General features: G+C 41.7%; 4 protein-coding genes across 8 annotated transcripts in view; 2 read left to right on the top strand and 2 right to left on the bottom strand.

Moving 5' to 3' along the window:
- nsa2 (NSA2 ribosome biogenesis homolog (S. cerevisiae)) overlaps positions 1 to 2,102 on the bottom strand; it is a 3,656-nt gene extending 1,554 nt beyond the window's left edge. Inside the window, exons 1-4 of the mRNA XM_040156937.1 lie at positions 1,935 to 2,102; positions 661 to 848; positions 369 to 519; positions 1 to 179 (exon numbers count right to left, since the gene is read on the bottom strand). The exon at positions 1 to 179 is cut by the window's left edge and continues 1 nt beyond it. Coding sequence (XP_040012871.1) covers positions 1 to 179; positions 369 to 519; positions 661 to 848; positions 1,935 to 1,937 — 521 coding nt within the window. The 5' untranslated portion in view covers positions 1,938 to 2,102. The remainder of the gene's footprint in view (positions 180 to 368; positions 520 to 660; positions 849 to 1,934) is intronic.
- gfm2 (GTP dependent ribosome recycling factor mitochondrial 2) lies at positions 1,641 to 8,331 on the top strand. 4 transcript variants are annotated; one of them, XM_040156933.1, is made up of 21 exons: positions 1,641 to 1,757; positions 2,589 to 2,658; positions 2,745 to 2,829; positions 3,560 to 3,605; positions 3,688 to 3,785; positions 3,885 to 4,010; positions 4,128 to 4,216; positions 4,309 to 4,397; positions 4,487 to 4,547; positions 4,712 to 4,897; positions 5,014 to 5,094; positions 5,183 to 5,331; positions 5,733 to 5,873; positions 5,987 to 6,086; positions 6,175 to 6,361; positions 6,456 to 6,532; positions 6,624 to 6,762; positions 6,870 to 7,055; positions 7,549 to 7,664; positions 7,750 to 7,932; positions 8,021 to 8,331. In XM_040156933.1, the coding sequence occupies exons 2-21, from the start codon at positions 2,617 to 2,619 to the stop codon at positions 8,147 to 8,149; spliced, it is 2,310 nt and encodes a 769-aa protein (XP_040012867.1). In that variant the 5' UTR covers positions 1,641 to 1,757; positions 2,589 to 2,616; the 3' UTR covers positions 8,150 to 8,331. The 4 variants fall into 4 exon arrangements, with proteins under 4 accessions (XP_040012867.1, XP_040012866.1, XP_040012864.1 ...); XM_040156932.1 differs by lacking the exon at positions 1,641 to 1,757 and adding an exon at positions 2,313 to 2,479; XM_040156930.1 differs by lacking the exon at positions 1,641 to 1,757 and having other exon boundaries at positions 2,313 to 2,658.
- On the bottom strand, positions 8,313 to 14,753 carry hexb (hexosaminidase B (beta polypeptide)). Of its 2 annotated transcripts, none has more exons than XM_040156935.1 (14): positions 14,469 to 14,753; positions 14,139 to 14,296; positions 13,116 to 13,181; positions 12,371 to 12,417; positions 12,137 to 12,247; positions 11,936 to 12,037; positions 11,701 to 11,833; positions 11,390 to 11,570; positions 11,213 to 11,299; positions 11,035 to 11,107; positions 9,511 to 9,691; positions 9,021 to 9,111; positions 8,814 to 8,918; positions 8,313 to 8,698 (listed from the first exon to the last, which is right to left on the bottom strand). In XM_040156935.1, exons 1-14 carry the CDS (start codon positions 14,720 to 14,722, stop codon positions 8,635 to 8,637), a joined length of 1,653 nt encoding a protein of 550 aa, XP_040012869.1. In that variant the 5' UTR covers positions 14,723 to 14,753; the 3' UTR covers positions 8,313 to 8,634. The 2 variants fall into 2 exon arrangements, with proteins under 2 accessions (XP_040012869.1, XP_040012870.1); XM_040156936.1 differs by lacking the exon at positions 9,511 to 9,691 and adding an exon at positions 10,397 to 10,571 and having other exon boundaries at positions 14,469 to 14,752.
- A 6,777-nt stretch (positions 14,754 to 21,530) lies between these two features.
- Positions 21,531 to 32,946, top strand: enc1 (ectodermal-neural cortex 1). Its single transcript, XM_040156515.1, has 3 exons — positions 21,531 to 21,724; positions 27,346 to 29,161; positions 32,164 to 32,946. The coding sequence occupies exon 2, from the start codon at positions 27,352 to 27,354 to the stop codon at positions 29,125 to 29,127; it is 1,776 nt and encodes a 591-aa protein (XP_040012449.1). The 5' UTR covers positions 21,531 to 21,724; positions 27,346 to 27,351; the 3' UTR covers positions 29,128 to 29,161; positions 32,164 to 32,946.
- The last annotated feature ends 38,321 nt before the right edge of the window (positions 32,947 to 71,267 follow it).

Below are 71,267 nucleotides of genomic sequence, written 5' to 3'. Positions count from 1 at the left end.
ATTGGTCTGATGAAACGCTCGTATTTTGGAGGTTTGCGAGTGAAGCCGTCACCGACAAAGCAAACTTTGGTGACCATTCTCTTCCAGGCTTTCTTTTGTCTCTTCCCAGTTCTGATGACTTTGAGCACTTCTGTCTCTCCCTGGGCACGCACCTTTGGCAGGGGCACCTCCCATTTGCCCTACAGAAGACATTACACATTTGTGTTTTGAAACCATCAGCATCATTTCCACACATATATATCACTTCCACAAATTTAACAACTGAAAGATACATTTTGCATAAAAGCAGAAAATCTTCACTGTGGAATGCTACTAGACAACCACCGAAAAAGGGGGCTGCTGACAAGCTAATTTGAGCGGACACTTACAGCTTTCTCTTTCCTCTTCTGTTTGATCATGTTGGAGAGGACCTTAGCACGGGACTGACCCTCTCTGTCCAAAAGGTAGGCTGGCACTGCTCCCTCTGGGGTCTTATCATCATTCTTCTGCTTGGTGTTCCTCTGTTCATGCATTTTGATGCTGCAAAGATACAAGTCAGAATTGTTGTTGATTCTGAACTGAACTGTTGATTCGGCACGGTCTTCATGTTTTGTTTTTCCAAACCAGCTATTAAAAAAAGCAATGTTAAAGATAAACCCAATTTTCTCCCTTCATACTTACGTCTTTTTCATTTGGATCTTCTCTGCATGTCTCTGTTTGTGGTACAGTTTAGCCTTCAACCCGATCAACTTCCTGGCTTTGTGCGACCTCTCATGGGCCTCACGGCTCTCCTTCTTCCTTTTCCTTTCATGGTGGTCCAAGCGGTAGCCATGCCGCTTGCGGTGCAACTCAATGTGCTCGTTCTGGGGCTACAAAAGAAAAACCAAACATGCAATTCAATTCTTCTGGATATAAAGCATAGTAAATGCACAGATTTGGTTTGGTGCAGAAATCTACAGTTTCCAGTTCCAAGTAAATTTACCACACAGGATGATGTTTAAACTTTACAGTAAAGAAGCTCTAATGTGGACCAATGTGAGCTAATAGCATGTTTAATGGTGGACGTTTGAGATACTGACAGTCAATGAATTAGGTTGTGTTTGCAAATGCTACCTTTTTCACCTCAGGAGAAAGCACTGAACTGATCTTACGTAACAAACAGGGATCCTACAGTGGCCCTTAAATGTTACATTCATTTTCTGATGCTTTCAAGATCTAAACTGGTGCAATCCCTTTCACTACAAACTTACCTCGAGCGGAAATGGTTAGTCGAGCAACAAAAAAATAATCAGCTTTTATTTTGATAACTGATTAATCGTGTCAGTCATTTTTAAAACAAAAGCGCCAAACATTCTCTGATCCCACTTTCATAAATGTGAGGATTTGCTGCTTTGCTATGTTTTATGTCACTGCAAATTAAATACGTTTGGATTGGTGATTTTTGGTTGGATAAACAAGCAATTTGAAGACATTCAAAACAATTCAGCTAGATTCCCAGTTTTCCAAACAAGTTAGTTTAGATGTCATTATTAAAGTCAACACCCAGCGACCTGTTATACCATTGCTACGTGACTGAGCACATCAGTGAGATCGAGACTGGATAAAACGTAACACATATGTTAAACCTAAAGGATTTGAAGTTGAAGAAATGTAACACCGTTCACACGTCTACAACCAAGGAGCGCACCGTATGGATGGTAAACAAGTGAGCCAACTTTCACAGAAGCCGAGCTTTCATGGCCGTACACCTGTTATCACAACTGCATCGGCCAGTGGAGGTCAGAAGGTTTTCATATAAACGCCTTAAACACTGAAACACTTTATACACAGGGCAGAGCGGCGCGGCGCGGCACACCGCCACATGTGAACCAAAGCTAATGCTACCAACACATGCTAACGTGTCAAACTGCCCGACAAAGGTCAAATAATGCCATTTAAAAAGGTTGCTTTCTTACCATTTTGTGTTTAAGGAGTTAAGTGTTACAGTGAATACTTCGCAAGTGGTGACAGTTGGTACAGATGCCGAATATTTCGTGTTTTTTTCTTGAGGCTGGGGTCCTTTAGATGTTGTTTTCCCCGGAGCCGAAACTTAGAGGAAGTACGTCATCCGGATGCAGCGGGTTGTCCGTAGGCTTAATATGAACGGCTTATCATCAAACTGGTTCTTATTAAGGGAAATTACTTTATTGTTATTGTTTTGAATAGAAATAATTTAGTATAAAATTAGTGAGTAATTTTATTTATATATATCAAACAATTTTGCAGTGGGTAAAATTTACGGAACCGGTTTTGTTTTCATCTCCGGAACTATAAGCCTCACACTCTTGTTCCTATGAATATATTTTGGAGCTGTGCCTTATGAAAGCGTGACTTTTTCTTTTTTTTTTTCTTTTTGACAGTTTTCAAGATGACTCTGTTTTGTAGGACGTTTTAATGCCTTTTTTATGCTTTCATTCTGCTGACTATAGCAATAGTCTCTGTGTCCTCCTCTTTTTCATTGGTATGATGTAGCCATTACAAATCGACTGACATTGCTCCGTCCGGGCTTCTTTTTGACGAATGTTTCGACCACTATGACTCACCTGAGGCTTTGTTTCATCCCGAGGAAGAAGCTTGGAAGATAAGCAGACATAGAAGATGCGTGTTCAATCCTTTCGCACATTTGGCAGGATGATCTGGGTAAGATATAGCTTTTCCAAAATACTAGCTGTCAGAAATATATTAACATCATGCTGAGTTCATAACTGCGTCGTTGTCATTCACAGGGAAGGTATTTCTTAACTGCAGGGCTCCAGAGCTGCAGATGCAGAGTGAGTTGTCATGTAAAGAGACATTTCAGCTTTCTTCCAGGTACGTTGCTTTTCTTAACTAGATCCATTGAAATCTATGTTTTAATTAGTTGATTAGTCAAGCAAAAGGAAACTAGTCCAATTTTGGTAATCAATTACTGGATTCAGTCATCTATCAGGAATAAATGCTAGACATTTGCTGGTTAATATAATATCATGTAATATAATATAATATGATAAAACATACATTTGTTTGTGGATTTTTTTCAGTTTCACATCATTACACAGAAAATCTTTTATTTTCTTGACAAAATAGTCTCACTACCTCAAATCCCATTCAATACCTGGGGGTTTGATCATACCACATGATCCTCATCAGCAGATGTGTTTGCCCCGTTGTCATGGAAATGGAGATTTTCATATTTCCATTTTTTTTCTGAGCGCTTACGAGAAGTCGATCTGAGAATGTAAAAAGAATGTATCGGATCATATCTGTGATTTGAAGAACATCTGCTAAATGAAGGTAACATGATGTGATTGAAAGCTCCGGAACTGCTACGAAATGGAATTTGTTTTGTCAGCTGCTGTTTGCAAGGTCGAGAATGAACTTATACTTTTTTGGTTTGTTGTTTTGATCAACACAAGAAGCCGTGCATTAGTCATTATTTTTGACATTGTATTATTGATCAATCTGTAAAATAATGGAAGACATAGTCAGTAATAGAAATGTATACACAGCATCACTCATTCAATCAGATCATCATAATTGTACTTCACGTTCACTGTCATAGATGATGTCAAATCATTGCGGGCTGTGGTCAACCCCGATATATCCAAGTAAGTAATTGCATTCAGCGGTCAGTTGTTTGAAATGCTCTTTAGATCCAGCTCCATTCTAACTTGTTTACTGTATCTGCAGGATCCGAAACATCGGCATTATGGCCCACATTGACGCAGGAAAGACGACAACCACAGAGAGGATGCTTTATTACTCGGGCTACACAAGGGCACTGGGAGGTGTGCGTGAGAAAGCGATGTGAAGATTATTACTTATTTATAACCCATAGGCTGTCTGTATGTTTCTGTCTCTCACTTTATTTCTGTCACTGCTTTTAGACGTAGACGACGGGGATACAGTCACAGATTTCATGGCTCAAGAGAGGGAGCGTGGCATCACCATACAGTCGGCAGCTGTCACATTTGATTGGAAAAGTCATAGAATAAACCTCATAGACACCCCAGGTGGAAATATTTTATGAAAGCATCCTTGTCAGCCTAAGATATCCCAGTGGAAATGAGAAGAGGCAGCCACTCAAACATTACTCGTGCGTGTGTGTGTGTGTGTGTGTGTGATTACAGGACATGTTGACTTCACTCTCGAGGTGGAGCGGGCGCTTCGTGTTCTTGATGGGGCTGTCGCAGTGTTTGATGCCTCAGCCGGTGTTGAGGTTAGCCCACTGCTTTCAAACCGCTTCCTTTTTCATGTTTTAAAAAAAAACAAAAAACGGGGTGCACTCTAAAACTCTGAAAACGCCAACAGGCTCAGACTCTGACCGTGTGGAGACAAGCAGAGAAGCACCACGTTCCCTGCGTTTGTTTCCTGAATAAGATGGATAAACCTGCAGCCAAGTGAGTGACTCAACAGTCCAGACATATACAACTTATTTTTCTTTTTTCAAAATTTCACTGGAAACTATCTTTCATTTTTTGTCTCATAGTCTGAGTTTTTCCATTGAGAGCATAAGACAAAAGCTGAAAGCCAATCCAGTCCTCCTGCAGGTAGGCCTGTAGAAAAACACAGCAAAATAAGAAAAAAAAAGAGGTGAATCTTTGATGAAGGGTAACTATTAAAGGCCATTAAAGATATTACAAAGAAAGTAAGTGTGAAAAAACCAAGTGGGAGTATGTCAGTGTTTATTTGTCTTGTCAATCTTGTTTCGTAGATTCCTGTTGGCAGCGGCAAGAACTTCACAGGTGTGGTTGACTTGTTAACCAACCAGAAGCTGATATGGAAGCGAAGATCTATGGGAGATGATGGACGAACGTTTGAAAGCAAACCTCTTGACCAGTCTGATGAGCCAGAACTCTTGCAGGAGGTCAATGAGGCCAGGGCAGCTTTAATTGAACAGGTACACGTCACATCATTTTCAGCAATGCTGACACGACTTTTACATAAAGAGATGTTAAAATGTTCTTGATTTTTTTTTCCTTTTTCTCCAGTATGTGTTTCTGTTCCCAATCACAGGTTGCTGATCTGGATGACGAGTTTGCTGAACTGTTGCTAACCGATTTTAGTGACAGTTTTGACGCAGTTCCTTCAGTCAAAGTGGGTAATGTATGAGTCCGATTCATAAGCCAATAAAGTAGCAGAGGTCCTTGTGAATCCAGGGTAAATTGTGCTAACGTGTCTCCAGCTACAAGAGGCTGTGCGGCGGGTGACTCTGGCCCGTAAAGGCGTCCCGGTACTCTGTGGGAGCTCTTTGAAGAACAAAGGTGTTCAGCCTCTTTTAGATGCCATCATTGCCTACCTGCCAGCCCCCAATGAACGGCACCACGACCTGGTGTGAGTGGACTCTCTAAGATATAACTGAGTTAGACCAGAACTGTCAGTGGAGTATTCGACGACTGTTGCTACCATTCTTTAAAACAACTTTGTTGTATGTGATTGCTCTCATCTACTGTATACGGACTCATTTTGTCGGCTGTGTAGTAATTTTCCTCGTTAATTGGAATTTAATGGGCATGAATGAGCTTGAGTTATTTTACAAAACTGATTTACAGATATCTTCTCTGGTGCTGCATAAATTGTCACAGTTAATGGCAAATGGACAAAAGATGTATAAAAAGTGAGCAAAAATTCCAACCATGCTTGAACCGTCCTTCAATGAATGTACCATGCTGGTATGAAATATGTTTCTCTAGACATTTGACGGTAAGCCCTGTTAAACATTCATCCTCCCACAGGCGGTGGTACAAAGATGACTTGTGTGCTCTGGCCTTCAAGGTTCTCCATGACAAGCAGCGTGGTCCTCTGGTGTTTCTCAGGATTTACTCTGGCACCCTGAAACCACAGACGGCCGTCCACAACATCAACAGGAACAGCACGTACGTAGCTTCCATTACAGTGTTACAAACCGGACTGACCTACCAATCAGCCTGACACAAGTCATTCCTGTGATGTGTCAGGCATTTTCATATTTGTATCATGGTGTCTGCAGTGAGAGGATGAGCAGGCTGCTGGTGCCGTTCGCTGATCAGCATGTAGAAATCCCCTCAATGACAGCGGGCAACATTGCGCTAACTGTAGGACTGAAGCAGGTAGAACGTCACATGCCGTATTCCTTATTTGCCATATTGAAGATTTTCTTCCTCAAAAGGTTATTCATTTTTTCTGCTTTCACTTAAGACAGTCACAGGGGACACCATCGTTTCATCCAAGGCTTCAGCAGCAGCTGCAGCCCGCCGAGCCCAAAATGACAACGGGATGGGGAAAAAGCGCGGGGAACACGCGACCGTGGTGCTTTCAGGAGTGGAGGTCCCTGATCCCGTCTTCTTCTGCACTATAGAACCTCCCACCATGGCCAAACAGGCTGGTCAGTGACGGTTATTATAGTTTTGATACACATGCGCAAGAGCTTAGCTGTAGCCACTCACATATTTATGTTTTGTTTTGTTTTGTTCTGAAAGATCTTGACAATGCACTTAACTGCCTCCAGAGGGAAGACCCCAGTCTTAAAGTCAGGGTTGACCCTGACTCCGGGCAGGTAATACCATCATTGGATTAACCAGGGCGTCCTTTAGTCAGAGCATCTGCCACAATGAGCCAACTCCATGTCCTTCACTCTCCATTCTCAGACTGTTTTGTGTGGGATGGGAGAGCTGCACATCGAGATCGTCCATGATCGGATCAGAAGAGAGTATGGCATAGAGACTCACCTTGGACCACTACAGGTGGCTTACCGGGAGACTGTTCTCCATGAGGCCTCTACTACAGGTAACGCAAACAGATATTTCTTATTCGGTGCATTTGCTGGGGGAGAAATAACTCCTGCCAACTACATACTGCTCCTGCATTGATTTTCCTCATTGCTTATAACGCAGACACACTGGACCGGACAGTTGGGGAGAGAAGACATGTTGTGACAGTGGAGCTCGCTGTCAGACCTGTGGACATCTCCTCTACAGTTGGTTCCTGTGAATTAGCGTTCACAGAGAAAGTTGGGAGGCAGCTACCACAAGAAATGAAAGATGCAGTGGAGAATGGAGTGCACAGCTCATATCTTCAAGGTACTACTGACTAAACTCATTTATTCTCTTTCTTAAAGCCCCTGAAAACTCAGTCTCAAATTTAAATTATTTCTCTCTAACATTAAATATTCATGAAAGTTTAAGTTCTGACAAAAACATTCTTACTTAACACTCCAAAACTCAGCTGATTATCTTCATCAGGACTGCATGGGTTCCTTATCTAATCAGAAACTGAGATTGAGATCTCTATTACAAAACAGACATGAGAACAAAGTACAGACTGTATATCCATCACAAATAGACAATTCAGCCACATGATGCAATCGTCTCTCTCTCTCACACACACTCTCACCAAAACTGTTCAAACTCTGGCAAAAAAATTGTATGTTTGAGTAGGACCTCATTGATCACAGTAAGAAGCTGACTGAGAAAATAGCAGGAGTAAACCTATCATGTCCTTTTTAAATCGAAAGGTTGTATTATATGAAGCTCACTGATACTCATTATTTTCGATGTCTGCTTACAACTTCAGGTCCATTGCTAGGTTATCCTTTACAGGGTGTTTCTACACAGATCCAGAGTGTCAACATGGAACCAGGAACATCTCCAGCCATGGTGTCTGCCTGCGTGTCCCGTTGCATGCTTAAGGTAAAACATTATGGGCTCCCATGTCGCGAGTTGAAACTACAGGCTTGTCAGTAGATGAGCTACAGTCGTGTTCCTTTGGACGCAGGCCCTGAAGCTGGCAGGAGGCAAGGTCCTGGAGCCAGTAATGTCACTGGAGGTGACAGTCGGGGAGGAACACCTCAGCTCCGTGCTGGGGGACTTAGCCCAAAGACGAGGTACCGTCAGAGACATCCAGAGTCGTCATGACGACAAGGTGCTGCTAGCGACCGTGCCTTTGGCAGAAATGATGGTGAGATGACTCCCGATTCAAACATATTGTCTGTAGATTTTCGGTTTGTCATCCTGAAAATTACTATTCACATTTTTCCCTTGTGAAGGGCTATTCCACCATCCTGCGAACTCTAACATCTGGCAACGCCACCTTCTCCCTGGAGCTGGACAGCTATGAGGCCATGAACCCCCAGGACCAGAACACCCTTCTTAAAAGAATGGCTGGCCTGCTGTGATTCATGTTCGTAACCCTGTAACAGATCAGGCATGGGACCAATGGCCTTCTGAGACACAGGCACAGCTACTACCCAAACAGACTTTTCAGATTTGACTAAAGTAAAATGCTATTGATAGTGTGAATAGCCACTACTGGATAAAGCTGACGATACATATGGAAAATAAATGTGCAGCCAATTTATTCGTCATTTCATTTTTTAAATACAAAAGAACCAACTAGCACCTAAAATTCACAATCAAATATACAAACATTAATTTAAGAAAAAAAGAACAAAAAAAACTGCTTTCGTAATTTCAGGATGTTTATAGAATTAAATGTGATCAAGAGTTCTGTAGAGCAGATTCAAAAAGGATGATGTGCCTCAGTGCTTCTCTACAAAGGCTGTTTGGCGTTTGATTTCTCAGTTTAAAATGCAAGCATGGAGTTGATCGAACATGGATTTGATTCCATCTCCCGTCCCCATGGCCAGCCTCTCAGGTGTTTTCAGATACCTTTGTACTCATGGGGACAGTAGCTGGAAAACAACGGCTCAGCTGGGATCCCGCGCCTTAGATATGAAAAGATAGTTTAAATGAGAAATGTGTGGAGACTGGTCCTGTGAATTATCTTTCACAAAGGAAGTAGATGCAAGTGACTAGTATGAAGAGACTTCCGATACTTACTCCACCATACGACAGCGGTGCATGGACAGTCTGTTGAAGGCATCGTTGATGTCAGTCACGTCCTTGGCACTCCACAGACGCTCTGCCACAGCACTGGCACGAGGCCTGGGAGTGATGGAAGATAAGAAAAGTATCAGTCTACTGTCATGTGATGTGCCCAGATTCAAAATACATGAACTCTCTGATATGAGTTTATCAAGGAATCACCAGAGTCTGGGTGTCAGGTTGGTGGCGTCCACATATTCTCCCCACAAACAGGCTTCTCCACCAATCACAAGTTTCTTCTGCTCTTCAGTTCCTGTTTTAAAATGTAATGTGATGAGATTAGGCAGCACAACCAACATCCAGGGAATTTAAAAATCCACTTGACTAGAGGAAATACGATAAACTAAAATAATACGCTTAATTTAGTTGAATTACAATTATGTGGTGTTTTTCTCCCTCCCTGATCATTTCCATCTGTTCATTCAACAGGCTTACACATTTGCACAGGAGTGACAGCTCCATGACATTTCAGATCTGTGTCAGGAGTCAAACAATACAGCTAATAAAAATCTGAGTCAGATCAACAATGGAGCAATAAAACAGATCCATATTACTGGGGCAAACTCCCAAAACCCTTACGTAAATACTGGGAAAAGAACAAAAGACAAAAACAACACACCTTGCTGAATCAATCAATCATGCGGACACAAACCATTAAAATCCTGCGGGTCTGCCTTGTAATAGCCCTGCCAGTCCTGGCCGTAGGAGATACGGTTCAGGTACCAGGGCGTGGACAGCAGGGTCTGGTACCCTGATGATGTAACATTTGCCATCTCATTCTGGTATTGCTGCTGGTTTCCTTTCCAAACGTGGATAAGTGTGTCTGGTTTCAGCTACACAGCATATAGATATATATATAGATATATATACACACACACACATACACACACATAGAAGTATCAGTATTAGCAAGATAAGAGGGCTAAATTGAGTGGGGGTGGGGGAGCATGAAGACGAAAATGTCCGAGCCTTCTATTGTTTTGAATCCATTCAAGACAATGTGTCTTGTGTTTTCACTTTTGCTTATGTTCCTTTGTAATTATGTGCAGAACATAATTGTCACATAATCTGCATGGTAAGGAAGTGCCCAAAAACTGGGGAAAAAAAAAAAAAAAGGTTCAGTCCAACTTTCGTCTTGGTCCATGTTTATGGAGGACCAAACCTGACTTATTTTGCACTGGCTTGTGGACGTGAACCTAAGACTCCCAGGACCAGGTGTGTACCTTCTAGCCATTTTATTTGCGCATCCAGCTGATTGGGTTATTTTTTCCAAAATACACCAGGATTGGTCCTCCATAGTGAATTCCATCAACCCATGAAAGAAGCATCTGAAACCACCAACCGCACTGCCCCATGTTCATGTCTGTCTCTGACTTTCTCTCCTTGTCACAACTGTGCAGTTTTCAAGCGCAAGCCTGTTGAACAGAAGCCAGAATTCTTTCCTCCCCTAAAATAACCCAAGCCCAAATCAGAGTGTTCCTCCTCCAAATGATCTGATTCAACATAAAGACACTTTTTTTTTTTAAATGAAAACTGACCGTTGAAGTTGAGTGGCTCAACCTTGTAGTACTTCTGCCAGTCCTGTGCGTAGCTAATTAAATCTAGGTACCATGGGGCGGAGAGGATGGTGGTGTATCCTGCTGCCGTCACCTTGCTCATCTCCTCATTAGACCCACCGCCGATCCACACATGCACTACTGTGTCTGGCTTTAGCTGGAATTGTTACAGGCCAAGCTGCTGTTCTTAGGTTAGATACTACATGGAGTTGATTGTAAGGGGTAAAGGAACAGTTCAACATTTTGGGAAAAACGTTTATTCGCTTTCTTTCCGAGAGCTAGGTGAGACGATAGATAGCGCTCTCATGTCTGTATACTGAATATGAAGCTACCAAAAGCAGACAGTTAGCTTAGCTTAGCAAAAAAGGCTGGGAACAGGCGGAAACGGCTAGCCTGGCTCTGACCAGTTTCCAGTTTTTCCAGCAAGGTAATGTATGTAATGCTCAGACATGAAGGTGGTATTGATCTTTCCTTTTTTCCCAGAATGTCAAACTATTTTCACACAGGATGAAAAACAAAAACACAAATGACCTATAAATGTTGAGAAAGTACTTATTCATTCCTTAACTCTAACATGGAAAAATCTGTTGATATAGCATTGCACACAATTTCTCTTTTACCTTAACACCATTGTCAAAGACCTCCTGCCAGATCATGTAGCCCTTCTTGGTAGTGGTGACAATATCCAAGAGTCTATCAGATCAAAAAAAAATTTTGGAAAATCAAATGATTTCTCTCAAATAAAGGAATAAAACTTAGAGATCAATCAGTATACTTTAGTATAAATGAGAAACACACTTCTGGATGTAAAATGATTCCAGTTTGCTGTAGTCTTGTCCGAAGCCATGCTGATCCATAAACTTCTGAATGTCGGGGTTGGACTTCCTGCAGGGCAGAGCAAAAACAGCAGCCAATATTAACCGCCGCCTAACCTTCGATGCCGAGAGGTTTCCGACATTGTGTACGCGGTCTCACCAGCAGGTGAAGTCCACCTCATCACCCCCCAGGTGAACGTAGGCATCGGGGAACACAGTGCTGATCTCGCTGAAGAACTGCTTCATGAAGTCATACGTGGTGTTCAGGATGGGGTTTACTGGTCCGAAGGTGCCAGAGGGTTTGGAGCCAGAGTAACAGGGTGTGAGCAGATCTGTTTGGCCTGAGTGGGAAAGACAGACAGACAGATATTAATTTTTTTCAATGCTTTACAGTTTTCAGATATACCATTGTACTACGTACAAGAAGGGCGGTAACTCGGAACGTCACCAAAGTCGTCCACCAAAACTCACCTTTGCCCCAAGACTGTGTGTGTCCTGGAGTGTCGAACTCTGGGACGACGCGAATGCCTCTCAGACGGGCAAACTCAATCACCATCTTCACATCAGCAGGTGTGTACACGTGTGTGTATGGATGGTAAGCTCCCTGTGAACGATGTAATGAATGGCGGATTGTGACACATGCAGCGTCATAATATGAAGAGCTGTACTTGTCTTTGCCGAGACCAACAACCGGGTCTTTACTGACCTGCTTGCTCAGCTGCGGGAACGTTCGGCTCAGGTAAGGGAAGGACGGATCATCGACGATGTGCCAGTGGAAGACATTGAATTTGTTCATCGCCATTGTTTCCTGTATGAATGAACAAAAGGAAAATTAAAAAACAATGTATTTACATAATGGATAAAATTAAAAACAAGAAAACAAAATAAGCAGCTCTTACTGACGCACCAGATTAGCCAAGATGACTTTAATGGGCAGGAAATGCCGAGAGCTGTCCAGTAAGATGCCTCTATGTGCAAATCTGGGGAAGTCACTGATTGCTGTGGAATTGATGCTTTTCTGAAGTGAAAATAAGTTTGAGTTGAAACCTGGCCAGCAGACAAATTTTGGATGTCAAGTGCAAGAAAATTTCCTCATTATGATAAGAAAGTTAGATAGATAGTCACATTGTCCTTCACTTACAGCTCCGTATTCATCTTTGTACACCAACTGGCTGAAAGTTTCCAAACCTAAAAACCATGAAAACAAAATTTTCAAATGGAAAAAAACCCCCAAAAACTGTAACTGTAACTGTAACTAATCATGTTTAGTTCTTGGAAGTCAACTGATCCCAATGCTAGATATGTTGGCGAAGACTCCCGTGTTTGTCCGTTAACTGTGAAACTGCGGATTAGACAAACAAGATGTGACGAGTTGATTAGTGACTTTTAGAGCTGCTGGTAGGCAGATTGTATTACCTTTTAAAAACAGGGCCAGGCTAACCATTTCCCCCATTTCCAGGCTTTATTCTATGCTAAGCTAACAGTCTCCAAGCCGTAGGTTCATGTTTCGCATACAGACATAAGAGTGGTGTCAGTCTTCACGTCTGAATCTGCGCCGCAAGAAAGCGAATAAGCCCACGTCAGAAAATATTCAACTATTCCTTGTAAGCTAGTTATCAAGAAAAAATGTCAAATATCAACTGTTTCCAGCTTTGTAGATGTAAGGATTTTCTGTTTTTCTCCATTTTCATTCATTCATCTTGTAAAGCGCATGTCTTTGGGTTTCGAGACCACCGATTGAATATAAATACATACATAAATATCTTCAGATGGATCAGCAATGGAAATAATTTTCCTAATGCAGAATTTGCTGTGAAATGTTGCAACAACAATAAAAAAAAAAACAAAAAAAAACAACAACAAACAAACAAAACAAAACACCTTACCATGCAGGGCTCCCCAGACATTTGGTGCTTTCAGGACGGCAAACGGCTGCCCCACTGACAGTTCATCTGTGGACACAAACAGTTGCACATTGCATGTAAGTCTTCAGTGTAGCCAAAGCTTGGCAGGTGGTACTGCCAAGATATGGTACTGGAGTCAGGGTCTTAAGGGGGGGGGGTCTTTAAACGTTTGGTCTAGATTAACCGCGTTAATCCAGGTATTTTATAAATCTGGGGTATAGACCCTTTCTCTGCTTGTAAAATGTGGTACGAAAAATCAGAAAAAAGAAAAAAAGATGCCCCATGTCGTCAAAGAATTCATTCTTAAGTAAAAGTACCAACACAGCAATGTAAAAATGTTCTGTTAAATGCGAAATTAGTGCATTTTAATTCCGGTTTAAGAAAAAGTAAATAGGTATTATTAGCAAAATGTAAAGTGTCAAAAGTGAAAGTATTCATAATGCAGAAAAATGGTCCCTTTGACTTTTTTACCATTAAATATAAACGTATGACATTATTGGATTATTACTGATGCATTCATGTGTCAGCAGCATTCTACTGTTATGGCTGGTGGAGGTTTGACAACAAAGTTTTAACAACTTAACATATTTATTGAGCAGGTTAATCTTTAACAGTGCATCGTGTTTTATAAGTCCATCATGCTCTCACTTGTCAGTTTATTATCAGGTACACCCATTTAAAACCAACGCAGTCTAATACAACAGTCCTGAACGAAATTATTATGGTTTTGTTTGACAAAATAATAAGAGGAACACCTATCAACAAATTGGTCACACAGTTGAATCAACACCTTTCTTTAAAAATAAAAAACATAGTTTCAACAGAAACTGAACACTGAAACCTTAATGACGGTAGGAATTATTACAGGACTATTAACTGACAACTGAGTGTGTGTGTGTGTGTGTTGTCTGTAAAATCTTATCTGTATCCATCTGTCTCAGTTACACTCCACCCCCGGTGATGAATATCAGGATTAAATGTCATATCAACGAGGAAGCGACTCACACGACTCGTTGGACGCCACGGTGGGGAAACCGTCGCACTCGGAGTCCGATGCTGTGATCCACACCTGCAGCTCCGTCAGCTCCGAGGGGCCTGCTCGCCTGCTCTTGCTCTGCCCCTGCCTCTGCCTCTTAGCGCCGCCAAACAAGTATTCGTAATACCTGCGGGGAGAGACAGGAGAGGTGCTTCTGCATGCCGCGACTGGTCCCTGAACGCAGCACGACGCTTTGTTTTCACCCAAGAGGAACTGAGAACGGAACTCACTGAGCTAAATATGTATTATAATATATATACACACACACATATATGTGTGTATATAATCCAGCTTCTCACCTCCTGTACGCATTCTGCAGGACGCTGCAGCTCGGGCCAGCGGATGAGTCTTTGGCGTCCACAATTCTGAAGCTGGAGGTGCTCAACTTCAATGAAACCTCGGAGATCTGCACTTTCTGCGGCAGAGGCCACAGAGAGCCGTACCTCGAAGCCTGGACGACGGGCTCGGCCCGTCCGCCGACGCGGTTGTGCTCCAGCCCCTCGCCAAAGCCGAGGACCAGCGACAGCAGCCCGAACCCCACGGCGGTGATCATGCTGACCGAAGACGGTGAAGTCACAAGACCCGGAAAGTAGACAGCGGCTATAGCTCGCGGGGGGCGGGGCTTCTGATGCGGAAGTCAGTTTTGTGCAACACAGTTAAAGAGGAACCACTACTTGCTTTTTTTTGAAAAACACACACACACACACACACACACACACACACACACACACACACTCTTTATTCATTTTATAAAAAATTATCAAGCTAAATGTAAACTGCAAAGAATGCAACGCAACAGAACGCAATACATCTTAAGTCAGCTTTATTTATAACATACACGTACAGGCCGTTATCCTCGATGGCATCTGCCGGAAATAAGCGAATAAATAAATAGATAAACTACATTTCCATTGCAAAAGTAAAGCCTGAAATGCAAAAGAAAGGGGTTTGCATAAAAGCAAATGATCGCAAACATTTAAGTGAAACAAGGATAAATTCAAATTGAATTCGAATTTTAAAAAGGACATGTTGAAATACGTGGTAGATAAAGGCAAAGTTTAAGAAAAAGTTTTCAGATATGGAGTCCCATGTAATGTAAATAAGCAAATAAATAAAGCATCATGACCACTGGAAACTAGGTTGCCATCCGAGCTGCAACTGACAACTCACAATTAATCATAAACTGTCAGAAGTTAGTAAAAAAAAAAAGAAGTTATAATTTCCCTCAGACCTCTGACACATCAAAAACAAAAGGAATCGTTTAAGAAATCTGAAAGGCTTCACAACTGGGAGGGGGAAAATGAATGAGAAGAAATACACATCTATAGGAATAATCGAGTACTCAATAAATGAGGATAAATTACTGTGACTTATAGATGCTATTTATCTAAAGAGGCTTCTTCACTAAATGTTCTGGATGAATCAACTGAGACTATGCAACAGCGGCCACTGTGGCCACAAGTAGCCATTACAGTCTAATGGCAGCAGTGAAAAAAAAGATTTTTCCAAGATCCATTTGTGGGGCTTGCCTGTTTTACTTCTGTGATAAAATAAATAAATGTTTACCTGGGACATGTCAAAACAGCGTAACAGCAGTGCAAGTTGATGGATAAATTATTGAAGCAAACTAATGCATAACAACCTGGTAAATAAGCCCTTGTGTCACCACCCACCACCCTCTGAGACAGAGCCCGAGCTGAAAAATTCATCCCTTGCACACCTGACAGCGTGTCGTCTAAACTCCCCACGGGCGAAAAAGTGGGAGTTCGCAGCGACGAGAACAACAGCAAGGGCTACCCACGGTGCACTCCACAAGTGTGCAGGCCCAGCAGCACTCTTCAGCTCTCCAAAAAGTACCAATCTGCTCTACCTGTTTCTGGAAGTGTGATGAAAAGAATAGTTTGTTTCATGCCATACATGCTGTTGGATGGAGCGCGCTTGTATACTGTGTTCATCCTGCTCCATACTGTAAAAGCAACAAGTCAGGCAGCATATTTTTACATTTGAATCAGAAGGATATAACTAAAAAGTAATGTGGTGCCTCAGAGTTGAGGAAAAAAAATCAAGACCAAAAAAATAATAGGATATGACCGTCACGCAAAAGTATAACTCTGGTCATATGGTATAATAACTTTTCTACCCTGATCCACCTTCAGACACAAGCCATAGTGTGAAACTAGAAACAGCCTGATACAAGAGATAACTGCTAACCTCACTTCCTGGAAATGTCATACTGGACATCGACTAGCCGCTCAGTTTTTAGCTGGAGTTATCTGCCAGCATCTTGTTCGTCCTTAGTCATCTCAGTCGGCTCAGTCATCCCCAATCACAAGAGGCAGGACAAAACTGCTTATCACCGGCTGTCAGGTTTGTGCAGCTTGAGTGAACCGTAACCTTTACTTTCGTCAGGCACATGCTTACTCATTCTTTATTTCGTCTGTTTCATTCTGTTTTGCTTCTTGCTCCCTTTGTTGATTCTACTACAACAAATATTGTGACTCTAGACTTTTCTTTCTAATCATGAGATTAAAAAAACATTAAAAACCCAGAGTAAATAAAAAAATGAAAGAATGTTCATGCAATAAAGACTGTTTATTTAGTTCTAAATGGACACAAACTTATCATAAAGCAGAAACATCTTATTACAATAAACTGGGACAAAGATCAAATATTGTGAACAGCTGCCTTTCGAGAACTATTGTGTAATTTCATTTCAGTTTTCTAATTTTGAATTATTTTCTTCTAAAGCACTCTTAGTCTAACCACATACATCATTTTATGTTGCCTTTTCAGATCTGCTCATATTGTCTTAATCAACAGTATTAGTCCTGGGACTATTTTGTCCACTGGGGGTCTCTCACGCTACATATATGATGCATTTCCTGGCAAAAAGATTTTTTCTTTACAACTAAATACATACCTCCATCTTTCATTTATCAACTCTCTGCATAATAGAATCTATCAATTCTGTGACTGTTTTTTTCTGCTGAAAATAGATTTAAAAAAATAGATTAAACACCATAATCTTGATCTATCAACTGTTGAATGAAAAAAATAAATGAACCACAAGTGTAAACCACCAGCAGACAAAAAAAAGGCGTCACAATTGGCTAAAAAAAAATAAATTCATCAAAAACAATAAAAGTGCAAAATATAAATAAGCAAAAATAATGAAAACATTATCATTATTATCAACATATTCTTTACAGTGCTAAAAGAAAATATTACCACCAGCCACTGAGAGAGAACGTCTACAACAGTAGCCGTAAAGCAAAGTAAAAGTAGCCACAAAATACCACTATTTAAAAATACTCCATTACAAGTAAAAGTCCTGCATGTATAATGTTACATATGTAAAAGTACAGATGTATTATCAGTAAAATGTACTTAAGGTATAAAATGTAAAAGCACTCAATATGCAGCAGAATGGCACCCTTCAGTGTTAGGTTGTTATATTTTTATAGAGTCAGTACCTGTATTATTAATAATAATATTAATATTAATGATGCATTCATGTGCAAGCAGCGATTTGTGGTTGCAGCTGCTTGTGGGGGGCTTGATTATTAACTTCCTTATTTACTACTGGGCAGTTTATACTATAGCAGTGCATCGGATTTTATAAGCTCATCGTATTATTTTCTGTGTAAAAACTTTACATGTAAAGTTAGTCGTACCTACAGCTGTGAAATAACTGTAGTGGGGTAAAAAGTACAATATTTACCTCTCAAATGCAGTGCAGCAAGTAAAAAAAAATAAATTCTTCAAAAACAATAAAAGTGCAAAATATAAATAAGCAAAAATAATGAAAACATTATCATTATTATCAACATATTCTTTACAGTGCTAAAAGAAAATATTACCACCAGCCACTGAGAGAGAACGTCTACAACAGTAGCCGTAAAGCAAAGTAAAAGTAGCCACAAAATACCACTATTTAAAAATACTCCATTACAAGTAAAAGTCCTGCATGTATAATGTTACATATGTAAAAGTACAGATGTATTATCAGTAAAATGTACTTAAGGTATAAAATGTAAAAGCACTCAATATGCAGCAGAATGGCACCCTTCAGTGTTAGGTTGTTATATTGTTATAGAGTCAGTACCTGTATTATTAATAATAATATTAATATTAATGATGCATTCATGTGCAAGCAGCGATTTGTGGTTGCAGCTGCTTGTGGGGGGCTTGATTATTAACTTCCTTATTTACTACTGGGCAGTTTATACTATAGCAGTGCATCGGATTTTATAAGCTCATCGTATTATTTTCTGTGTAAAAACTTTACATGTAAAGTTAGTCGTACCTACAGCTGTGAAATAACTGTAGTGGGGTAAAAAGTACAATATTTACCTCTCAAATGCAGTGCAGCAAGTAAAAAAAATAAATAGGTTATTCAAAATTTTACTAAAGAATTACTTGAGTAAGTGTATTTAGTTACATTCCACCTCTGTGTATGAGGGCACTGCATCGGCAACATGCGCATTTACTCCAAAAAGTGCAAATCTGCTCAACCTGTTTCTGAGAGTGGTAACAGGAATGGTCTGTAATTTGCAATAGGTGTGTATAAGCATCAGTATCAATACTTTCTAAACAAATCACTTCCGCTCACATTACCCTGTACCGTAGGGTGGTCTGCTGCAGGCAGCGGCTTCTGTTTGGGGTCTCAGAGAGCCCAGCTGTGAAACGTGGTTAAAAAACAGCTGGTTTTCATAAGCTGTGTACCTGTGATTGGTGTTGACAGTGGTTTTTATGAAGTCTGTTTGGATTTCTGTCACTGGAGTTCTGTTTGTAAGTGGAAACAAGGAGTTAAATGGGTCCCATTCCATGTAGGTTACCAAACCGAACGTTTCTTTGTCTTCTGATGACTTTTTGGCAAAGAAAAGGAATACGTATTTGTTCACTCACAGCATATAAAACCTGTAATATGTCCTTATTTGGCATTACACTGCGTTACGGTGATTCCTGTATTTTATTTTTAAATCTTTTTTATTTAGTTTTGCCACCGTAGCTTCCATGAAAAGAATATGCCATAGACCCAGTGCACAAATAGGCATGCACACACAATAAGACAGGAAAAGAGGAAGAAAGAGAGAAAAAAAAAACCCATAAAACTGCCAAATACGCTGAGCGTGGGGGTGAGAAAAGGGGTTCAGGAAATCTATAAGTAATATTTTCAGACAAAAGTTTGTTCAAAGTAGGAGAGGAAAGGTTCCCAGAGCTTAGAGCCCTATTGGGAGTGTTTTCATTTTTTCATACATCTCTGTATTTTATCACCTTCATCAAATGTGCTAACGGTTTGTAGTGAAGGGTTAAGGCAGAAGAAGGTCAGAAGAAAAGAAAAAATGTATTGGAAGAAGAAAAAAAGGGCTTTGGGGTTTTTTTGCGACTATTTTTAGTATGTTTACTAATAGGACCCCAAACAAAGAGGAAGTAAAGCCGGTGTCATCCAAACACATGGGTTCTGCTCATTGCTGTGTCAGTCTGTATTTACTCCCTCGGTTCCAGTTTTCAATCCTCCGCACGCCTATTACAGTATTTGTCCACTAGGTGTCTCTCATGTCACACACACACACACACACACACACACACACACACACACACACACACACACACACACACACACACACACACACACACAAAAATGTACATGAAGCATTTGCTCGGAGTTTCTCCTCACAGCTAAATGCACCTCTCTAAAGGAGCAGTGTGCCGCTTAATGTGAAGCTGCGATAATTGTGAGGTTCTGTCTTCATCAAAACAGTTGATGGGAAAAGAAACCGGATCCGAGGATGTAATCACCACAACACAAGTACACTGCGCATAAAAAACGAACTAAATAATCACATTAAGGCCTCAGGGGTTCACTGAGGAGTTGAGTCACGGCCAAAAGGGCCGTCCACAAGGACCACAGATGTGACTCACACAAGATGTCCGGGGATAAAATTGGACTTCCCTTTCCCAACGACCCCAAACAAAAACCACAATGTCTTCATAATCCTGTTGGAATTACACTGTGTCTGCGGCGTTCCGTGGAGAGTTTGCTGTTACTAAGTCAGACCTTAGGGTATTTCCTATATGGGGTGGTTTTGAGTTATTATTCGATTGAACGTGCTGACCCCAACAATAGTTATATGTCATATACTGACGATAAAACACAGTTAGACAGAGGTTTAGCGCATGTTCCCAGAAGTGAAATCAGAACAGTCTGGTGTGCATCACCAGCTGCTACAGAAATATCGTAGGTGCAGCCCACACAGGCACCTGTGGCTTTGCCATAGAGCTGTTCACATTATGAAATCTAGACACAACATCTTCACACATGGGCTCTGAGATGATGTTCAGCCTGATTTGTCTTTCCTCTGGAGTCACGTGCAGTGGTGTAGGGAGTATTCAGATCATTCACTTCAGTTAAACTATTAATATAATACCCCTTCACAACTCCAAGTTCTTAATGCAGTAGCTTACTTAAGTAAAAGTACAGAAATATCAGTATTAAAATGTATCAAAAGCGAAAGCATTATGCAAAATGGCCACTAATAGTGTTGGGTGATTATTACTGATGCATTAACATGCGATTTCTCTTCTTTCCTCTTCCACTGATCATCCCACGACTCCCTCAGACTTATCTCGTGGCCCTTTGGAGAGGGCCTGACCCAAATATTGGGAACCACTGGACTAAACTCTGTAACAATCTGCCACATATAGTAACACGTCACTTACAGGGGCAATTTATCAGGTACTTTTACTTTTAATACTTTAAGAGAGTCTCGTTGCTCATTGTTCTGTACTTTTATTAGTAGAATTTTGAACTCGGGACTTCTATTTCTCATGGAGTATTTTTACATTAATTCAATCAATTACCTTTCAATTCAAACTATATTTCAGACTCACAAGAGGGCCCGTGGCAATACATTAAAACACTGGTACTTTTACTTAAGTAACCAGTAACTATAGTTTTCAAATAAAAGTATCACACAAATGCGCAGCGCTGGAGATAGTTAGTTTCCCTCCACACCCTCAGGCCACTGGTTCCCCAAACCGAGGTCCTGGGGCCTCAAAGCCCCCACCTCCCCTACACAGACACACACACACACACACACACACGCTTCTTCGTTTCCTGCACTAGGTGACGGTCCTCCCCCTTCACGCTGTAAACACACCCACTGGTTTCGGTGAGAGAGGGCACCGGGAGCGCAGGAGCAGGACCGTCACACAGGAGCGGAGCTGCGGCGCCGGAGGAAAGCTTCCCAACATCCCTGCTCATCCTTTACAGTAAAGCCCGTCTGTTTTGTGCGGAGCCCTGATATATATATATATATATATAGATATATATATATATATATATGTATATATAGACATAACAATAACTTCCGGAATTTGCAGCAAAGCCAGTGTGGTGGAGGAAAACTGCCTCATCCACGCCAGCATTTCGGAGATAACCCGAGGAGTTGCTAGACTCCCCGAGCGCAAGGCTTGCACCGTGGCTCTTTCAGAAGTGGCATGTTCCAGGGATAGTTCGGGCACAATTGAACTCCTGCTTTCACCCAAAGAGGTACATGTTGACGACAAATCCCGATCCCGACGGGCGTTTTACACCTCGTTCACGCGTTTGGCGTGTTGCTTTGTTTCCTTTCATTCAAACAACTGCTGATCACCTGCCGATGGAAAAACTCCGGGTTGTGACGGGGGAAGCGCAACAGAAATCCGCCTAGTGATCGGAAACGCCGCTTATCGATCCTCTCAATAACCTGTTATTGCTGTCGTTCGCCCAGCGCGTTGACTGTGCCGTGTCTTGCTCCACGTCTCCTCTCCTCCTTTGTGCTCCCTGTCAGCGTCCTGCTCCTACATACTCGTGCATGCTCGAGATGTTTTACATGTTTTCAAGGCGACATCAGGTGTGACACGCGCTCCTCATGTGCTGCAATTTGATAAGCTATATACATACATATATATGTGTGTGTGTCTGTGTATATACATATATATATATATATATATATACATACATATTTATATATATATATATATGTACATACGTGGACAGCTGGTCTGAGCCTATACATGTGATTCGGTTTGGTTTAGACGAGGATTGATGCAGACATGCAGATCAATAGCTGCTGCTCTTCCCCCTTGTTTTGCATCTTGTTCCTGTTTTTTTCTTTTTTTTCCCCAGTGGCAGATGTATATTCTTGGCCCATATAAGCCTGGTGTTTACTTTTGAAGTCTCTCCCTCCCACCCCTCTTCCCGGGTCCACGGTTGACTGTGAACACCTGGCAGTGATTTTGAACAGACTGCGGCCAGCCAGGCCTCCGGTGCAGTCCGGGGGCTTGCCTGTGCATCTTCCTCCTGCCATGTTCTCCGGGAGTGTGGCGTGTAGCGTGAGCTCCCTGGCGATGTGCGCCCGCGGATCCGCTTTCTTGCCAGGGGGAGAGGAGGGCAACCCCCGCCGCCGTCTCTCCCCGTCCTCTCCGGGCGCGTTGGCGTGAATGTACTGGCCCCGTAACTGTGGCGGAAAATAGGCCGCGAGATCAATCGTGAGACCAAGGACAAATGATGAGACCGTGAGCACTGATTGATGATAAGAATTAGTTTCATTAGTGACGAATCTGACAGTCATTTTCCGATCAACTGATTAATTGCTTACACTATAAATTGCTAAAAAACAAAACAACACAAACCAAAACATGACCTCGGCTTGTTTTTTCCGACCAACAGTCCAGAACCTAAATGCATTCGCATACGTGTCGGAATCTGTTGCATCCTTTCCACTTTTTCTGCTAAAAATAACTGAAACACTTATCAAAATATGAACTTTTCTGTAAATCAACTACCAGAGGAAGGTTTTGCCTTGCCTGTCTTTATTTGACATTGTCCTGGAGGTTATCATCAAGACCAATATGCAAATAGCCCTCGTGGTGTCATGTAAACAACGGGTTTTAAACCAGCAACTCCCTCGAATCTAAGTGAATGATAAGTGAGTGCACACCCTGATCAGACACAATGAGAAAAGCAGGGTGAAGCTGAAAGCAAAAGAGCAGGTTGTCGGCTGCATTCTGCCATGTGAAAACTCTTGAGTTTAGCCAGGGAAGAGGACCTCACACTTCCTGCTAATTGTACTTCCTCATAAGTGCAGGCTCTGTAAACGATGTGCAAACTGTCACTGATGTTGTTTTTTGGGCCTTAGCATCAGCCCTAAAGTCCCCTGTAAGCCGAGGTGAGCTGGTCAAAAGGCTGAAGTTGAAGTCGAGGATGTGGCTGAAAACAAGACATGTATTCCTTCTCAGTTGGAGCAGAAATAAAAAAAACAAAACAGTTAGTTCGTTGCCAGTGTCCTCAGGATTATCCTAGATTTCCAACTTGCTTTCTCCATAGTAAAGTAATAACTTATGATTTTCATGATTCTTGCAAGTAAGATTTGTATGAGATTTGAGATTTTTATGGCGTCAGGAATTTCACGGCAACTTGTTGCACTCAGGATGTTTACAGTCTTGCTGCAAGCCGTTTACTGTGAACAGCCAGATTAAAGGAATACTCTGATTTAAGTGGTTATGCTGGTTGAAGGAACCTGATTTTGTTTACGTGTGTTGGGTTAATGTCCAGAGGGATGTGCCGCAGTTTACAAGAAACTTCTTAACATTACAGACAGCCTAGAGTCTAGATTGCTTCTCACGATCAAGGAGCAATAGAAGAACAAATACAACATTTACAATAATCCACGTACTCTGAAATCATTTTTTTCTTATCGGAATATATAGGTTTGACACGCAGTAATAAAACATCCTTACTGGACAAATGTTGGGGACAAGCAACTTTGTAACAAAGGACAAATTCCCATTTAAATTACAAATGTATGAACAAAGGGTTTTCAGGACCTGCAGGCCTGCTTGGTGATCTGGGCTTTATCCTTTTAAATGCAAATTGGAGAAGAATGTGGTTTACCGCTCTTGTCTTCCTTCAGCTCTCCTGCACTCACTGCACGTATGAGCCAGCTCATTTAACTGAGGAAAACTTTGTTGTTAATTGTTTGATAAAATGCAGAACTTAGATTATACAAGCAGATCACCTACGGTAATTGTATGGAACGTACAAACTGTAATATTTCTGATTATCGTCGTTTAGGGCAATGAGGCAATCAGTGTAAAATTCCAAGTTATTATAATAAGGTTAAATGGTTGAATAGATGAGTAGATTCTGTTACGAGTTAAATATGATTTTTTTTTTTGGGTGGATATTTTGAAATTCTTGACTCAAACTCTTATTTGGACAGCGGATCAAAATATTGGCGTTTCTGAGGACAGGACCGTGTCGTGCCTCACCATTATCAAGATGAGATAATACTGTGGATCGCTGAGTCGTTTCATAGAGGAAATGGTTTTACTTTGGAATTCAGAACACCAGCACTGAAACAGCAGATTGTTTGGTAAAAGAGCAGCAATAGTGACATTTACTAACTGCCATTAGTGATCTAGGAAAGTATTTTTGTTTTGTTTGTTTTTTTAACCCCTTGTATTGTCTCTTTTCTCCCCCATGAGAAACAAATGACAAAACTGTATCGTTTGAAATAATCAGGGCTGTTGATTTGTTCCGAGTCATTTAACTCTTATCATGTTCAACAGAGTTTCCGTTGGACTAATCAAAGCATTCATCTGCCCGTCAGCTACTGTGCCTCAAACCTTGACTACTAAAGGTTATATTTATTAACATGCTAACGATTAGCATATGCAGAACCTCTCAGGTTTAATGCCCTGATTTATTAGGACCAATTGTTCAAGTTTGTCAGTGCCGGAATGCAATAAATCCTGATGAACCAAAAGTGCAGTTGGTTTTGCATTTCATCAAGTTCTGACAAATAATATTCCTCCACCTTTTATTATTCTGAAATATGGCTACATGACTTGGAAAGCAATATGTATGTATGTATGGCTTTCCAAGTCGTAAATTGAGCTAAGCTAGGTTTGGAGTAATCGTGTTCCTGGGAATTATGACAAGCAACGGTAAAGTTCTGTTGAAGCCAAAGGTTGTGAGTGACACTGCTCACCAGAAAGCCCCACTGCACTTTCATTTGTATCTGCAGGGTTCAAGCGTGATTGTCTATTCATGAGAAAAAATTCTGAGGATTTTGGAGCAGATGATGCAACATTAGGAAAATGGAAATTTTCCTCTACAGCTGGGTTGTAGAGGAACCATTTAAGGCACCTGGGAACATTTGAACTCTTTAAGTCTTGAAGGGGAAATCTATCTTTTGAGGATCAAATCCTGACCACCTGGAGGTTTGTTTTAACATTTTCTCAATGACAGAGAAACAATAGACGCTGCGGTCGGCTTGACCTCAGTCAGTTACAAGAGATTACAATCGTGACAAAGCTGTTAGGGAGGAAAAAAGAGTGTCAAAACACTGGTAGTTATTCCAAAATAAAAAGACGTAGAAAAAAACACACTGTCTGTGTTGCACTATGAAGTCGGTTATTTCACTGCGTTTGTGACGTACTGAGCATATAGCTGGGCAGTGGAGGAGTAGATTATGCTGCAGGAGTTTTTGGAAAAGTTTTAATGGACGTTTTCCTACTTTGAAAACAACTTTGCCTTGAAAACTTGTCGTCCTCGGAATCTACGGCCCCTGCCAGAATGAAAGGAAAATCTTTTGTGATCCAGAAAAATGAAAAATAAAAAAACAACCCCAGCAGATTTTGAGTGGAGTATAATTGGTGTTAAGGTTTACTGTTAAGATATTCCATTACTCCTCAAATTATTTGCAGAGAACCCAAGTCCCTGGAGCAGGCTGAGACCTTAAAATGTCTATAAATCTGGTCGAAGAATCTGTCAGTGGTGGATTTACTAGGTCAGGCCAGTACCTCTGGAAATAGAGTGCTGGAGGCACTTGACATGTCTTGAAATTGGGTGAGAGAAAGCGAGCCCTGATCGAGGACAGGGCAAGGACAGGGAGGATGGGAGCTGTGACTTTCTGGAAGGGGAGTGGTGTAAATTCTGTGCATTTCTCAGAGGCTTAAAGGAGTCCTGCTATCTTTTTCTTTCCTCTTGTCTTCCTTACAGTATGAATCACGGTATCTCAACAAGGGGGGGTTAAGTACTGCTCAGACTTGAAAGTGAAAAAGCCTCCTGCTCTCTGAAGAGCAGACAATTGTTATCTCCTTGACCCTCATGACTCCCGGAAGTGGGCCACTAATACTTGTAATCACAGAATCTCTTCCTAATGTCATTCTTCCTCTTATGAAGGACTGCAATATCCTCTCCAAAAATGCACTCATTAATCAGATTATGGATATTAGGGCTGAGCAATGTAATATTTAAGCACTGACATTAAAGTGTGTGAAAGTGCAATAGTCGCTGCTGAGGACGCGGTTTAATAAGACAATTAGGCCCGCTTTACTGCTTCATAGAAAACAAAAACTATGGCACAGTCGGCTTTTTAATCATTAATCTTAAAGACAAACAATCTGGTCTCTCTGATATATAATTTAGCCTGATTTATAGTAATTACATTCAACTTTCGCATAGAAACTAACATCTCGTGTATTTTACGCCTAACTTTCAAAATACCGGACATGGGTAAAAAATGATGACAAATTCCTACATCTGCTATTTGAATGTATTAGAAGATAAATAAAAATATATAATAAAAAGATGAAGAACAAAAGCACCTACACTTTCTTTCTTTTACAGAAACCGAAAGCTGCATACGTCGCAGTGTATTATCTGAATTATGAATACAACATATAAAACACATTATTCCCTAAGGACTCTCGGATCATAAATATTCTTGAATATTTTTCAGTCATAATACATATGAATATGTTTGTGCTAAACCACGTACACTTGGCATGGCCAAGAAAAAGAACAGGGTTCATCAGTGGCAGAAAGAATACGCGACAGATGGACAGACTGATGGTGGAAGAGGAGACTGGAGGAGTGGAGATCTTTAGATGGAGACTGGATGATAGAAGATAAATTCTTATAACACACTAATAATCTAATTTCTTTCCTTAAGCTGTGACTTTGTGGCTGAAAGTTTGCCTCCTCTTCACAGGAAACTCATTATTATGATGCTAAACTCTCAGGTCTACCCGCAAATGTTTTTCAGCTAGCAAATATAATAATTGAATTAAAACATGAAAGCATTAAAGGGAGATTTTTTTTGGTGTCTTTTTCTCTTTCAGGATTCAATGAAAATGTCCGTGTGCGTCCATGAGAACCGAAAATCGAGAGCCAGCACTGGCTCTATGAACATCTACCTGTTCCACAAGTCCTCCTATGCCGACAGTGTCCTCATGCACCTCAACTCATTGCGGCAGCAAAGGCTTTTCACAGACGTCCTGCTTCACGCCGGCAGCCGCTCCTTCCCCTGCCATCGCGCCGTGCTGGCCGCCTGCAGCCGCTACTTCGAGGCCATGTTCAGTGGCGGGCTGAGGGAGAGCCAGGCCAGCGAGGTCGACTTCCATGACTCCATCCACCCGGAGGTTTTGGAGCTCCTGCTGGATTACGCATACTCGTCACGCGTGGTCATCAACGAGGAGAACGCAGAGTCGCTACTGGAAGCAGGGGACATGTTGGAGTTTCAGGACATCCGTGATGCCTGTGCTGAATTCCTAGAGAGAAACCTTCACCCTTCTAACTGTCTTGGCATGCTGTTGCTGTCCGACGCCCACCAGTGCACCAAGCTGTCAGAGCTCTCCTGGGGCATGTGCCTCAGCAATTTCCCTGCTATTTGCAAGACAGAGGACTTCCTCCAACTGCCCAAAGATATGGTGGTGCAGCTTTTGTCGCATGAGGAGCTAGAGACGGAAGATGAGAGACTGGTTTATGAAGCTGCCCTTAACTGGATCAATTATGACCTGGAAAGGAGGCATTGCCACCTTCCAGAGCTTCTGAGAACGGTCCGCCTCGCCCTGCTACCTGCCATCTTTCTGATGGAGAATGTCTCGACAGAAGAGCTGATCAACGCCCAGGCCAAGAGCAAGGAACTGGTGGATGAAGCCATCCGCTGTAAGCTGAAAATCCTGCAGAATGACGGCGTTGTTAACAGCCCGTGTGCTCGACCAAGAAAAACCAGCCATGCCCTCTTTCTTCTGGGAGGGCAGACTTTCATGTGTGACAAGTTGTACCTGGTGGACCAGAAGGCCAAAGAGATCATCCCCAAAGCTGACATCCCAAGCCCCAGGAAGGAGTTCAGCGCCTGCGCCATCGGCTGCAAGGTGTACATCACTGGTGGGAGAGGCTCAGAGAACGGTGTGTCCAAAGATGTATGGGTGTACGACACCGTCCACGAAGAATGGTCCAAAGCAGCTCCCATGCTCATCGCCAGGTTTGGCCATGGCTCTGCGGAGCTGAAACACTGCCTCTACGTGGTAGGCGGTCACACTGCAGCAACTGGCTGCCTCCCGGCTTCTCCATCAGTGTCACTCAAACAGGTGGAGCAGTTTGACCCAGTGGCAAACAAGTGGACCATGGTGGCTCCTTTGAGAGAAGGTGTGAGCAATGCAGCAGTGGTCAGCGTCAAGCTCAAGCTGTTTGCCTTTGGAGGAACCAGCGTCACCCACGACAAGCTGCCCAAGGTGCAGTGCTACGATCCGCAGGAGAATCGATGGACTGTGCCTGCGTCCTGCCCGCAACCATGGCGCTACACAGCCGCTGCCGTGCTGGGAAACCAGATCTTTGTCATGGGTGGGGATACAGAGTTCTCAGCATGTTCGGCTTACAAGTTCAGCAGCGAGAGCTACCAGTGGACTAAAGTGGGCGATGTGACAGCCAAGCGGATGAGCTGCCAGGCTGTAGCATCGGGGAACAAACTGTATGTGGTGGGTGGATACTTTGGCACACAGCGGTGTAAAACTCTGGACTGCTATGACCCCACGCTGGATGCATGGAACAGCATCACTACTGTGCCATACTCGCTCATTCCCACTGCTTTTGTCAGCACCTGGAAGCATCTGCCTGCCTGAGCACCAGACCCTCTACCCACACCGTTTTCATGAGGTAAGTTTGACCTCTCATGTCTCTTTGTCTGTTTGAAAGGGGAAATCCACCAATTTTACACATCAAAGCCTGTTTATAAGTCTTGGGGAGAACTGCTGCATATGTGATAGAAGTTGTTTAAGCCCTTTGGTTGGGGCTGAAGACAACAAGTTTGAAAATGGAAAAAAAAACAAAAACCTGGGTATGTGTAGCTAGAGAGAGGTGAAATTATCAGACCTGCTTCTCATCTCTGTTGGAGGCTTCAGGCTTGAGGCTACACGTGAATTGCGGTTTATTTAGGAGGCCAGGTTTTGATATGGAAGAAAAAATGCATGGGATAAAAAAGATGATATCTTTGGTTCTGCTGCATCGATTTTGATCCTTTTTTTAAACTGTCCACCATGATTCCTACTCTTTAAAGGGTTTTAAAGTTGCACTTTTTTTATTTTAATTAAGCCATTTATAAAACATTGATATTCAGTTGCAATTTTAATTTATCTACTCATTTATTTATTTGTTTGTATATGAAATAGAGTCCATTCACTGTGGCATTTTTTAGGCATCTACTAATATGAGTATTTCAGAGTACGAAATACTGGACGATGCACTGGCTGATATTCCTTTCTAACAAAAAAACAATGGTCCTTCAGATCTGGCAAAGATTCACAAAGATACATACTGAGGCAGAACATTTTCATGTTGATCAACACACTGAAGTAAATGAAATAAATATACATTTTTGTAAGTAAACATCATACAAAATTAAATCGTTATAAATATTAACTACAAATTAATACACAAATACAACAAGAATAACTTGAATTAAGTAAAAACTAATTAAAAAAAAATGCAACCCATAAAACTTTAATTTGCTGCAATTTATATTTGCAAATCAGCCAATATATATGCTGATACTGACAATCTGTGGTACCCGATGTTGGGTCGCACAGGCTTTCAGATTTTTACAATAAGAGAAATACTGACAGGATAGGTAGAGTCCTCTCAGCAGAAGGGAGGGGGGAGATCTATAGGAGGGCGGGTGGGCCATTGGGGGGATTGATAGGGGCTTGTGTGCCTTAGTTAAGTGAGTTATGTGGCTGTGGGGATGGGCCGAAGGACAGATAGGGTAATCGAAAGAGAATAGGATACTTTTATTGCTCCTGTGGGGGAAATCTCTGTAAGAGGGAAAAGGGGGTCTGCCAATTAGACAAGCCACACACCAGCAGGCTACAACACCCTGGCGAGGCTAATCCACTCTTTGTTGAGGTGATGGTCTTTACGCTGGGTGAGAGCGAGGCAGCCGGCAACTCACGCAGTGTCGGAAACCATTCATCATCAGTTACAAGTAGAGGTGACTGAGAGAAGTGGCAGAAGGGGAAGTGAGGAATACCCCCCCCCCCCGAACTCCGCAGTCTCTTCTGGCTCCATCGATGTCTTCTTGGCTTCATTCTAACCCTGCTCTCCTGCTCTGATGATAAACAGGCCAGACGTATGTGGAGCATGTGTAGTCAGCTGGCAAACCTGATCTTTCTGCATGCTGCAGGCTTATACATGATCACATCACGACGCACGAACCCTACACCCTACACCCTACACCGATTCACCCCCACACACGCGCCAATGCAGGCAGCCCCTTTTCGTTTAGCTGTATTTGTTGAAGTGGTTGGCGGCCCTCAGCTCCTGAGAAAGCGGAGTAGAGAAGCAGAGCGACTCCCCAGCTGTCCAGCACAACACAGTCTCCCATTTGTTAATGCCAGGAAGCAGCTCAGAGCAGCTCCACTGCTACGATACAGTGATGTTCCTCCTCTCCACAGGATGAAATATTTTCGAAGACTTATTATTCCTTTTCTTTTCACTGACTCATCTCTGAAAGGGAGAGACTAGGAGTGGAGGTTTGAAGTATCTCTAAGCCAGTGCAACTCAGTGTTCAGTGAAGGATATAATCCTGCCACTAATTTAATACAGAATTTGTTTTTTGTGCGCCCTGCCTGTCATGGCAACTGACAGTCTTCTCACTGAACGCGGTGAAAAGACAAAATGTGGAGGAACGGAAAAGAAGGCTGACTGTTTAGGAATGAAAGGGGACGGAAGTATGTTAGACCTCACAGAAGGAGACTGTAGCTGTGAGAGAAAAAAAAGTTCTCAGTTTTTCCCAGGGGAACAAATCAAACTTGTCTGAGATTCCTCCTTTTTAGTTACTTCTTCCTGGAAGGCTTCTAGTAGGGTCAAATGGTACTGACAAAACCAAACAACACTGTATTTTTGACTGATTTCATTAATGTTGATAATGTAGCCATATTTTCAGGAAGACTGTTGGTGATATTTAGAAGATATTTACACTCAGAAATTTATGAAAATCTATGATAAGAAATGTGACTGATGACCAAATAAATATATGCGTTGTTCACCAGAACACTGTAACACAGCTTCAAGGCCAAGAAAACACAACTTTTAAGCTCCATAACAATTTTACAATTTTAACTAAAATCTTGTCTAAGATACCGTATCTTGCCTCATAACACCAGACTTTTTACCTGACATCTGCCAGATAATCGAAGGATAAGAACTAAATGAACGAACGTCACTCCGCTACACACGAATCAGTCTCTACATACGCTGAGCTAAAGTAACCTGATCGGCTTCATCTGGTTTCCAATCCCCATGGGAGTTTGGCAGTTTAAGTGGGTTCCGGTTGAAAGAACGAACGGGGTATGGCACGTGCACAGTGTTAAGGGAATAGACTGACAATTTGAGGAATACGCTTGTTAACCTTCATGCCAAAAGCTAAAGTAGAATATCGATGCCACTTTCGTGTCTGTACGATGAATATGAAGCTACACTCAGCAGCTGGTTAGCCTATTTCAAGAAAAAGAACATTACAAGAAGGTTGTCAGGTAATCCGGGAGCTTTTGTACTCTGACTAATTAATAAGTCACCTTTACACTGATGAGGGTTGTTTGCTTTCAGGCATCTTCCTACGTCATATTAGCCTGTTTAACGAGTCATTCTTTTCTCTCCCTCAGATTTCCATGTTTTGCATCATCTACTGGACTCCAACTGTGAAGAAGCACACATTCTCTTCCTCTAAAAGAGACACTGAGCAATGATGTACAGACGCCCCACATTCATTTCGATGTTGCAACGATGCAGAACCAGAGACACGCACAGGTGGACACTTTACCGGATGTCATCTCTTGTGTCTGGGAAGGAGGCTAACACGTACAGCACAGTAACTCACGCAAACAAACAAAACAAACGGCTGCTTGTTATGCGAGGACAAAAATTCCATCCTTGCCTGCATCTAGCGTATCAGGCACATCATGCTGTGTTATGAGGACTGCAAAAATATTACACAACCTGCATTTTATCCCATTTAGTCATGAGAGGCTTGTGAGGATCTTTATTGATGTTTTTCTCTATGGTAAAAAAAAAAAAAGAAGAAAAAATACTCTTTTCATGGAGACTGCAATGTTTAGCATGATGAATGTTCTATTTAGATTGAGGGAGGGAGAATGCAATGATTGGTGTGCTAAAGAACAGAAAGCAACTCAGTTTGACTGAATACAGCTGATATATAACAGGCACAATGAAGGAGCAAATCTCCCCCTTCTATCCTCTAATAAGCTCTTTAGTTTGACCCCTTGTATGTTTTTTTTTCCTTCTTCTTTTAAAGGCGTGCTTCTAACAGCTCAGACACAGAAACAAACCTTTGAGTGTTCCTCTTGTGAAGGCTTTGGCAGTTAGCTGTCACTGTATGCCACGAGGTGTTGATGACCAACACCAGCTGAGGGTGAGGAGGATGGAGGGGATCTGTGCGCGGTCGGGGGGGGTTGGTTTGAGGTGCCTCGGGGTCACGACCTTACATGTTTGCTGTTTTGCAGATACGCATTAACACCCGCTGAGTGCCGGCTAACGAACCCACTGTACACAGGGGCAGTTTTCAGTGTTTGGATTCAGCGCTTCAGAAAAGACACAGTCATATTCAGCTGTACACTTAAATGCCATAAAAGACCGGCTGTGCTTCTGTTATTCTGATAAAAAGCAGTGGCTTGCTTGCTGATTCATAGATAAAGCCTTTTTAGAGCATGTCCACTCATAGTGATTCAGAAAAACTGGCATGAACTCTTCTTTGTGGTCACAGAAATCTTGTCACCTTAACCTGAACTGAGAATTAATCAGTTTCTTTTTAAACTTGCTGCAATGTAGTCTTAATTTATATGCCAATGATTACTCTGTTATGTTAATATGTTCAATCCTATTTATTTCTTCTCTGCCTGCATTCATATGTATGTTCGGGTTATGTCATGCATGGCCAGGTTTTGTGTTTTATTTGATCCCAGTTGGGCTGCATTTTGCACAGTTCAGTCTTTTCCCAGGAGGAACCCTTTCTTTTAAAGGAGACAGAGGTGCAGCTCTCCCAGGGTTTTCAGTTATGTCAGAGTATGGATGGAATAGGAAGAGTGGCTCCAATTTACTGATGATGTAAAGCATATTAGGCCACAGGGTCAGTGCCCAAATAAGAAGACCAAATGAGGTTCAAAGAAAGAAATGATCATTTTGCCTCTGATAGATTCGCTTTAAGCTCTAACCTGGGTCCAAACCTGCCTTAAATTGGCCCGTCGGGGGCTCAAACTACACCAACAAAATAAGATAATATGAACCATGAAACAGAGAAGGCTGCTGGAACGGTGCGTATGTGACCCAGTAACTATCAGGGACATCGCAGAGCAACCCTGACATGGTTAAGAATGCGATGGTCGGTGCAGCTGTCCCCGGGACAGCTGGAGGACTGTGACATGTGCTACCTTGGCTCATTGGGGTGTTAATCCACAGTCTTCTTCACCATTAAGTTGAGAGAGAGTTGAATCCAGTAAGCTGTGCATTGATAAGGGCAGACACCGCAGTGCTTTTCGTCATAGAGTTAATGATGCACATAAAAAAAAGGAAAGAAAATAAACCACTGCAAGTTCTTAAAGAACAAAAAGCGAGAATGTCCTAAACACTTGCATATGAAAGTCTTGGTAACTTTAATCAGTGTTTTTGTCTTTATGTCTGTCTAGGTGACCTGAACATTGACATTTTACAATTGAATATTAATGGACTCAGTGTAAGAGGTAATGTTTCGGCGCAATGTGTATATAATTTTTCCAGAAGTCCTTTGTTGTGGATTCACGAATCAAATCAAATCTGTGGGGATCAGTTGGTAAACAGCGCAGTAAATTGCCGCTCAGCTCCTTAAACCGCTCCAAGAGTTCATCCTTTTATTGGCATTTCAACTGAGACCCTTGTGGCTCCATAATGTTGACCTCCTCCAGCCTTTGAACACAGAGCCTCTGGCCCCACCAATCAGATGAGAGCATTTCTTTCCCATTGAACAGAAGTTTCCCTGACAACAGCGAGTAATGAATGCCCCTTCAATTTGCTCCTAATTGCTGAGTGGCATTTCCCATTTCTACTCTTGCCCTCCTCTTATTCTCTGTTTTCTCTGGAAATCCAGCTGGCTCAGACTGGAGCACAGTATCCTACTTCACATAATGATGTAAATTAGACAGAAAAGGCTGTCAGTGTGCATCGGTTTCTTTCTTTCTTTCTTTCTCTTTTTGTCATGTAAGAGTTTCATTTCTATTTTTATGGCATTATTTTGTACATGTGATTTTTTTCACAATGTGAAATTCATGGCTAATAAACATAAGAGTTTTTTCCTCTTGACCATACAGCACTGTCTCTTTGTCTTCAATATGCAGATAATTTGTCTACATTAACGTAATAGTGCAGATTTAGAGGGGGAAAGCTGCTTCAGCACAGCATAGGGCGCTTTCTGATTACAGCATGTTTCACATATTTAGGCAGCTTTGGAGTGAACACAGCAGCCAAAGTGTCCTGGGGTATTTAAGGCAGTATATCATGCGTACAGCTTTTGTTCTGTGGAGGAGGGACTGAAATCATCTTATCTATGCCTCTGGCTCTAAGCTCCCTGCACAAGAACAGGCAAAACACAGCCAGATACTTTCCCTTTCTCTGTCAAGTCACCTTGGCAACGGCAACCTTTATCTGCAAACTGTGGGGGCTGGAGGAGAACATGGAATCTTAAAAAGCACCTCTCTCTACTCTCCTCCTCCCTCCCTCCTTGCCCTGCCTCCCCTCTCACTTCCTACGCCCCCTCTCACACTTTTCGTCAGTGAAACGCATTGCAAAGCGGCTCGCCAGCGGTGGAGCCCTCCCACTTTTGACGTGTCCTGGTTTGTAACCGTTCTAACATCCCATTAGCGAGTGACTGCCACTCGCTGCATTCCTCCAGCGCTGAGGAGTCCACCTCTGCTCACTGTTTACATTCCTCGCCCCGACACAACTCCTGACCGGTGACACGAGGTTGAGAAACACCAGTTTTACTGGATCCGGACCCTCATGCATTCACAACCATAGTACACACATACACTGGGGGAAGTGGGAGCTTGGGAAATAAACAAGCATTCTTCTGGCTGTCACAATGTGTGCTGAGATGTTGAAATAACCATATCTTGAAAATATCAAGAACACAGGATGATTTTTCTATGACTGAGAACCAGGAAAGGGAAAAAAAAAAAAAAAGGGTTGACATTTAAGGTGAAATGTGGGAGCTCTGTGTGCGGGAGGCCCCTCAGTGCCCCTTTGTGATCCAACAGTCACCCCATTAATCAAGACAGGAAGCTGAATTTCCTGTCCGCCAGGAAGTAGGTCTTATCCCCCACCCCCGCACCCCTCTCCCAGAACATACCACTGACGGCTCAACCCTTCAGCACTGTGAATCTTTTGGGTGCTGTTAGCTTATGCAGAGCTTGGCTGAACAGACTGAAGTCTGGTATTTTGTGTGGGCAGTCTGTGTGTGTGGTGGCCGAGCGCGATAAAAACAATGTACCTACATGTCATTGTCGCCTGGCAACGCAGTACACGTGCGCGCGGACACGCAGACGCACGCACACATACAGAGAGAGACCTTTTCAAATAAAATTAACTGCATATTTGTTGCACATATCCTAACGTTTCACCAGCTTGTCAGTGTTGGCAGATGTCGAGTCACAGTTATTTACCATAGCAAAGGAATAGCAAGAAAAGATACAGAAAAAGTTGTCCAAGCAAACTAACATTTTTCAGAACACATCTGAGAGGACAGGCGCGTTGTTATTGTACGTTATTCAGACTGTCAGCACATCCCATGGAGAAGCCAAAGCCAACAATGTTTTAGTCTGTCTCTCAATACTTTATGACTTCCCTTCCCCGTCTGCGGCACTTGACTCAGCTCCAAGCCGACTGGTTCCTACTGGAGACATAAATCTTTAAAACCACATTACAAATACGTGGTTTCATTTTTATTTTCTTTTTTAAAGTAACAGCACAGTTGTTTTGCAAAACAGCTGGACAGTGGCATTTTTAACAAACATTACTCAAACGGGAGTAAATAGTGCGTACAATGGGGACTATTTTCAGATTCGGATTAATACACATTTGATGCACTAGTCAGTATTTTTAATAGTGTTTCGACAACAATGGACCTCGAAGGCACAGAGGAATAAGCTATATCAGGCTTTTTATATTACAACAGAGTAGTAAGACCATTGCTAGGAAGAAAATAATCTGTGATTTTCAGATTGAAGTCATACTATTTCGGGAATAAAGTTCTAAAACAGTGGGTGAGATGGTCCCAAATGGTGCTAACAGCTACCTGTGTGTGTGTGTGTGTGTGTGGGGGGGCAGAAGTGATAACCTGCAGACAAAGACCATCTGTATACCGATCATATGAAAGTAACGACACACAAAACAAATAAACACAAATAGTCTTTTGCTAGAAAAAATAGTAACTGAACGGAAAATACTAAAACATGAACATGTCATCCAGTAATCCAGTCCACCCAAGCTAATCATAGCATACGACATTTTGGTCTCGAAGCAACTTCATTTATTCTCATGATCTCACTTTTTTCTTATCGTTTCACATCTTTTTTTCCCCCAAAATTCCAACTTTTTTCTACTAACATTGCAACTTTTTTCTCAAAATATTTTGACCTTTATGTCTAAATCTCATATTTTTTTCCTCATCGGTGGCCCTAATACTCTGTACCTGCACAAGCTGCATAATGTCAAGTTATCTTAACTTAGAAACTTGTAACTTCGCACAATGTGTCCTCAAGCTACTTAGAAACTTGTGTTGTGTGACTTTAAAGATCTACAAAGAAAAATATTATTTAAATATTCTGTTATTAGATTACATGCAAATAAGATCATACAGCTCAAACCAGACCCTTTCTCTGAGGATTTGGGGGGATTTCATCAGCTGGGTGGAGGTGCCGGTTGGTGGATACAAAGCTGAAGAACCCTGGCGAGCTCTTGTGCTGCCACCCACCTGAAAAAAAATATTCATACCATGCAGGGTGGAGCTGCTTCAAGCCATCCCAGACACACACACACACACAAACAAATACTGTTATCATGTCTGGGATGTTTTCAAAATGAGGGAGCCGTCCACTGGGTTGTCCTCGCTCTGACCTCTGAATTACATCAGCATTCAGCCAGGCAGCTGAAGACCGATCCGCCAAAGGCAAGGGGACTGTGTCAGGGGCCAGTGTGTCGCTGTCGGATGTCCTGAAATTGAATTTAAAGCAAAGATCTTCTATTGGCACAGTTAACTTTTTTAAATTTCCTGTCAGTTTTCAAAACCACCTCCTATTAATACTGGAGCACGCTTGCCATACCACCTGAACGCCAGCTCTTGTCTATAAATGTCATACTACAGTTTCTGTATTTATGAATATGTAATGGAAATGTTGAAATGTTGCGGTGTTTTAAATTCGTGTTGTTGTTATGTGTGCTTGAAGAAAGTTTACTCTCGCTTCAAAAGCCCTACAGCTGACCGTGCTTATCTGGACCACAAGGCAGACTCGGGAGATAACATACTGAGGAAAAAATAGCATCTGCTGGACTGCTACAGAAAGCGCCACACAAAGCCCTTTCCCCCCGCCTTATCGGAGCTTCCTTTAACCTGCAGCAAGATGTCTGACTGCAGAGATATTTACTGGGTTTGGAGGGTGGGATTCCTACAGTTGTTTGTCTCCAGTAGCTCAAATGTATGTTGAATCTCTTAATGTTTTTAAGTTGTTTTTTTTTTAGTTCATTTTTTCCATGACTAAAACATTTTCATTAGTGTTGTTTATCCTCCACGGCATGCCCCCTTCCCCCCTGCATTATTGTGAGAAGGCTGAATGAAAATGAATGAGAGGTAATTAAGTCTGAGGAGATCTGCTCAGATGCACAATGGCTCCTCTCTTCTTTCTCCTTTCATTTTTTTTTGTCCCCTGTGCCTCTGTCTCTCACTTGTCTCATTACTTTAGCCTCTTCCCCGGATAATCCCGCTGACCCTGTCTTTAAAATTTGTAGCTATCCCAGGAAAGATACCCTGTCAATTGGTTTGCTTTGCAGCCACACGTTAATTTACTGCTTGAACATCACCTGAAGTGATTTCTCCATCAGATGAGGACATTTAGAAAAGCACTGTAATTAATGGAACTCTGGGGAGTAACGGATTCGTGACTGACCTTGACTACCTGCTTCTCGACCGACTCAACAGACTGTTAGAGACGACATTCTTAAACTTAATGGGATAGTTTGACATTTTGGAAAATATGCTTATAAATTTTCTTGCTGACAGTTAGGAGAGAGGATTGATACCACTGTCATGTCTGTATTTTAAATATGAAGTCATGAGGAAATGTTGGTGATTAACAGTAAAAGTAAATGAGTTGCAAAATGTTATATGGAATGTATATGTAAAATTTTCCTACAATATCCACTCGTAGAAATTACAGCATTGTAAACTGTTATGGTTATGTTTAGGCATTCAAAGCACTTTTTTAAAGGTGCTATATGTAATTTTTTTTCTATTGCTACATAGCCAACGTTAGCATTAACAGCTGTTTACTAACCAGTCTAGAAGAAACATTTTAAGATCAGCAGCAAACTTCATTCCTTTATGCGCTACTTCTTCATGTTCTTATGTTGGACTGAGCAGTCAAGACAGGACGACGGACTGAGAAGGGACGGGCCAGGGCTAGCTGGTTAGCATGCTAACTTAAGCAGAAGAAAAGAAGTGATAGAATAGATAGAAGCAAAACAAGAGTTAACACTGGCAGCTGCTTTCCATCACTGGAAGACAGCTCTTTGCAAGTAAAGGAGTGAAGTCGCAACGTTTCTTCTAAGCGAACAGTTGTTAATGCTAACGTTGGCTATGTAGCGATAGCAAAAACATAATTATAGCCCCTTTTAAGTCCGGGAAAGATCAAGGTCCTTGTTTAATACACAACAAGACTGAGTTTCAATGCTAGTTGCTCTGTGAGGCTTTACTTATAGGGATAGAAGTGCTTTGAGCTAAATGTCAAGGTTGACATACTATCATTATACGAAGACAGTGCTAACGTGCTGATGTAAAGCCAGTATAATGTTTACCATGTTCACGGTTTACAGAGTTAGTGTGATAAATTTGCTAATTAGCACTGGATTCAAAGTGCTGCAACTGATGAAAATGTCATTAATTTTTCAGGTATTTGGTTATAAAAAAAATCATTGGACAAATTAAAATTTTGACCAGATGATGGAAAGTCAGGGGACTGAAACTTCATCCTTTTTCTAACCTTAACCAAAGTGCCTTGTAGCCTAAACCGAACCACATGCAGGACTCAGGATGTAAACCCAGACTCCGGTGTCAAAGTCCAAACCCACCACCTCCCTACAAACTTTGTGCTGCGGATCTATATAAATGTACCACCCCTCGCCCTTGAAAAAATATCGGCTGTGAGCATAATCCAGGTAGAAATTACATTTCACAAAAGTTATTATTATATAAATGGAAGAGACAGGGTTGGCAAGAAAGTGTATAAGCATAACCCAAAATGTGAAACAGTTCAGTCAGGGTGATGCATAACAAAGCTCAAATGATTTGTTTATTCAGTCAGCATGAGTAAGCTGATGAGATGCAGCACAACAGGAAGGAACCAGACCGAAGAAAACAGGGTCGAGCTGGTGCCACCATTCTACTGCTTATCAGAGTCAGAGCTGAAACCACTTATCTCTGGAAAGAAGCATCTGGAACCTTCTTAATCCTCCTCTGCTGGACCCCAGACATGTCATGCTGCTTCAAAGCTTAAGACTGTACGTGAGAGAAAACGCGATTTAGACATGTACAACAGAAACCCGTTGAAATAGAGATGAACGATTTTAGAAAGAGTGGGTTTGATGAGAGATGACGTCGTACTTGGGCAAGACCGGAGATAAGAAGACATATGTGTTTGATAAACAGTTGGCTCAATACCTGCATGCTGCAACAGTCCTGAAAACTCACTCCCATTTTTTCTGACAGTTGCAGATTTATGAGCCTGTGAATCAAAACACCACATCACCCTTTGGATATGCTACAGCTATATCAGGCTTTTTCATGTTGATAAGATGTGTTTGGGGGTCATTAGTACATACTTATTAACCGCTTAGGGATGCTTTTAAGACCACTTAGCTTACCTCAGCGATCTCAAGGCTTATCTCATTGCTGAAAACCGCAGAGAGATGAAACGCTGCTCAGCTTCATAAGGCAGACGTAATAACAGTTTGGGGTGAGTCACTGCAGGCAGTGTGCTCATAACATTGTTTACGTTCTCTTTGAAATGGGGTTGCTGGGTCTTTTAATCAGCGTGGCTCAAAGGCATTTGCCCTGCAATTTCTGCTGTTATATGGATTTTCACTCAGGTGTGGTTTGAGGTTGGGTAAGGAATGGGGGAGGCGGAGGAGGGCTCGGCGGTTTAGGTGGGTTGATGGGGTAAACTCACTTTAAAGTAGCATAGCCTGGGTGAAGTCAGTTAAACAGTAAACATTATTCTCTCTTGACGTGAATGGGAAGCCAAAACAATCAATTAACTTCAGCCTTCTAATTAAGGAAGGGAATTCACAACAGAGGTGGTGGGTGTACGTGTGCGCTGTTATTTTCCTCCATTCCCTGCTTTCGAACAGACAACAGAGGGAACTAGTATGACAGTAATGTGAGTGTTGAACTATGCCATTCATTTAAGATTATTCTTTTAGAAATCCTTCAAACATAATCAGTGAGGAAGAAGTATTTATTCAAGTAAAAGTACAAATAATCTAAAAAAATGCTCATGTAAAAGTTCTGCATTCAAAATCCCAAAATCTTAGATAAAGGCAGAGAATGAAAAATGGCCCCAGTTGAGTGATACATTATTTCATACCATATTATTAGATTGATTTTTAGATGACTAAGCTGGTGCAACCAAGCAAAAGTAGCATTTTACAGTTGTACTTGTTTGAGGTTGAGCTAGTTTTTAGCTATTTTATGTACAGCATGGTAGTTCACGTTCCAAACCAACCCTTCAAGCAGTCACGAGATGAGGGATCTGAGCGGTCATGAGAGGATTAACAGGGTGGAAAATAAGATGGATTTTTCTCTACCCTAAGTTTTTTTTTTTTCGAGAAATATTGGATACTACTGTATGTCTTCTTTGGGCCTTGAACAATTATTTAAACAAACCCATTAGAGAGGTTTTATAAGGAACTGCATACACATCTGAAACATGACAGGACCTCAAAGAGACACTTCCTGTTTTGTAAGGGGTTACGAGCCAACAAGGTTGAAAACCACTGGTTTAATCTTTAAAAATGTATTGTGTTTCACAAGGAAATCATGTGTTTTTTTAATGTACAATCTTAATGTGAAACGTAAATAGTCACTATAGCTTATAAATAAATAATCCACTCCACTACACTGAGTGTATAAAATATAAAGAACCATAAAATGGCCATACTCACGTAAAGAACAAGTAGATTAAAATTGTTTGTTACTTTCCCGCACTGAAAATGATGTATGTTGTCCTCTACACTTTCATAACGAACAAATGACTTGATTGCTGCACTCTTTCAGGGGAGAGATATGATCCAAACTCTTTATTGCCCATCATGCTCAGCAGAGTGACCCTCCCTGATCCCCTGAAACTACCTGTCAGATAAAGGTCAGCTCTGCTTTCACTCTGACAGGCATGTCTGTACAAACAACTCCAGCCTAAGACCTTAATCTGCAAATCCAAGCAGCCGTGCTAAGCAGAAGAAAAAAAAAAATAAATCAAGAAATTTTTTTTTTTTTCTAAAAACATAGCGAAAGGGAAGGCAATCTTGTGTTTACTGAGGCATGCTCACAATGAGGCTGACAAATGAATGTGTGCTGATATGAGGTAGCCTAGCCGCAGCTGATGAATGAGACCGCGGGGTGTGCAAAACTTCAATTTCTCAGGCATTTTTATAAGCACTGGAAGTCAGACTGCGGTTTGAAGTTGCATTTCTCACTCTCTTTCATCAATTAGAAGAGCCTCCTTAATTAAACGCCAGGCTTACAGATGGAGCAGAGGTGAGGGCTGGGACAGCAGTGGGTGGGGAGGTAGGGATAAGGAAGCCCACAGAGTTTGTAATTAGCAGAGTAATGCAAGACGTCTGACAGCTGGCTAGGATTTTGACTGTTTTATTCTTTGCTTTCCTTCCCCCGTGGCAGGTTGTTATCTGTGCCTTAGAGTGATTTCATTGGCTTCCTCTGACCCCCTGATGGGAGCTTCCAAGCTATATCTCAGGCCTCGACAGCGGGAGACCCCCTAAACTTTTAGTATTAATCACACAAAAGGATTCCTTTCCTGACTCAGGCATGCGGTCCCCATTGGGGTCTCAGCAAGCATGAGTGAAGATGAAAGCCTGCCTCCTTTTCCTGCTCCGAATGTGCCGTGCACACGCCAGCTCTGCTGATCAGTGTCCGCTTTTGTTCTGCACCGGACCACACACACACACACACACACACACACACACACACACACACACACACACACACACACACACACACGTATATAAACACTGCAAACCGCACATCCATTTGAACACACTTCCAAACACCCACAGACACACTCTGTTAGCCGCAGTCACTCAGACACCCAGTCACCAATGTGCTGTGAAAACTTTTCAAAACACCCAAAGCTCTGCATCAGAAACGATGAAAAGCGGCTGGCATTTCAGAAGAGCTTTATCACGCGGATTTGCTGATGGCTTTAGTGACCACATCAAACTGTGGTTCTGCTGTGCTCCTTACAGATGTTTCCCTCTCTAACATTTTGCTTCATATGGACTGAGATGGAGCCGGGGGCTTATATTTGTGCTCTCATCGCTGGCGGAAAAAGGATCTACATGAAAAAGTCTTATTTTCAGAGTAGAGCGGAGGCAACAGCAATATGAAGCTGCCAAGTCTCTCTCTGATGTAAGGCAAACAGCAGAAATTTAAGCCATTCAAATTATCCTGAGAGGATTGAATTTTCCATTTTCATTAGAATTTCCTAATCTCACTTTTCAACATGAATACAGGGAATATCCTAAACTGCATTCATGAATTATTTAATGAATCACACTGGTAGAGCAGATGTGTACTGCAACAAAACCAATCCACATGTGGAATATGTTAGGGGAAATTACTGGTTAAGCACTGTAAACTACTCTTTGCAAGCAACCTGCGTACAGTCTGGAAGAACTACCACAACAATGCAAGAAGAGAGCAAACACAAACATAAAAAGGAAAACAAAATGAAATGGGCAACTTCATCCGTTAAAAAAGCTTTGTTGAAAGCTTAGTACATGAAATATAATCAAGAGAGAAATCTCAGTCCATTCAGCATCCTCGAGGATTGTAATTGCTGCTATTCAGTGTATTCTTTTGCTGTCTGGTTTGAATCAAAGCTACTGGATGCTTTGACCAGTCAGCACATGCCGAACTGCACAGTACCGTGTCATGTATAGCCATCAAGGTACAGTCAATGGGAACTGTTTAGGCTAAATAACAGTCTGGGAGCAAAGCAGATCCAAAAACAAGCCCTCTGGTGACTGGATTTGCCACAGTCTGCTTTTTGTTCGGGCAGTAATTATAATTGGCCTATGCCAGCTACTTCTCAATCCTCAGACCTTGTCATCTTAATCTTTGCTAATCCTCCTTTGTGTGGCTGCAGAAATTAGTTTGTGAAGTGGGCTCAATCTAGGTCAATCCTTTCGGGCACTTTGGAAAGAGTGAAGGGGTTCGTGTATGTATGTGTTTTGTGTGAGTCCCCCGTGACAGATTTGATGGGAGGTTGGAAGAAGGGAGGACGGAGCAGGGGTGCAGTGGTGGGCACTGAGTTGGGCAAACACCTATTATCACCATTTTAATTGGAGATTAGTGGGGGGATTTAGTTGCAGAGTCTGCGGGGAGGCAGATGGCGATGGGTGCTGGCAGCACTCTCTGTGGGCATGACTCTGTGTACTCTATATAAGCCTGAAAATCTGTTTATGCTCAAAGTGGGGAAAAAGTAAGAAGAGAGTCTATTTGGGGAATACTGAGACTTTTCTTCTTTCTCCATCTCCCTCTTTGTGAAAAAAACAAGCAAAAAACAAACCCGAACAAGATAAAGAGAAATGACAAAATTTCAATTACTGTGCAAAATGAGTTTGCCCTTTGACAAAGTCACAGGCAATATTCTTTCAGTGGATTCCCCACAACCCCCCCATAAAACCACAGTGTTGCTTTTACACTTCGGTTTCTGTACGGATTCAACTAATGAAATATCACATTTTAAATAACGAGCCTACAAGGTGCTGGTGGGCAGGTTCTGTTACCGCTGGCCAGAGCCAGGCTAGCTCTCCCCCCCTGTTTCCAGTCTTTCTGCGTTGTGCTAAGCTATGCTAGTCAGCTGCTGCCTGTAGCTTCTTACTCGGCATACAGACACGAGAGCGGTATTGACCATCTCATCAAACTCTCAGCAAGAAAGCGACTAAGGGCGTTTCCCAACGTGTCAGGCTGAAGCTATCATGAATTCTGCATGATAGAGTCAGAGATTTAGATTAAAGCAAGTCTGAACAGTCGGTAGAGCTGCCTCTCTGAGACCAAGCACACAGGCTGAATCAGCAGCCACAGTGCAGGTGCTAATTGATAAGAGATAAGTTTTTAATGTTTTTTGTTATCTCTCAAGCACAGCACCTTCGGCTGTTACCTTGTGACTACTGTCATACGGTTACAAGGTGGGAAGTGGACTCACTGTTTAATCTTGCATGTTTAAATTGTCGGAAAGTGCACTGCCATAAACACGCGGGGATATAACCTTGGCCGGAGTGTGTTGGAGCTTGATAACACACATGGCTCTCAGTGCTAATGGTTAATAGGCAGGAGAGCCGAAGGGGATTTACCATGACACCCTGTAGTTTACCAGGGTTAATGTGCTTGAAAGAATGTCTTTTTATCTTGCTTATTTTGCTCTTTTCCCACAACTGTCTCTTCTCCAGAGCTCCTGCCACCTCCCTGCTTCTCATTTCTCACTGTCCTCCCAACCATCTATTTCTCAGCTCTGTTATTTTCCTGATTTTTGAAGGGTTTAAGTCATTTGACGACATTGCAGGAAGGTCATGGAATGAGCGCTCCTTCTGTTCAACAGGCCCCTGTTGGGGGCAGCTTTTAAAAAGCAAAATAAATCGTAGTATTTAAAGAAATAGTTTAACGTTTTGGGAAATACCCTTATTTGCTTTCTTGCCGATACTTACGTGAGAAGACCGATGCCGTTCTCATATCCGTACGCGAAGTACGAAACGAGTGTTGCATGAAAATGCTGTTAAGTATATTTCCAAAAATTTCAAACGATTGTTTTAAATATTCAGTGGCACTCATAATGTTTTGTACATGATAAAGCCCAGTTACATGAATTCCCTCTGGTAAGAATACAAATTGTCCTCACAGTCTCAGGTGTCAGTTGAACAGGGTGTCAGGGGACTTTGGTAAAATATAAGACATTTAAAATATTTGTTGTAGATGTGTGGCTGCAGTCTAAAGAAATCCTCCGTATAACACCTTACCCTGCAGTTCTCATCCTACATAAAAGCCGTACACCCTTTAATCCTCAGCAGTTAGAAACAGAGCACCTTAAATCAAATGGTGAAGGGCTGGGAGGCAGCAGAATAGTGAAAATCTCCTTAGTAGTTATGAAAGGCATTAGCGCATTTGCAAATCATCTCACCGACAGTTGGCAGTTGGCTTTGCATTTTATTTTGCCTCGCACCTTGTTTCCCTGCACTCACTGTTCAGAACTTCACAGTTTTCAGTTTTTCAGTTCCACAGAAACAAAATATGGATTAAACATATTCAAAGTTTGTTGTTCTTTCACTTTCCACCTTTACTCCATCCATCTCAAACTCCGACATTGTCCCTCTGTCTCTCTTTACATCCCCAAGAGACACTGACCCACTTTTCAACTTTTCAACTCTTCTTGACTTTTGTGTGAGAAGCAGCAGCAGAAGCAGCGGCAGCAGAAATTTTCCATTTATCAGATCACTCGCAGGGAGCACATACAACCCCACTCCTCCTCACTCATGACTAATCAGCTGAAAATGTTTTTCTTACCAAAACGTTGCAAATGAACCTCTCCCACAGACTGCAAACTCTTGTCTTTCCCTCACACCATCTGGAACTGACCGACCCAACCGGCATCAAAGGTGAAATGCAATCACAGTTGGCTTTTTTAAAAAAAAAAAAAAAGACTTGGTTAGTTGTCTGATGTTGCTTTAAAAAATACCACGATAATAACATTGGTGCTGGAAATAAAATAAAATTCATTAACAACAATTTTGATAACTGAATAATCGTTTAACTCATTTATGTAGAAAAAATGCAAAAAAAAACCAAAACATTCATAGAGGGATATCTTTAGGTTTTGGACTGTTAATCAGACAAAAAAAGCAATTTGAAGACATCAGCTGTGACAACAGACAGACACCAACATCCTTCATTATTTTTTGACATTTAACTAAACTATTAAATGATAAAAATATTTTTGTAGCAGTGTTTGTGATTAAATTAGTCGGCTGGTTGAGTTCTTTTCTGTGACATGTTTACGTATTTTCATTTTTTTCTCCTGTATATATTTGAATATTCACAAGAGCTCATCTTATTTAGCGCCACTTTAAGAATCCTTTTTCCTCCTCTCCTCTCCTTTCCTCTCCTCTCCTCTCCTCTCCATTAGCCAGCTCTTAGTACTGCTGATAATGCTGACTGAGTTACCACTTGGGCACTGGTCCAGTCCAAATGATCCCACTTTGGCCCTCATTCAATCACAATGGCTCTGGCCTGGCGTTGATCCATTTGTGATGGAACAAGTTCACTACCATGGAAATCACTCAAGGTCACCGTTCAATACTCATATTTTTGTTTCCCGAGGCAGCTCATGTACTGTGTGTTTCTTTCTCTCTATCTTTATCTAACCATTGAGAGAACTGAACTTTTTGTAGCGTCATTAATTGTCCTGCAGCCAAAGCCTGAAGACATGACATTCTTGTGGGTTTTATCTTCAGCTTGTGAAGCCAGTTTGATATGGTATGGGCACAGTTTTGTGAGCATCTGTTATCCCAGAATGCCCCTGGGGCTCTCGGTCACTCTCCGGAAAAATCGGCACTGGAATTTTAATTGACCTAGAAATCACAAGGTGTTTTTCTGTTCAGCTCCATAGACCTTGAGGGACATACAGGCGTAAATACACTATATTTATAGTACCTATACATTTGACTACTTTGCAGCTTTACTTCAACATAACAATGGCCAATCTAAATCTATGTCACATAAATTATCTTCCAAAATATGACTCCAATAATGATACAAAGAACTTCCTCCTAATGTGGCAATTTACCTATAGGCACGTAACAGTGCTTTGCCAGTGCAGGCAGTAGAGAAAAATATTGCTAACATTACAAATTCGATTTGATCCGAGCCAGTTAAAGGACAAGTCCGGTGATATACTATACTATCAATGCTGTCAACAAAAACCATGAAAGGACCAAAACCAACACCGCGTTAGTCGGCCTCTCAGTACTTTCTGACTTCCCCAGCCCGTCCGAGGCTGTGACCCCAAAGCCTATTTGTTCCAATGAAAGATGTAAAACATAAGTGGGTCAGAAATATGCCTTCATTTTTAGAAAAGGCTCGGTAATTTCCTAAAATGGCTTGGCACTGCAGTTTTGAGCAAACCTTACTCAAAAAGGAGTAAACAGTGCATTTGTTGGGGCCTATTTTCCAAGTAATCCGTTAAACACTCCAGTGAGTGTTTACAGCACCAGAATGGTGCATGTTAGATTGATTCAAAATAAAATACAGTGCCCAAATTTATTGTAATGAAGGAACACGAGGAATAAGCCACATCAGGCTTTGGATACATAGACAATCCTTGTTAGGATCAACTCATTGTTGGTTTTGGTCTTTTCAGGGGATTTGTGGACAATAATAAAAATAAATTGCAAATGGATCACTCAGCAGTACTTGGTCGTTTACAGTATTTAATATTCCAGCATGCATTGTCTTGTCTTATTTTGTCTACCTGCTGCACTTTGTGCTTTTATTTGACATTCCTGCCTTTATAGACATCTCATCACCCGTGTTTCTCTTTTCTTTTTTTTCTTTTTTTGTGAATCTATTTTTGAGAAACTCAGTCTGGTGGTTGTTGCTGCTGCTTCATCACAGCAACAAAAGTTACCATAAAACTGAGTCTATGTTTAGTTCTTGTATTGACTGATTGAAGTACAAGGTATCACTAGTCAAGATGCCATCCAAATGTAGTCCAAATTATAACAGAAAGTCTGCTAAACAATATGCAAATGAATCCCTGTTCCCATCCACCACCGTTAATTACATTCGGATGGAAAGGCACCTACAGTTTTTGTCCAAGCTGTGAAACGGTATTTATAAGAGACTTAGTAAGGTGTGTTCTCCAGACTACACCACACTTTTCATGCAGTCACTTTACAGCTACTTGTTAGCAACCAATATCATCTGTTATATTTGTTAAACCATCTGAAAATGCAAAATATTCACCTTATTTCTCTGAACATAGTGGGCGATCACAGGAATGTTGGTTCATGACACCGGAATGTGAAAATGTCAACTGACCAAAATCAGTGGTTGTTTATCTATTATGCAAACATTTAGACACACGCACACACACGAACGCACACACACACACACACGCACGCACGCACGCACGCACGCACGCACGCACGCACACACACACACACACACATACACACACACATAAACACACCTGCCAGTGTGCTTCAGGCTACTGCCTCAAAATTCCAGCAGTAACATCATGCAAATCAGCTCATGTAACTGCTGCTAAGAGGGTCACAGCAGTGCACAGGTTACAGTTTAACCCCGCTTGTTAACACAGTCAGGTAGCAGCAGAACTGTTAGCCAGCCCCCCCCCCCCAACAAAAACTCACCCCACGTGCTACATTTCCACACTTAAATCCTAACAAGCCTATTGCAATTCAGGAGAGGGCGTTTAATTTGCCCCGGAGCCAACATTTTTTCCAGCATGTGTACACTGTAATGAGATTTCCACTGCATTTCCCAAAGCTTTGAAACCATTCCCACCACATTTGAATAGAGAGAAACTGCTGCTATTCCCCAGAAATAAAACTTTATGGTGAATAACAATAAGTACTGTTGGTTGTCTGTTGATTTTGCATCATTCTGCTGTTCCTGGGTCTCAAGCCTTTGAGAAGAAAACTCAGTAACATAATGCCTTGTTTACTCATAACTTGTAGTCTTCTGCTGAGGAAAAATAATGGATTAAAATGACTCATACTGCAGCAGTGTGGGCAGTGCAGCTTATTGTCATTTGTTGTTTATTGGCCTTGTTTGGTCTTGAAACTATTACTAATTCCTGTAATGCCTCAGTGGCTCAAGAGCAGTAACAGAACAAATTAGATGGTGTTATTATGAAAAGTTTGCAAATATACCTGAAGATTATATCGCCACACACCATAGATGAGCATCTGCCCATTAATCATTCTGATGGCAAAAGGAAAGATGCTGCTGGAGGGTTGAAGCTCAGCATGATAAGAAAAACAAATGATACTGCAGGCAAATGAGAGCTATGAGTTGTCGTTAAATACAACTTCATATGCATTAACAGTATCAGAGCAGGAGTAGCACATATAAGATTAAGGCATAACTATATTTCTCCTGTTTAGGAAATAACCGTCATGTCATGACACATTTTTCTCAGCTGGTTTGTTGGCCAAGTTGCCAATAATGTTGCAAAAAGACAAGAAAAACTCAGCTTACCAGCTTTTCGAGATAGCTGCTTAAGTGGACCTTTAAGCTACATTAAAAATAAAACATAAATGTGTAATGGATGAAGTCAGAGCAGCTCCTGAGCTTGCATTTCAACAGATCCTTCTCCATGACTTGCAAACTCCATCCACCAAAGAAACAGTTGAGAGCCCTGGAATAATCTGAGTGGACCCCTGAGTTTGAGGTTGTTTGGTCAAAAGTTACAGGAGAATAACCTCAAAGTCATGTTAGTAATCCTCACAAACTCCCCATGTGTTTCATCAGAGTCACAATATAAAATGTTAATTATGATTTTAGCAAAATAAAAAAGTAATCATGAAAATGTTAAATGCACAATATGTAATTTTCTGGCGATAGAGGGTCTCTCAGTCAAAACAATACCAGAGATGAAGTTGTGACGTTGTGAAGTAGCGCGGGATCATGGGAGTGGTTTTCTTCACCACCGTTGCCATCATTGCAGTCAACTTCTCCCGGTTAGGATTCCTTCAGTGCCAATCGTTCAGGAGTTTTTTAACAGGAGCCGAATTATCCTAAGAGGTATCCCCTAATCCAAAGCAAATGGACCCAGTGATTAAATCCGGTAAAAACGCTGAATGAAGCGGTTTCACGTTAAAAGCCAGTGTTTCTCCGGCGCTGTTCGGCAGACACAGGACGTCTCGGAAGGGCTGCGAGCCTGCGAGCTGCCTCTAACGTTTGCTCAGCTTGTTTCTCTGATAACTTAAGATCCAGACGTCCAATGACTAAAATCCTTCATCCAGTCAAAATATATAGTCAAAAACGACCAATATCTAAATAGTGTATCTTAAAGATGTGGCTTAAAACTGGATAAAAAGTCAATTTTGACCACTTCTGGTAGACAACCACAACGCTTATGCATGGACAAAGGGGATATGACGCCATTGGCAGGCGACCAAATGAAACGGACCGTTACCTTGATTAAATTACGGATTTCTCTAGGTTTGAAAAATTGCTGGAGATAATGTAAGTACATAACTCAACAAAATATATAACATAGGTCTAGTTGATTTTAGACATTTTAATGTGGAAAAGTTACATATTATACCTTTAAAAAAAACTTTTATATTGAAATGCAATCAGCTCTGCAAGATGGTTTATGAAAGGAGTAAACAAATGTTTGACATACAGAAGGTAATAGTGGTAATAGTTTCTGCACTGATATCTGCTCTGGATAATTAAAAAAATATGATGAATAATGATTAGATAACAACTAGACGGTAAAAAAAATACTGTCGGTATTTAAGTGGGATTATGGTTGTCTGCAGTAATATCATTTTAAAAACATTGCTCCCCGTCTCTTGAACACACGCCCAAATGTATAAGATCATAAAGCATTGAGTCAGAAAGAAAAGGATTGACTGCGGGTGGATAGACAGAAATATACTGTAAGAGCTGACTTATTGTCAGAAAAACAAACTCCCAGAGCTGAATTAGTCACACTAATACATCAGTTACAAAACGTAAAGAGTCACATTGGAGGCAAACCCTCTAAAACCTGACATTACAGTCCTACACCACTCTCCTCCAGCCCCAGTCAAGGGCCCCATCTGCCATAATCACTCACATATGTTTTGGGAGAGGGCCTGGGGCCGTCCTCTAAAGGCACCCAAACATACCCACCCTCTCCTGATTTATCCCCCACAGAACAGACACACTGTATGATGCTTAACACACACGGTGCCGTGACACTTTTGATTGGCCTAGACTGAGGAAACAACCCTCCCACCCCCTACCATATGGCTCATTCATGAAAATTAACATGTGAGAAGACGTCCTGTAATAATGCAGGCACGCAGACGTGTTGTTTTTTCACAGTGTTGTTGTGCAAGGTGATGGAATGTCATTGTAAGGCCTCTGATATGGTGGAACCAGCTTCATCAATGACAGCTTCTGGCACCTGCTGCCTTTTAATTGGAAGAGGTTGAGTATTTTGTTCCCCGTGCTCAGACCCCAGTGTTCTCTCACCTCTTCTCTCACTGATACACCCCTCCTCCTTAACTCCTCACCCCTTTGGCTTTGCTGCTGCTGGTGTCACCTGCTGGGACAGACTGTCATCTGCTTGTCAGCTCCCTGCCGGGCGCCCATTTGGGAGACTGGAGGGAACAACACAAGGGGTATGATACGCTGGAGTAGTTTTTGCAATTTAAAAAACCCTGGAAGGAGGTAGATGAGTATCATTTTAATTGTGAACCTCACATTTTTACTTGTGATTTTGCTTCTTTCTCGCCTGTTTCTCCTTTCGCCTTCTGTCTCCTTCTCGGTAAAGGAGTGGAATGTGGTGTAGGCTTGTTACAAACATGCACCAATAAGAGCCATTCTTCTTCATTAACTCTCTTAAACATCTTCTAGCATATGAACATTATGCCCTGTGCAAATTCCTGCCTGGCTAGTCTAACACCCTGTCCATAATGTTGTGGAAAATCTTGAAAACCGTGCCACACTTGAAAAGTTCTCCATGCACGCTGGCTTTTGTTTTTAGAAAATTCCGATGCACAATGAAGCACTAATTAATTTCAGATTCACTGTTTTACTAAGAGTCTATGAGTCAACCATGCCAGCGGCTCTGTGTGGCTGTGGATAGGCACAGTTGGGCTTTGAGCTAAATTTCCTTATAACTGCTGAGTGTGGGGAAGAAGTGTTTTTGTGACCTGTAACACCAACTGTGGCCACTACTCACAGACCAGCGCTGTTCTTGAGGGTTTGTCAGTTTAAAGATAAACTTCCCCACTTGAACTCGGACATACTGTACGTACTGTAGTTCTGTGAACAGTTTTTCTGTGCAATGAGGCATTTTTACCAACATTTCAGGTGCATAATACAGTATTATGATGTATGAGAGGAATGATGGTCAAAACTACTTAAAGGTTCTATAGTAAGTATTTGCTAGCCTTACATAACCAACGTAAGTATTAACAGTTGTTTACATACCAGTCTAAAAGAAACCTTGCAAGTTCAGCATCAAACTTCATTCCTTTTACTCGCCAATGTTAACTCTTGTTTTGCTTCAATTTCTATCACTCCTTTTCTTTTCCACTGAACCTGGTTTCTTAGCCCTCTGGACAGCGCTACTTCTTCATCCTCTCATGTTGGGCTGAGGGCTGACTGGACGCTACAGTGATTCACTATCGCCTCTTGAGTTACAAAATGGTATTGCAGAACAGGAAGGGCCAGGGCTAGCTGGTTAGCATGCTAATTTCAGTAGATAGGTCTGCAGCACAATACATGAAGGTCTATATAAAATCCAAACTCTTATTTCTTCACATTCACACTATACTGACATATAGCACTTTTAAGTAAGACACAAGTTGTATTTAAGCAGAATTACCATGGAAACCACTATTCTTTTGTTAGAAGGATGCAGTTATTCCTTACTTTCGTTCAGTATTTTAACCATTATACTATGCTGTGGCTGTCTTTCTACCACTGTGGGTGTGTGTCAGTGGTTTTGAATGTATAGTTGCTGAAGAGTTTCAATAATTCACTGTACCATATGTGTCAGAGTTCTGTTGTGCACGAGGAGGAGTTGTGGGCGTAAATATTTCATGTTCTCCTTTCTATCTGTGAGCTAGTACAAAGCTGATGGATGACCCCTGATGTTTGTGTCTGTCAGTGTTATTCATCAAACTAATGTGGGAGAGGGAAAGAAAGACCTGGAGAATCACCCAGTCCGTCTCGGGTCAGACAAGTTTTTCTTGCATTTTCTTTTACTTCAGTTGTCTGCCAAAGTAAGACCAACAAATAATACATAAGATTAAACTTTAATGTTCCTGTAGCGACACTGAGCACTTAAACACTGTGAAGCAACCCTACAGCAAATTCAGAACCTGTAAATTCAGGATCAGAGTTAACTTTGACTCAACTTGCCCCTGCATTCATAAAATGGTCCAACTTTATGATCGGGGCAATAACTCTGCTGAACAGGAATTATTTTTCTCTCAAGCTCTTTATGAGGTGTTAGTCCTGTGATCCACAGCTACAGGCCTGCAAAGTCTGCAGTATCAGATGATATGAGGGTCGTATTTCGCTCTGACAGGCATGAACTCCTGATGTGCTCTGCTGTGACCCAGGGCCGCTCTGTTCTGCTAACCCAGTTTAGGTTTCCTCGCAGAATTAGTTTAGACAGACGGGAAACCCTCTCTTGAACTTCTGTAGGAAAAGGCTACTGAGAATAATAGAATTTTAAAAGATCTGTGTGCAAAACAACAGTACAGGTTGTCATTAATTGTGGCATAGCTTTCCTGAAATCATTAGAATTTCGTGGCACCATTAAAATCCCCACTATAACAGTGTAAAAACACAACATTTTGTCACAGCACCTCCGAACAGAAATTTTCACACATTAGCTTGTGATCCGCTGGTGTTGTAACACCGTCGAGTGTTGATACATACCAGAGGTGAGGCTTCTTATAAGCAAGTACAAAGCACACAACATTCAGACACAAGGAAGGAGCATCTAATGACTGCTAGCGCACACACCTTTTTCTTCACCCTTAGGGCCTGTGGCTGAAAAGTGTAGATGACTGCTTCTACAAATCTGTTTATTCATAGAATTTTTTTTCCCGAATGTTTTTGTTTCCCGGTTTAGCCATAAAGATGCTAATCAGGGTAGCTCACTCTTCTCCAAAGAGCAGCACAAGCCACAGGTATAAGGAAGAGGACGCAAAAGATGTTTATGTGTGAAACAGAGAGCGAGGACATAAAAAATAGCCTGTTCTCAGAACCTTAAAGTGGGTGTGCAGCCATGGCCTATTAACAATGTGAGTATTAGACAAAGTCTGCTGGTTTGCTGCTCTGAGCTGGCTGTGATGTTTCTTGCAGAAGAGAAAATCTTCCCTGCTGGAGCCCGAAACCCTCCTTCCTGCCTGTCCACTCTCCAGCTGTCTGCCTGCCCAACAACTACGTGACTGGAGAAACGTTATCGGGCAGATCAATGTGTTTTAGCCATATACCCCATTTGTGTGTGCAAAAGTATGTATTTTGTGTGCACTTCTATTTCATACTATTTACTTCTCTGGCTAGATTAACCGGTGCAATCCCGGACAAGGAATGATAACTGTCAGCTATGCGTGAAACTATGCTGGAATTCATCTTGAAGTGAAGTGTATCTGGAGTATCCCTGTGTCCTATTTTCTCTTATAGCCCCTACTGTATGCAAAAGTAATACAGTACGTAAGTAGCCCAAGTAAAACACAAAGAGATAGAATGACTTCCTTGTCCAGCATCCCTGGGCACACACACAGTTCGGCCTGTCTGGCTGTCTGACCAATCCTCTCCGCAGATCTCACCAAAACCTGGCGAGCAAAATCTTATCAAATCCAGCCAAGACTGCGAAAATACGACAGAGGCTTAAAACCCAAAAACAAAACAAAAACCCCAGTTTTCATATCCACTGCTCATGGAAAGAGTAATTTCAGAACTGCGTCTGATTTACTGCAGGTTTACTGTGCCTGCTGGAAGTCCAAGGCTCACTTTGCTTTCAAAACACTTCAGAGCAGCTCGCTGAGACTTACTGCTGCCTCGGCATATGGCAGTAAGTCTTACTGCAAATGAGACCATTATGGCATTTTTTTTTCTCAGAACACAACAGTATAACGCCACAATCGCTGCAGTTGCTATCTTGTCAACATCAGCTTCCCCAGAACTGACAGTGAGGAGATTATTAACAGTCTCCAGCTACACGCTACCTTCTACCGGGTTTCAAATTTATTTTTGCCTTGTCACTGCCAACAGAATTAATAACACATGATGGCTGAAAAAAATATTTCCGTTAAATGTCAGCAGCTCAGGCACATCTGCAGTACAATCTGCAGTACAACAGATGTGCTCACTACATACCCTGTTTGTGGTGAACACAAACAGGGTATGTAGTGATGTGTCTGTGTTTAGACTTTTTTTTTGTATGAGAGTGAAATTACACGTTTACCATCCTCATAAAGAGCCCAGCAGGAACGTTGTGCTCCCTTTACCTGTGTTTACTCTGTGTTGTAGGGTCTTCCTCAGGATTAGTAGGACCATGTGTATGCTTACACTCGTGTAGTCTGTGTGTGTGTGTGTGTGTGTGTGTGTGTGTGTGTGTGTGTGTGTTTGAGTGTACAGGATTATTTGCACCTGTAGAATTGAAGCCTTGGGCGGAGGGGGGGTATACTCTAATTAAGCATTGCTAATTCATGATTTAAGCCAAAACTCCCCCAGCACAAACACTTGGATACTTTCTAAAACAAATACAATCTCACAGACTTGGAAGTTACATCACTTCAAACCATTTCTTTTTTTAATTTTTATTTATTTTTATTCTTTGCTGGTCATTGGAATAGTTGCCTCAGAGGTTGTTCACATGTGTCCGCCCTTCATCCCTGATAGATGAGTTGGAATCAGATCCAGAAACTGAATTAGTGTTCACTGTAGCCTTTCACACACAAAAGCAAGTTGATTCAAGTAAGTTGAGTGTCAGTGGCTCTCAATGAATCAAGGTAGATCAGCAACAACGCCCACTATCTTAAGAACTGCAAAAGCTACAAGCTGCACCAACTGCATGTAAGGCGTCTTTACGAGGTTCAAAAAAGGACAATAAACAATGAAGGCAAAGTTTGCGCAGCTGTACAAGATGAGAAACCCTGTCTAATAGAAATTATGCTTACTAATTTGTAACAACAAATGTGTTTCTCTCGAAACGTATGAATGAAGTCTTTCGTGTTTCATGGACATGTCTGGCAAGCTGAAAAACTGAATGTGTACGCAAAACATTCACTGACATATTTAATTTGTTTTCCCTACAATCTCTGCTATAAAATATCCGCTCATAGCAACTAAAGCACGAGTAGTGTTTTTAGGGGTTATGTTTAGACACTTACAGCACTTGGTTAAAGTTTAATCTTAACCACAGTGCTTTCGTTGCCTAACCCTAACCACCAAGTCCTCCACTTTTTTGTATGGCAGTTATCCACCCCAACCGCCTGCCCTTTGACTTGGGTTGGGTTAAAAAAATTTAGCACTTTCTTCACTGATAAAACGTTGCCACAGAACATATTCCATGCAGCAATTACATTTCTTATGAAACAAATTTTTAGCATTTGAATGCAATTTACAGGAGAAAAGGTTGAGATGGAACACGTATAAATAAATGCAGCATATATGAATGAGTATATTTCACGGCCACGTAGGAAAAAATAAACACACGTCTCTGTGACTCATGAAAGATCAGATCCGTGTATGTGTTCCTCTGCCATGCAGCTTGATCTCAATTCTGTCTGTCATATTTCCCAAAGAACCTTTTAGGTATTGTTTCAGTAGCCCCGGACTTTTTGTTGCTGAATGATAAATGGTAGAACATGAGACCGCTGACACTGTATCAAGAGAATCAGTCAGGCAGTGCAGATGAAGTCAAGCCGCTTGAAAATCGAAAACATTGCTCTTGTGCTAGGTTCACATAAATATAGTTCATACAGGAGTTTAACTTTGCAAAATTGCATACTGGCAATGTTAAGAGTGACGCAGTGCCTGTGTTATAGGACTCGCTTTGATTGGTTTCACTCAGAGTGAACCTGCTCTCAGGGACAAGGAGTCCAGATGCTTCTCGCTTTTTGATCAACCTACTAGATTCATCTGGCTTCCAAGGCTACGTGGATCAGCTCATTTCTGCAAGTGTGTCTATAACAGCAGCAGTTGTATAGTCTGACATATTGAGAGCAGCCCTCTCCCAGTCACAACCCCTACAGTGAACCGGGGGCTCTCCCATCATTATGCTTCCTGCCGCTCTAGCAGCGAGCTCCTGAAATTTGGCAGAGCCATTCCTTATACATAATGCACCTGTATAATGACTACCTTTATTTTCTTGGTGAACTTCATCAGGTCGTCTCATCGTACGTACGGGGAGACACCGCGATTGAATGTGCTGCTGTCTCAAGGGCAGGGCAGCCTGGTGATTTAGTGGGCCGCCGCAGTGCTTGGGGCTTTGGGAAATTGAGGGGCCGAGGTCTACTGGCACCACTTCATATATCAACCACGTCCTCCTGACAGAAAATCACAAAGGTTTAGACTTAGGCTCCTCTCTAGACAAAGCTTAAAGGATGACCAACATTTTACTATACATATACATACATACTGGATATGTGTATCATCCGTCGCACTTTCATTCAATTTGTCCAAGCATGTGTCAGACATTTCTTACCTAAAATTTAAAATTCCATAAGAGGCTTTATACAACACTGCAAATATAACATCTATTATGAGATATGAGCTGCCCATTTTCAGTAAATCACTGTGTGTCTCGCTTCACAAAGACATTATCAGTAAGGACCTGCATATTAGTTAAAGACAAGAGCTCTCGGCTCATATAGAAAGTGTTATCGCTCGGTGTTAACACATCCCAAAGATTGTGAATGGAGAGAAGAGAGAGGAAAAACACGTGATTGACAAACCAAGGAGGAATACATGACTGCTCACGTCGCTGTGCACAAGATTAAAACCCATTCAGTGAAGTGAATTTAATGGTGAAAGAAGATATCTAGAGAGAATACTGTCAGGAGGAAAGATGACAGAGTAAAAGAGAATGAATGAGTGGGACAAGAAAAGTTAATTTGATCAAATAAAAGAGAAAAATCCCTGTGGAAATTAGTTTCATTGGACAGATGACTTTAAATCACATTGTTCGAAGTAAGGGTGAAATTCTATATAATAAAATAGATGGAAATTAACTAGGAGCAAGCAGAACACCTAAATCTTGTTAACTCACTGACCCGTACAACCCAAACACCAGCTTTGGCCAATCATGGATTTGCAGTCTTAACTAGGCACAACAGGTTTGTCAGTCTTTGGATTTCTCCACAAGTTGAAGCATGTGTGGGGCTCTACAGGAGCAATACTTGAAATTTAGAGAGTTTGGAGGGTTGTATCTTTCTCTTTTGCCTTTTTTAAAACCAAAAACACAAATACAAAAGTGTACGGAACAGACTAAACAGTGTGATTATGGGCTAATATAAGATGCAGATGTTAGCACATCTAACTAACTAGCGTACTAACGTAACCCAGCATTTTCTCACGTACAACTAAACCACACTGTTTGAAAATACAAACAATGAAAAAGATTAATCTAACATCTGCCTTGCTTGTCCAAGTATGTAAGCTTAGCATCCTGATAAGGTTTTGTTAGCCAGTCCAATCTCACATTTTTCCTTATTGTACTTCACGTTATTTATGTAGCAATCAAGAACTTTCTTAGGGGCTCTTGTTTTAAAACTAGTCAACCGGGCAGTGTTTTCAGACAATTCATGGAGGTAATGTTAGCTTAATTAGCTAGCTACTGCTAGGCATATCTGCCAGCGACGGATATCGTTTCAGATGGCAAAATTAATAATGAAGTGAAAAACCCGCCTTTGTCTATTTTTTTCTGAAGTTAGGGACCTATTTGTTTAAAAACTTACTAATAATTTCCGCTTGAGAATGGAAAGGCAAAGCGACAGTAACTAAAGGCGACGTTAGTCAGCAAACGGTCAGTTAGCACTTTCATTTACCTGTTAGTTTGTCAGAAGGGGAAAAATTAAAAACCGTAGAACCACAAATCTGAAATTATTGTTTGAACTTCGAGGTTAGACTTCAGGTTGCACGTGCCATCGCTTCCGGAGAGGGCTGATGAAAAGACTATGTTCGCGTATTCCTGCCACACTGTCCGCACCCTTTCTGTTCAAGCCCTGTGAGAGTGCAACGGAAATGGATGAATGGATTACATGATCTGAATCCTAGTCGAGACAGAGAGAGAGAGAGAGAGAGAGAGGAAGATGACGAGGTGAGACAGGGGGCATGGTGTGAAAAGAGGGGACTGGTGCACAGCGACAGAGAGAGCAGAGGTGGAAATCTGAGGTGAGCGAGAAAGAAAGTGGACCTTTGTTAATCCTTCAGTTTGGGCGTTGCTGAGTTGAATTCTCCTTTGGCCGAGCAGTGGCGTCAGAGATAAAATGATACACAGCCAGGACTTTGGCCATGGCCAGGGAAATATACACATACATATCCCTGGTTTCATTAGGACTCTGACTGCACACAGCACAGTGTCCTCTTCTCATCTACTCCCCCTTTATTGCCTCCATTTCTCAACCAGAGAATTCATTAGAAATTGACTAGGTGACAAGTGTGCAGAGCTTAAACCACTTAATGAATGCAAAAGATAATAGACACCGCTCTTTGCGTGTGTAGGTGTGAGCGACAGCTGGGTGTGTCTGTATGTGTGTCTCGACAGTGTTGACTCTTTTGTGGAACACTGATTATGTTAGCTTGTCAGACTTTTTCACATATTACCAGACATCACTTCCTTGTTTAAAGTTGACTTTCTCCTCAAACAACCTGAAGGTGTTCACCTGCCTGTAATGGAAATGTGGACAGATAAGAAGTTTTTCTCCCACACACACAAACACACACACAGCTTATCACAAGGCTGCCAGGTAACTGTGTGCTCATCATGTTTCCCACTGTGGAAACACTGATCTTCGGTTGCAGATTGCAAGCTGTGTTTACATTACCCACTTTCAGGTTTGAATGGAACGATTGTTGTATGAAGGAAACTCCTCCTTGTGCACTGGTTGGCATTAAAAGGGCAACGGCGTGAAAACGTGATTAAAACAGGAAACAAGGCAGATATCTGATGCTCATGCTTTTGCTGATTTACACCTCATCTTGAACAATGTCATAATGCTTGGAGATAAAATGTGGGTCAGTTCCTGTTTTCAAATGAACAATATAACTGGATAAAATACCCAAATTAAGGTGACAGCGAAAGCATTGAAATGTTTTAATGTACTGCAATCTGATTTACGCAGTAATCTTATTGTATTATCACCAAATGCAAGAAACAACAGGAAGGGCTTTTTTTGTTTCCCCCTTTTTTTTTCCTTTGATAGCTGAAGACATTAAATCTACTTTGAAATGGCAACATGATGGATGATACCACCCATTTTTTTCTCATCTTTTCTTTCTGTTTTCACAGACACCTCTTTGTCGAGTGCACATGATCAGAAAACAGTTAAATCAGCCTGGGCATTATAATAATAATAATAATAATAATAATAGTAATAATAGTAATAATAATAATAATAATAATAATAACAACAATAACAATACCAATAATAATAGTAATAATAATAATAACAATAACAATAACAATAATAATAATAATAATAATAATAATAATAATAATAGTAATTGTTATTATTATTATTATTATTGTTGTTGTTGTTGTTGTTGTTGTTATAAAGTTTTTTATATAGCACTTCTCTGAACAAAGATACAAAGTGCTTCACAAAATTATTAAACAACAATAAAACAAATAAATTTAATTTAATTAATTAAAATTTACACAGAAAATAAAGCTTTTTTTTAAATGAATGTTTTAAGAAGAGATTAAAAAGATGTGATAGATCTAACAAACCTAAAACTCAGCAGGTAAGTCGTTCAGGAGTTTGGGGGCCAGCACTGCAAAAGCATGATTACCCTTAGTCACCAGTCGGGCTATGGGAACGACCCGAAGGCCACCATCAGCCAATCTATGACGGCACTATACTCAAAATAGAATCAATAAAACACACCCAAATTTCTTGCAGCTGGCTTGATGTTATTTGAAAGGGCTCGCAGATGGCAGAAAATCTGACTGAAAGAATTGGGTGTGGCAAACAAGAGAATTGCAGACATGTTGACATATATAAAATGACTAAGCACTAATTTACAGTATGTGTATTAATTAGTCACCAATCAGGCTCTGGGAACGACCCGAAGGCCACTATCAGCCGATCTAAGATGGCACTAAATTTAGGGGCTTAGTTTTTGTAAAGGCTTGAAAGTCAACAGTAAATTTTAAAATCAATGCAAAAATGAACAGGAAGCCAGTGCAGGGAGGCCAGATTTGGAGTTATATGTTATATGATCTTGTTTTCTTGAACTGCTGATAATCCTTACCAGCAGCCTTTTGAACCAACTGAAGGCAATGGACGGAAGCCTGAGTAAAACCTGTGTAGAGGGCATTACAGAACTCTAGACGGGAGAAAATAAAGGCATGGATGACCCTGTGTAAATTCTCAAAAGATTAGAAAGATCAGATTTTTGAAATTAACTTACGTTGAAAGAAACAGGACGGAACAACCTTCTTTACTCGGTCATCAAAACAAAGGCAAGAATCAAATAAAACACACCCAAATTTCTTGCAGCTGGCTTGATGTTAGTTTAAAGGGCTCCCAGATGGCAGAAAATCTGACTGAAAGAATTGGGTGTGGCAAACAAGAGAATTGCAGACATGTTGACATATATAAAATGACTAAGCACTAATTTACAGTATCTGTATTAATTGGCTTGTACTTATCTTAAAGCAGATACAATAATCACATTATGGCACAGTATCTTTATACAGATATTGTATTAATCTTTATATAGCAATCAAATGATTAGCATGCGTGTAAATAGACTGAACATACTTTCTGCAAACTTAAAAAAATGTGTGTCGGCTGCTGGCTGGGACTGAGACCGAGTCAGGGACTGTGAAAACAACAAGTGAGCCGTCTGGAAGGTGAGATCACTCCCTGAAAGACAGGGTGGAGCTAGCGATAGGGATTGCAGATGGATTTTAACCCAGACTGACAGGGTTATAACAATGTGGACAGACTCCGGTAGGTCATAATTCACACACATGTGCAAACACATGAACCCATGCAAGCCCACGTGCACTCAAACGTACACACACATACATGGAAGTGGTTAGAAGATCCTACGCGAGTTGAGCGGGGCCTCTTTCAGAGATACTTATCTCTGAAAACTCAGCACGCTAGATGAACACACTCTCCTCTCCCTGTAGTGCTCTTCCTCGTTAGAGTAACTGAGAGAGGAGGAATGGCTGTGTTGCGTTTTTATAGGCATGCCGCCCAGGCTGACCTCCCCTGGCATGCGGCCAGGGTGGAGACACTTGACTTAATCCAACATGATGAAGTGGTGAGACTATCCAGTCATACTGGACTCCAACGCCGGGTGGTTCGACAGAGATGACGGAACTAAAACAATCATGAGCGATGATGTCTGCCTCAGTGGATCAGGGTCTCTGACTCTTGCAGGACGGGACAGGATAAGTGTATGAGGACATGTCTCCTTGGCTTCTCCTACAAAGCAACCGCTAAAGAAAACAAACAAAAAAAAGATTCGGAAAGCAGATTGAGTCGCTCTCTCTCCTCTATCACTGTGCTTCACACTCATACAATTACATATAAAATCTACATTCTTGAGCTGCTACAGTGGTTTTCTATCCAGAAATCAAAAAAGCACTCAGGGTTTTAAAGGTTAATTACAGCAACCTTGGACCAAATTTCACAAAGCATCTTTAGACAGTTTCATTAAACAGTTTCATTAAACAGGAGACACAAAACACCTGGGGAGAGTAGACGCAGGGGGACAAATCTGTAATATTACATTATTTAGATAGGACAACATGGCTGTGTTTGCGGAAAAGTATGTAACTGCAGTGTTATACAAGTATTTTTATTTTGTTGCCTTATGAAGCACTTTGTGCTCTATAAATAAGGTTTATAATATAACCCGCATATATTGTAAACCACATCTAAAGACTAATTATAATCCTAAACTTTACAATAACGTATCGAGTCTGCAGTTATAAATTCTGTAAGTAATAAATGTTTGTTGTCTGAATGCTCTGAAGTGTTTTTCCAGATGGAAAGAGGTTCAAACAGTCCACGGGGAGGAGTCCTCACCGCTGGCAGCCAGCTGAAAAGACAAAGCAAGAGCAGAGCAGATCCACCAACCAAACAGACCCTTCACTTCAATGCGGGCTCACAACCTGGCAACAATATAATACATGCTGTATACAATAATATTTACTTGTGCATTGTTATAGATAATTACTGTTTTAAATCATTAATTAAAGATGTATCAACTTTCATCAGTCTCTGGTAAGTAGGAAATTATTAACATCATATGCAGGGTAAGGGGCTGTGTTCGTAGGGACGTGCTGCTTCAGGTAAACGTGAGACGCTAAATACAATCCAGGAAGTCCGGCCTAAATCACAGGTCCATATGGTTGAAGGCTTATCAGAGGCCAAAACATCGCCAGCAATTTATAATACTCTGATACAAGATTTTATATTTCTGAAAAATCATCACGAAAGCAATAGTTTTATCTTTCGTCGCAACAATTGCGAGGTAACTAGTAGAAATACGGTGAACAAAATAATCTGCCGGGACTGTGCGCTTGCATGTATTCGAGCAGCCACTGCAGCATCATGCCAGATGACATCACATTGCGGTCCAGCAAAAGTTAAGCCGGGTTTCAACTTTATTGCTGGACAACCCTGCGCTGGCAACCCTCGTTGTTGGGTTTTCTTTCGTGTAGATCTAGAGTCGGTCTGACTGTGGCCTTAGTGTAAATTGCTATCATGATTCCTATACTCAGTGGGAAAGTTTGCTCTACAAATCTTTTGGCAAAGACAGAAATGATGCTTGTCAGCTCCCACAGCACCAGTCAGCTCATCTCCATTCATGCCACGCGCCCAGCCTTGTCCACAATGTTTGCCTCCGTCTCTTATGGATTCTGTTGCCAGTCGGCCGCACAAATGATCTTCTCAGGGGGAATCTCTGATGATAAATGGTGCGACTTCCGTCGTGGTCATTAATATGAGGGGTTTTTTTTGTTTGTTTTTGTTTTAATTCCTCAGCCGCTTCCCGACAATGTGTTTCAGTGTGTGTTGCTGAATTAAAACAAATCACAGTAATATAACCACTGTGATGAAGAAAGCTGAGGGGGGAAAAAAAATCAATTCAACATCAACAAATAGTATCATGTGTACTTGTGATATATCATCAAGCATATGAATGCATGTGTGTTGTGATCACACCAAACCTCCATCCCCCCAACGCGCATACACCACCACCACAAACACACAGTCAACACTCAAGTACAACCCTGATGTGATTTATGAGGCCAGCGCTGGATGCTACTCTGTAGGGTAATGCATTAAGCTCTTATCTGCCTCTCCTGTAGAAGGTAGCCCTCGTATCATTTAGGCGAGGAGAGCAGCCCTATAAACCACCGCCACTAGAGATTCATACACCCACAGAGCTGCAGAGAGAGGAGGAACACAAGAAAAATACTTTCCTAACGACGGGAAGTTGGTTTGGCTGAGAGCGGTATGTGGGAACGGTGTTTGAAAAGTGTGTGAAATGTTAAATGTAGAGTGAGGTCAGAGAACAGAGGTTTAGCTGTTGGGGAAAAAGAAAAAAATTACACATGAATTTTGGCAGGAGATACGATGTGAGAGGTTATTGAAAAGTTTAAAAGGTAAAAACTGCTGTATCTGTGCGGGGGAATCTCCGAGGATGCAGTGTGTCCTTAAAGACAGTGGCAAAACATAACCCGTCAAGTCTGATTCAATCTAATAAGCTTTAACATAATCCTTTCACTTTGGTCTTCCCACAGTGAGGCGTTGGCTGAATACTAACGAAGCACAGAGGTAGTTAAAAGGAGACACAATAATGTTCTCTTAACATCTCACGATCAAGAAACAAGCTGAGCCGTACAATGGAGGTGAAGTTTGTGTGTAGGTGTTGTGGGCCCTGCACAGAGAAAGAAAACGTGTGTAGGAAAAGATAACTCTAGGTTTTACTCCCAGCAGCAACAAATACCACCTGCAGACGTGGATAATTGGGATATGGATACAATAATGAAATGAATCCTTTAAATGTGGTGTTGTTCTTTTTCTAATTTTTTGGTTCCCTCTCCCAAACTCAGGCAAATCATGTCTCCTTTTGTCCATATCCATCTCTGTATTGAAGTGGACGTGTAAGTGAGAGGACAAGAGATAAACGGAGGCTCCCCACATTCATCTTTGTCAGGTTTAGTCCCTGCTTCATTTCCTGTCTCTGCCTCTCCCTCTCCTTAATTCTCCCTCTCACCCATTTTCCTTTTTTTGGTCACCAAAAGTACATAGCAACACTTAATGGTTGGTTCATCCACATTCCACGCACAGATAAAACCCATAATTAGAGTCGTCTGAATTCCTCTGAAATCCTCCTATCTGTCCCTCAGGTACCCGGCAGCATAGAGGTCCTTCTGCTATCTGAGGGCCACTGCAGGCTTGGAGTGCAGATTCCTCCTGACCTGATGTTGGGGGCTAGAAACGGAGCCGATGACTACAGATGGTTGACCGTACCTCTCCTCTCTATCTGGGGTAAACACAGACGGAGCAGACGCACGCTGGCCTCACAGAAGCAGCTCAAAAATGAAATGTAATTGCAGTAAATCCAGGCTGATGCAAGACAGTCTCATACCAGACATATAAAGAGCAGGCAAGATGGTACAGGAACTTGTGTATGTGGTGTAACATTTTACAGAAACTACATATTGAAATCGAGTGTCATTTCCTTGATTCTAATGTAACCTCTCCTCTCCCCCATTAAATAAAGAAAGTAGTAAACCTCTACTAAAAGATTTTAAGTTCGAATATAAGACTAATGCTGCGCAAGATAATTCTGGACTGTATCTGGACAGCCACAAATGACACAAGCTACAACTTACAAAAAGCACGTCCACATTATGGACTTCATTTTTTTAATGTAAAATCAATCTGCTTTAATGTCTGCTTGCGATAGATAACCCATCACCACAGTCATCGTTTTGTTGTCCCATTTCTTAATGCAGTTATGAGCAGGGAGCCTTTCAAAAACTCTCCTTGGTGGTGTGTTCAAGGTCGCTGTGCCACCTGACACTTGCAAAGCCGGCTGCAGAGAAGTAGCCCATGGATGAGTGAAAAAGATTATGAAAATTGGATGAGGGCATCCGAAAGGAGAATACATTTCAGTTTTGCTAAGAAATAAGTATTTATTTGACGCAACAGCTACGCAGGCGCCGCTACAACAATTTGTAATATCACTTTAGAAGTTAACCATCTTTGGGGGTTGTAACATTGTTAGCCATTAGTAGCAGGTTTCTCCGTATGTTATTCCATGTTGTGATTCGAATCACGGGGTAGCGTACAGAGTTCTGAGGATACAGGACTACCCATTGCTGTGAGTGCTGACGGTCTGGTCATTTGGCATCACCACACCTGGACCCATGAAAAATAGTGACTCAGCAGGTGTTGATTACCGAAAAGTACGTCCGGTGGGAATCGATGCTAATGTTGCTAAATGTGCCCAAAAGACCAAAAAGATAAGCACAGTAGCTCTTTATATTCCCTTACATAATTTGACTAGAATTAAAATTTGAGTTTGACTTTAAAACTTAACATGTGCTTTGGAAAATGGTCATGTTGTACAGCTTGAGCCTTCAAACCCCCCAGCATGGTGCTTTGAGCTCTGCTTTGTCACATACTGCGTGCAGAGAAGCCAGTGACTGTGCCTGACGATAGAATTTAATTTGTGCTAAAGCTTCAACAGTGTCTCAATCAAGGAAGTTCTTTGATTTTAAGACGATGAGAGACGCATTATTCTGAATTAAACACACTGTCTACACTTCAGCTTAAGGGCAAATACTTATGCAGCGTGTCCCTTTTGTCTGCAAGCCTTGCAAAGAGCTCCGATGCTTTGAATGCCGTGCAGGGAATTAACTGTAGCCTTTAATGTCTGCGCGCCCGTTGTGGTGACTCATGCTTACATGACTGAGCTATGCTTGGAATTTAGGTTTCATTCGTGTTTTTGTTTAGAGGCCTTTCCCCTCAGATCCACCTGATTCACAGCTTGAATGATTATAGAAATGCATCTCACCGTTCAGCAAAGGCGACTCATCAAAGAACCGCTGCAGGCATTTTTCCACCACTTCTGCCAAAAATAATATCTTACACTCGGCAGCACCTATTCTTATTAACTCTAAGTGTACACAGCTAGTGTGAGAACAATTATTATAGGGTGAGTTCAGCCAAATCACAAGACAAGTCAAGGAAGGACAAGTATCTGTCATGTTAAAACTGTCTCTTTTTTAAATACTTTGAGCGCAAATGGGCGTGGATGCCTGAAAATCTGAGCTGATAAATCCAAAACTTGTGGTAAGCAGAGATGATTGAAATTTGTTCTAACTGATCCTTTAAACAGCCTCATTTTTTTAATGCTGAGGCTGCACTGACATAAACGAGTAGATATGTCTGTATAAGCCTATATACAGGCATTTCAGACATACAGAAATAAATTCACTGCTCAGTCAAGGAAACACACAACGAGGTAAGCGTATGACCCTTGCACAGGGTCCTAAAAAGTGGGTGAGCTCATACTTCTGAGAATTGGTGAAATAAACATGAAGGACTCCCACAGGAGACATAAGGCAGACTGAGGCGACAGCATCTGTTCGACGCGCACACTGACATGAATTCTCATGTACACACATACACACGCACAAAAAACGCACAAGTAGGAGGAAAAATATATGTCAGTCTAATCTAATTCCTGTATTTTTTTATGTTGGTGTAGTTTTTTGTCATGTCGATGTTTTGTTGTCTACTTGAGAGTTTAATACTGTCGCTCCTAATGGGTCCCACAGGGAAACGGGAGAGACTCACTGCTATCACCTTACTATTGTCACACACTAGAATGCAGTTTCCGACAGGCTCCACAGGCCGATGTCAACAAAAGTCTGAGGACATAACACAATCTCTGCAAATGGATATATATATATTTAACCCCAAAAAAAACCAAAACACATTTGTAAAAAACTGCTGCATTTGTTGGAGTTCAAACGGACACATACAACGTACACTACACAAGATGTTGACCAGTCTTGTTTTTTGGCATGTGAACCACTTTTGCATCACTGTTGCCACCCTTAATTTATTTTTTTCATCTTTTATTTTTAAGTGAAAGTAACACTGCATGAAGAGTTTACATTATTTTGTCGACCCCCACTAGCTCTTTAATGAAGTCAGGCTTTCTTCTCCATTGGTCACATCTCACAAATTAATCAGCTTTCTCATCCAGCTTATAATACAGCCATTGTACATGACCGGTCCCAGAATTTAATCTAGTAAATGAGACGCCCTTCACAGCTGATGTGACAGGACCATCTACTGTATGTGTTGCACTCCTTCAGTTGAACCGCTGAGCCTCGTGCAGGGGTCGCTCGGCTGGAATGGGCGCTGCCAGGACAAGGTCGGAAGTTCAAACAAGCGCATCTCATCAAACAGCCACGCGTTAAAGAGTTCAGAGCGAAAGACTGCGCTGAAGATGGTGTCCGCGTTTCAAGGAGGGGACTGCCTTCTTTGGCCTCGAATCTCTGTCGGTAGGAACACACACGCATACGCAAACTGCCTCAGCAGAAATGCACCAGCTCCTGATGCCGGTGACACCTGCCAAGTCAAGGATGAAGCATAAAACATCAAGGACAAAGTGCGATCACGCACGCCGCAGGCTGCTCTTACTGTTAACTTGCACTGAATGATACTGTCAGTCTCTTGGTTTACTTTGTCAGCGTGGGCATCAGACGACTCTGTAGGTGGATTAGAATCTGTTTGAACAAAACTCGCCCTCGGGAGAAGCGCAATGAAGTGGATTTGGTTAATGAGAACCTGTCCATCACCATATCTCAGCTTGCTGTACATTCAATTACAACCGCTGCCTGCCTGGCTGCCTATAATTATTTACTGATCTGGCCGACAGAGCTTTCAAGTTCAAATGGGTGCGTGTGAGGGGGAAATGTAAGTAGGAGGGGAGGTGATGGTGGAGGTGGAGAGGCGGCATCCCTGGAGTTCATTATAAGAGAGGACGGTCATGTGTCATTGGAGTTCATTGTGCTGCAGTGCCAGCGGCCCCCTATGACTTCAGCTCCTAACAGTAAAAGGTACCGCAGCGATTAAACAGGACGATGGGCTAGCAAAGCGATTTCCACAGAGACACGCTTGCACCCCACTGATTTGTTTCCTCTTTGTTGATTTTAAGAGCGCCTCTCGTAAACATCTGTCTCAGAAACCCTCAAGAACTCCACAATCATGTCAGTTGCAGGACTTTGGCGTGATTTAGAGGCGGCCTAAATGAAGACAGACACATTTGCCCACACAGTCACCACCCTCTGGTCAGGCTGTCAGCATCAATCAGTGTGCGTAATATTTTAATAGGCTGGGGTAATGTATAGCCACTAGTCTAGAGACCGCTGACATCCCGTTGGCGGGCGGCCAGGTGGGTTTCCCTCTCAAAGTCTGCCCCTCTGTCCTCTCTCTCGCAGTGCGTCTCCTCTGTATTCTTTCTCTCACCGCCAACCCCCCCCACCCCTGGTCTCTCATTACAGTCTTATCGCAACTATTAATCTCACACAAGTACTTCAGTCAGCAGGTCTTATTGTGAGAGCCACCTGCCAAGAGGTGGGGGGGTAGTGAACATGAAGATCGCTCCTGTCACATCACCAACCACCATTGCCCCATTTTCTTTTCTTTTCTTTTCTTTTTATCTTTTTGCTCTGCTCATAATTCTCATCCCCTCTGATGTATGTGTTCTTTCTGTAAAACCAGTCACGATCATTTTCACCCGCCGACCCTAAAGCCCGACACCTTGAAACTGTTTGTTGGCAGTAGATCACGATGGCATCATTTTGTTTCCATTAGGGGCACAACGGCGGTATGGAGTTTGGATAGCTGACGTAACTCTGCAGTGTTTCTTTTCATAACAGCTGGGAGGGTGGGGAAACCGGGTGCCTGCAATCGTTAAACAAACTATGCTAAACTTTTTTTTTTCCTCACAAATCTAATTTCTCATAACAGTTTTTCTGGTTAAACTCTGCATATAATACAGAAAATCATGTTCCTTCTCATTTCTCTCTGTGTGTGTCACATCTGTCCAGTTTCACAGAGCTTGGAATAGCGCATCTCATCACTGTCGAGTGAAAACTTGCTGGAGAGAATAGTTTTTATCATTGCTTGTCTACTCCTACACACCTTCTATACGAGACCTTCTGCAGACCCACTAATG

Source organism: Xiphias gladius, chromosome 20, assembly GCF_016859285.1.
Source record: "Xiphias gladius isolate SHS-SW01 ecotype Sanya breed wild chromosome 20, ASM1685928v1, whole genome shotgun sequence".
NCBI lineage: Eukaryota > Metazoa > Chordata > Actinopteri > Istiophoriformes > Xiphiidae > Xiphias > Xiphias gladius.
Note: the sequence above shows the minus strand (reverse complement) of the source record. Positions and strands in the feature narration are given on the sequence as shown.

Bases quoted from the DNA above. Each gene is read 5' to 3' on its own strand.
- enc1 (XM_040156515.1), top strand. From the start codon at position 27,352: ATGAAAATGTCCGTGTGCGTCCATGAGAACCGAAAATCGAGAGCCAGC.
- hexb (XM_040156935.1), bottom strand. From the start codon at position 14,722: ATGATCACCGCCGTGGGGTTCGGGCTGCTGTCGCTGGTCCTCGGCTTT. The intron at 14,297-14,468 runs GTGAGAAGCTGG...CTCTCCCCGCAG, and splicing joins CTGCAGAATGCGTACAGGAG to GTATTACGAATACTTGTTTG. The intron at 13,182-14,138 runs GTGAGTCGCTTC...TTGTGTCCACAG, and splicing joins CGTGGCGTCCAACGAGTCGT to ATGAACTGTCAGTGGGGCAG.
- gfm2 (XM_040156933.1), top strand. From the start codon at position 2,617: ATGCGTGTTCAATCCTTTCGCACATTTGGCAGGATGATCTGG. The intron at 6,362-6,455 runs GTCAGTGACGGT...TTGTTCTGAAAG, and splicing joins CACCATGGCCAAACAGGCTG to ATCTTGACAATGCACTTAAC. The intron at 7,665-7,749 runs GTAAAACATTAT...CTTTGGACGCAG, and splicing joins TGTCCCGTTGCATGCTTAAG to GCCCTGAAGCTGGCAGGAGG.